Here is a 72089-nt window from a genome sequence, read left to right as displayed (position 1 = left end):
AAGCTGATAAATTAAGCGTTTTTCCAATTTGAGGAAAAAATAGCAAGGGAAAAAGTGGAAAAGGGTGTAAGTGCAAGAAATTGAAAATTCTTTTAAATTGATATAATACCTATTACCAATATATATTATGATAAAAGAAAAAGAAATAAGCACGACAGTGGTTCCCATCTAAAATGTGCTAATCACTTAATTCTCCCTTACTCATGGTTTGACGAACAAGCATTAGTGCATAATATATTAGTATATATTGAGAAATACAAAGCACCTAAAAACTTTGAGGACTGAAACCTCTGTCCCTAGGACAAGCCTGGTAGTTTTCCTCAGATGAATTTTCATCCCTTTGTACCTCGTGGAATTCGGAATACGAACATTTCTTGTGATGGATGATTAAGTTAAGAGTATTTTCGTTCGATTCCCTCTATCTTATTTTGGCCCTAACTCTTGGAGAACATCTCTTCCAGTCTTAAGGATGGAAGAATGATCTTATGCCTTAGCAATTGTCAAATTAAAAACACATCTAAATATCAAACTTGTCTCTCTTAGAATCATTCAATTGTTTAAAAGAATCGTTTACTTCCTATATTCTAGTTTTATGGTAATAACTTCAAATTGTTGTAGTACCTGTTAGGTCCCATGCCGGTTGTATTTATTGGAATTTTTCTCATGACCGTGTATTTACAATAATCCACCATGTCCAAAATACTTCCAATAAGTCCATAGTGAGAAGCTAATCAATCTTTTTTTACCATTTCTTTCTCCATATTATCTGAGTTCAGCAAGCGTTTACTCATGAAACAAGCTATCCGTAAGCTTCATATTCCTTTATTGATTGAGTGCGATTTCAATAGTTCAAGTAAAAATCTACAATATGTGAAACTTTTACTTCCATTAATTTTCCTCTGAAGATGAGGTATACAAAATGAGTTTGGAACAAGAAGTTAGTTTAAAAAGTTTTTCTTGATATAAACTGAGTCCAAAAGTAAATAGATTTTAGATTTTGGACTGAAAATTGAAATAGACACGCCGCATCCAGGTGCAAATCAGAGTTTCCCATTACTTTGATAAACTTTTACGCAAACAGTTTAGTCTAATTTCCTCCGTGAAGTAAAAAAACGAATCCTACTTGGTATACTTTTTTTTAAAGTTTGCAAGAGTTTTTCCTTCCTCATACTGGAGTTCATTCTAAAAGTGTTTTTTATGATTATAAAATGTTTTTATTGATTATAAAATGTTTTTATTGATTCTGTATCTTGTTTTATCTTTCCATATTTAGGATGAAAAATAATGAAAAACGACAATCTTCTTTAGACCCTTATAACTTATTCATAATACATAGTAATGAAAATATATCATGGCCCTTATAATAGATAAATGTTCAGTGAATAATTTAAAAAAAGGATCTATTTAAAAAATATACATCTCCAAGGTTATTTGATTGGAGTCAAAGAACAAAAAAGTCAGGTTTGATATGTCCTTGATCAACATGTACAATGCCAATTACCTCTATAATGAAACTGAAACCTAAAAAAAAATGTAAGCAAGTGTACGACAAAACAGTTATACCTAGCATCGTTTTGTCTAATTACAAAACACTTCTTATAGTTTGTATCATAGGGAATCTTGACATCCAACTGGTACACTAAGTGAAGTTAGTTTTTGCATAAATAGCATTTGTTTAAAAAGTTTTTAAAAGAGAATTTGCAACAAAGGAAATTTTCAAAAATGTTTCCGGTATGTACTCTACTTTTGTTTTAAATCATAACCTCATTTTGTATTACATTTAAATAAGTATATTTGCAAGGAAACTCAAAGTAATAGTTGATTTAAAATTTTAGTAATTAATTAAACATGATATATATCTCATGTGTAACATAATTATATGCTTTTATAAATTAAATTCTATTTAAAAAGGTAAAAAATAAAGTTTTCAGTCAATCCATTGTTCTACAGATTTTGTAATGTTATATTTTTTATTCTAAAGAAACTTTAAATCTGTTGAAAATGCATTTGTCAGCAAAAATAGTAAATTAACAAGTAATTTAATTTCTTCAAATAAAGACTAATATTCTTAAAAATATAAATAGCTAAAACATACATACTTAATTATGATTCATTTCTGCTGTATAGTATTTCTAAAAATGTTGCAGTGTTAAGCATTTTTTGAGCCTTAATATAACTTTTATCCAAATTTGTTACCGAAAATTATCCATATATTATTTAATTTGTTTGATACTTGTTTGTAAGCAGTCAGTGTTTGTCATGAAACTACTTGAAGGAAATTTATAAAGGTTAATAAATATATGCGGAAGTTTAGGGTATTAAAAAGGAATATAGCTATCAGGTTCATTTCCACTAAAAGTCGACTGGACTCACGATTGAATATATGTTAGTGACTTGATGATATTCAGTCACTATTATAAATAAATTTGTATCATTAAAAATACTATTCTTTTATTGCAAAGGTTACCAAATGGTTGATATTATTTTGCAAATATAAGTAAACTTGAAGAGTCTATAAAATCTTCCAACTTCCTTCCTTATTAATATTTATCGTACATGCAGTTTTTAATTATAAAGAATATAAACAATAGAAAATTTGTGAAATTATAAGACAATACCCGTCAAAGTATTAACTCGTATCTCAGTCCATCAAAATTATTGTCAGAAAAAGTGGAATAAGTAGTAAAGTCCAGATTGCAAAATCTTATTTTTTTCATGGCGTAATTTTTATTGTATCTCCAAATTAGTTGTTAGCCTATTCTGCAAAACCATTGACTATTATTTAATTGATAATGAAAAATGTTCGACCAATCAACGATAAAAAGTGGAAATATTGACAATTTGCAAAAAAATAGTCAATAAATTATTAGGATATCGTTGTGCTTTATAGGAATGATTAAAGGAAAGTATTTAATTTTTTTTTTTTTTTACAGAACACCACCTTTGGTTCTTGTATCTTCTTCTTCTTTGTGTAAACATTCTGTAATATTGGACAAAGACTGATAATCCTACGACGTTGTTTCATTTACTGACTGGATTGGTCTGTAACATAATCTTTTATTTAAAGCAAAGTCAGATAAATAAATCCTGTATAGATATATAAGGCATTCACAATTCCTGTTTTCGTGAATATTTTATACCTTAAAGAAGGAAAATATAATCCCTCTAATATGATTGAATTAATGACAAAAATGAACAATAAAACTCGTGGTGCATATCAAAATAAATTTCAAAGACAAACTTTGATTAGACTTAACTTTAAAAATGTTTTTCTCAATTATTTTCAAGGATTGTATAGTAAGGAAACTTTTTACAATTGAAATATCTATTGATCAATAAGTTTAATAAAAGTTAAATTATGGTTTGGAACTCTTAAAGTTGTAACTTTTATAAAAAATATATTGTGATTATTTAGAATTGTAAAATGATCATTGATATAATTATTAAAGTGGTTCTTAAGAGACTTTTTAACGTGTTTTTCCTCATCAAATCGTTGTTGTTATTTTAATCTAGGAAATCCAGCTCATCTTCATTTCTTTTTAGGTGGGGTATCTTCTACAATATGATCCAATGTATTATATCGGTTTGGAGTTGAAATAAAAGTTAAGGTATTTGACCCTGTGTTTTATATTTGGTTCTATATTGCTGGATATGAGTCATGGCAACTTTCCTTTTGAACATTTACAATACGTCTTCCCAATTATAATTTTGATAGCTGCCACTAATTTTGGACACTCAGATCCAAAAGCCATATAAAAAGACACCACCGCCACTTTCTCCCTATCCCAACACAGTATTTATTTCATATTTTGGTGCATTTTGTCCACACTACCCATGTTGATATAGTTGCACTATTTTGGAAGATCCTTTTTTTTCTTTCCATTTTCTACTATCTTTTTGTTATACTTAGAGCAAAACTCAAAAATTTACAGTATAAGATAATTCTTGTTCTTAAATTATTGAAGTAACTGTGATTGAAGGGATGAAACCCGGCTCTATAACTTCCCCCATGAGATCAATCTGATCGATTTATAAATCTCTTCGGCACTGACGAAACGTGAATTATAATTTATCGGTTCATTTGGACCTAGAAGAGATAGGACTGAATACATGATGTAGCACCAAGATCTATTCATGTTCGACCTTGTGGCCTATATTTTTCTTGACGACTTGACTTGGTTAGCCCCAGGAAGTCCCTTTCACTATATTAGAGACCCTTTTGTTCGATGAGCTTCATTTTTGTTTGTGAATCCCAAAAATATTTGCTCAGACGTAGACGTCTGACTCAGTAGAAATTGATTGATTTCCACAGTACCTCGGTTGAGGTAACTCCCATGCCCCAGTCCTGAAGAACTATGTAATCTATTCAATTTTGTTGGTATTCTTACTTATTTTTGAGCTCGAAGTAAAAAAAAATCCCGAGGAGTTTGGTCCATTCTAAGATTTAGAATTCAGGGAAATATATCTTAATGTATGATTTCATAAATGGGATGACTTTTGTTTTCTCTTTATTTATTTTAAGACCCCAACGTTTCTTAAAATATTCTATGCCCTTGAGCAGAGCGTCAATCGAAGTCTGTATTTCTGAAGGAGATGCTGTGAAAAATCATCCGCATTTGGATGTATTTTCAGATGTCCTAGTTTTGTTTCCGTACCTTTGACGTTATTGGAACATGACAGGGTCTCATTGAGGCCATTTATGGGTTCTATAAATTGTTTTGGACTTGATGCCTTCCCTACAAGAAGCTCGTATTTGAGGAGCTGGGTAGTTATGTATTTGTGAGAAATTGAGTTAAAGGCTCCTCACAAATCAATAGGTAGAGTTGTGGCTGTTCTATTTACTGGTGTTTGTTTCTTCTATAGCGTCTTGTATTGATAAGGGATGCCAACTGCATTACGTCCTTTTAAAAAACCTTTTTGGGTTTTTTTTAATATATAGTTGAAAAGAATCTGAACAACCCTTGGTTTAAGATCACCACTAATACATGGTTGACAAGGAATATAAATCTTGAATAACTTTAACTGCAAATTATTGGACTTGTATAGGTTACGTGATAAAAATTTAATACTTGTGATAAGCTAAATGTGTGAGCTATCGAATTTAGTAACTAGGTTTTTTGAGTATCTCGTCGTTCAAGCATGGAAAGTCAGGAGAAATTACATCATCAAAGCTCGCCACGCGGGACACTCTCCTAGGAGATAATTTCCTTATTCAAATAAACAATATCAACAATTTATGACGTGATAAAACCCTTATATGAGGCGGAGAAGACTGAGAGAGCAGCTTATTCAACAAGATCTAATAAAAACCGTACTAAAAGGTTCATGGCTGGATTGAAGCGATCAGTTAACACTCATTCAGACACACCAATTGCTAAGTAGGCAAAGGACCGTAATTTGAGCAAAGGGACAATCAGAAATGCCATCAGGATTGACCTGGGTTACTTTTGGAGGGTCAGAGACTCAAACCATCTGCTAAGAGAGCAAAATCAGGCAGACAGAATCTACAAAGGTAACATTCTTTTTAACAAAATGAAGTCCCCCCCAATTCTTCCAAAAGGGCCTGAAAGTGACCAAGGAGTTCTACAAAGACGTTCACAAGGAAGTAATCATCCCATGACTAAATGAGGTCACTGATAGGAAGCCATACCTGTTCCAGAAAGACTCAGTACCTACACATAAGACCAAGATTTTTGGCCTCCATTTTATTTGCCAACCAACAGCCTGGGCCTCAATCCAAGTGATTCTAACTTGTGGGCTATGTGGGAGAGGATCGCTACAAGAACAATTATTTGAGACTTTGAAGGCCTCCGTCGTCAGTACAATGAAGGACCTGGATCTGCACGAGGTAGGAAGGGCATACAAGGCATTCGGGCGCTATGTAGAGATCACGATCAAGAACTAAGGCTTGCAAAATGAATAATCATTTCCAATGAAAGTGGCTATTAAATGAATAGAAAATAATCTTATTATCTTTTATAAAAGTCTCGTAATTAGCCGTAAAATTTATTCCGGATTGACCTTGTCTACCCTATATTTCATATGATGTATTTATATAACGTAAATTGTCAATATTTTTTTATTCCCAGTGGGTATTTTTCTTTCTTGTGGATTAGAATGATGATGCCTCTGATTATATGCACTGAGATATATCCCTTGTGAAAAATCTGTTTATACACCGACACTATTGTAGGTGAAATTTTCGGCAAATGCTTCATAAAATTCGACAAGGAGGCAAGACGAACGTGGTGATTCTTACTTTTGTTATATTCCTTTATATAATCTAATATTTCATCGTAGGAAATGTAACTGTCAATCCCATTAAATTCTCTAACAGTATTTTGTTCAATTTTTTCTAACGTTTTGGTTAGATGAAATGCCAATCTTTGACTGAGTTAGATTCCCTCCACGTTCGACAAAAGTAACATCCACTACTTGAATAAAATAGAGTACATTTATCAATACTGGAAATGTGCTCAAACTTCTACCGATTCAGCGCCTGAATAATGAAGAATTTCCAACTTTTCCCTCAGTTGTCTTAGCTTCCTTGTTTTTCTTTCCCTAAACTTATGTTGAGATTTTTACACTTGGCTTCAAGATCTTCTAAAAATTAAAAGTGTAAATAAATTCCTTCCTAAACTGTATCTGAAAAGTATTTTTACTGTTTTTTAACTTCTTTTGAGGTTTCAACCGTATCAAAGAGTGATTTATCTAATTTCCAAAGGGATTTCATGGGTACTGAGATTGTAGTAAAAATTCCATATACATGTTCTATATTAACTCTATTCCTCACATTTTAGATCCTCCGTATCCTTTTGCGTCTCTTTGTTGCTCTATGCTTATATTGAGGTATCCTATTATAATAATATTGTCCTTTGGAGATGAATATTTTCCGATTACGTCAGAGAAATAGTTCAGGATGGACCGTAGAATGAGAAAAGAATTGCCTAAAATTTTGAGCACAACAATTATGTAGTTCCTCCTATTGTCCGTCTTAATTATTGTTGGATTGAGAGACTTCTTTACAATCAGAACGACTCCCTGCGAAGGGTAATTATTCTGCCTTGGAGCTTTTGCCATAAAAGATATGTATGATTTAGGAACGAGGTGATTATTTTTATTTTATCTCCTGTAGTCTTGTACGAGAGAGGCGCCGTCGGGGAATTGCAAGGAATGTAGCTTGTTGAAAAGTTCCTAAGTACTCGCCATAGTTGCAATGGTGTACACATCAAACCTAATGAGGGTTGGCATTTGGCGTTTTGCTTATGATTATGAGCAAAAGCTAAAAACTTTCCGAATTTATTAATAAATCTGTATCAGGTTCCTTTATTTCAATAATATCTCTAATATCTGTTATATCTTCAGTAGTACTTTTTTCCTTTGATCTCTTCTCTTCCGACTCTTTCACAGGAATTGATGTCCTTTTTGGAATCTTCTTACTCAGGGGTTTAGGACTAGGCATAGGCTTCTGGAACACCACTTTCCGTTATTTCAGTACAATTCTCCAGTCATCTCTGAGGCAAATAATATTTGCAACCTTATATGTTGAATCAGTAACTTCTTCTTGTGACTGTTCAATATGTAATTTATCATTCTTACAAATTGCATTTCTTTCAGACAGCATATCCTGTAGATCTGAATATGTTCGTGCAGCCTTAGCCCCTACATTACGTAACATTCATCACCAGATTAAAAATTTACAAGAGGGAAGACTTATCTAAATCAGGGCTACAATTTGGTATGAGGGAGAAAAGAACAAACAAAAGTATGGAATTGTTAATCAAGCTAGCAAGTGGAAAAATATCTGAAAATAATGGCAGTATATAATATACGAATTGTGCACTTCTACAACGATAACTTTGGTGCATTCTATCTATATTTAGATTGTATTTTAGGTCTATAAATGGGATTATTTGTTAATTATTATGTTATTGGCATGCTACTATAAATGATTTTTGGTGATTGAAAGGTCAATTTGCATTGTTGTATGTGATTACCAATGTTGATTCAAGGAGTATATGGTTTCTGTTGTACATTTTAATTGCTACATTATTATATTAATGAAATCTGTTTTAGAATTTTTTTGAATAGAACTGAATGCCCTAGTGGGCAAAAAAAAAATATATTGACCTGTCTCAACTTCCCATTAATCATTAGGGATTGTCAACAATTTCTCCACCTGCAGATAGACACAACAAATTCAAACTATTCTCAGAAGACTCTGATACATTATTCTTGTTACCGAACATAATTGATCTTAAATAATTTTAACTCTTGCTTGATATATTCATAAATACACGCATATATTCTAGTTTCTAGATAGTAGCTACACTTGCATTCACTTGAAGACAGAAATCATAACAAAAATACTGCCTCTAACTGACAAAAAATGTACAAGACAATGTTGAACAAGACATTTTCTGCTATAAATGGCATTGGAACTCAATGTGCCAAATAAAATACTATGTAGGAACTTAATATCATGAAATCTATGCCTATAATTCATTTTTTTAAATAAAAAATAAATGATACAATCGGAAATATTATATGATTTTTATTATTTTTTATTTTCAATAGAATAATTTTGTTTTGTATTTATTCACAACCACTACAGGTTTTCTTGCATATTTCTTTCATTTTTGATGAACGCAATACATCGTCACAGGTGTTTCTAGCTTTGTATTCTTCACAAACTGCATCGTCATAATATGCATTATTACAATCACTCTCTAAATTTAAAAAGGATGCGTTATGTGGTAAGATAGTAATAAGTAATAAGCTTACTGCATAAGCCGCAGGTTTTTCGACAAGAATATCGAATGGAAGCATCAGTGTTGCATTGATTTTGATACAGTTCACAAAATTCAATAGAAATCAGGTCCTCACATTCTATTTACAAGATCATTTAATTAGTTACTGTATTATAAAGGAACAACTTTGATACTAACCGTCACATCCGGCACATGTTTTTTGGACAATCATTTGCAATATGGGGTAGAAAGCATTCCTCTACACCATCTCTATAGCAAGCACCGTTATTGTCTGTACATTTAGCTAAGCGAATGGAAAAAAGCATGATATTAATAATAAGAATGCAACCATAGATAAATATGAATTTTATATTTTACCATCACAAACACCACAAGATTTAGGGCAAGCATACTGAAACGCAGCGTCGAAGCAAGATTTTATGTCAGAGCCTATTGATGAATGACAGTAGGTTTCATCGGTATCTTCACAGGTAGTGTCTAAAAGATAAAAGAATATTGGATTGTAAACTCCAAGGTGTACAAAAGTGCTTCTAATTACTCGACAAAATTCCAAAACATGTCTGAAACAAACAGAAGCTCAATAAATATAGGGTCAGTACTCGATTTGTTTCCATGGCTCTTGATTTTGAAAAGTGTATGTAAATTCTAAATTTGTTAGGAAATATATACTTTTATACCAAGAGGTATGTCTAGGAAACCGACCAACATAACAAGCTCAAGGCATGTGCCAAGGAAGAGTGGGCCATCTCTAAAAATATATTTGATTACTTTTCCAAAAATTAATGGAAAATATTGAAATGAATGATGCCCGAAAAAGAAAAAAATTCTAATATATGAAGGATTTACAAATGTTGGTTTATATTTTTTATATTTGTTGGGTCAATTTATGTTGACTAGAAACATGATATTATGGATAGATCCGACAAATATAAAAAACATCACACAACATTTGCAATTAAAAAGATAGCACTTGTGCACTTTACCAGTATTTATACATGCACCCAATTTAAATCGAGTAATAGATATGACTTTTGTCGAACGTGGAGGGAATCTAACTCAGTCAAAGATTGGAATGTCGTCCAACCAAAACCTTAGAAAAAAACAGAACAAAATACTGTTAGAGAATATACTGGGATTGACAGTAACATTTTCTACGAGGAATATAAAGTCATATAAAAAAAGCATAAATCACCAGGTTCGTCTTGCTTCCTTATAGAATTTTATGAAGCATTTACCGAAGAAATTTTACTCATACTAGTGTCATTGTACAAAAAGATCTTCCGAAAGAGATATATCCAAGTGTATATAAACCGAGGCATCGTAATTCTAATCTACAAGAAAGAAAAATATCAACAAGAAATTAAAAATTATTGACCAATTACGTTATTGAATACATCATATAAGATATTATTGCGGATCTTAAACCAAATGTTGCTCAGATTCCGTCCAATTTTTATATCAGAAAAAAAAGCAAAAAAGGTTTCTTAAAAGGCCGTAATGCAGATGGTATCTCTTATCAATACAAGACGCTTTAGAAGAGACAAACACTGGTAAAATAGAACGGGCATCTATTTATTGATTTCCAAGGAGCCTTTGACTTAATTTCTAACAAATACATAATTACCCAACTCTTCAAATACGCGTTTCCTGTAAAATATGTAGAATTGAGTATTTAAGTTTTAAGAAACATGACGGGCTCCTTTGATCCTGGGAGTAGGGAGGAAGCTTTCAAAGTGGAGAGGGGCTACCTGTGGGGAAGCCCACTTACTCCGATACTATTTATAAAAGCCATAAATGGCATCAATTAGAACCTGTCAACTTCCAAATATATCAAAGGTATGGAAACAGAACTAGGACATCTGAAAATACAGCTATATGCAGATAATTTGACATTATTTTTCACTGGATATCCTTCAAAAATACACACTTCGTTTGACGCAGTGCTCAAGACCATGGACAATTTTTAAGAAACGGTCATGTTTTGAAATAAAGAAAGAGAAAACAAAATTAATCACATCTATCAAATCAGACATTAAGATATATTTCCCTAAATTCAAAATCTTAGAAAGGACCAAGCTCCTTTGGATTTTTATTACTTCGAGCTCAAAAATAAGTGAAAGACCAATTTATCAATAGATTACATAAGTATTCATCCCATCTCAAGAATCATTCTCAATAAGCTTTATAAGACCAAAGCATGGAGGATCAACATCATGCAAAGGTACATCCTGCGATACATGCCGTACTCGAGAACCACCTCTGAAGAAATAGAGAAAATAAAACGACTTTTCTTAAGGGGCATAATAAAACCTTATATATCTCACAAGAGAATAACTGGAGCATGGGAGTTACCTCAACCGAGGCACTCTGGAAATCACTCAATTTCTACTGGGTCAGACGTCTACGTCTGATCAAATATTTTTGGGATTCACAAACAAAAATGAAACTCATCCAACAAAAGAGTTTCTAATATAGTGAAAGGGACTTGATGGGGCTAACCGAGTCAATCCGTCAAGAAAAATAGAGGCCACAAGGTGGAACATGAATAGATCTTGGTACTACATCATTTCTTCAGTCCTCATATTCTAGGTCCAAAGGAACCGATCAATTAAAATGTGCGTTTCATCAGTGCCAAAGATATCTATAAATCGATCGGATTGGCCTCACTGTGACAGTTATGGAACAGGGTTTCACCCATACAGACTAAGTTACTTCAATAATTTATTATCAAGAATTATCTTATACTTTAAATTTTTGAGTTTGCTCTAAGTATAAAAAAAAGATGTTCCTATTGCAAGAAAAGTGGCAGTGTTATCTTGTTAGATGGCTTTTGGATCTGAGTTTCTGTATTTAGTGACAGCTATCAAAATTAATAATTGGGAACACAATTTGCAAGTGTTCAAAAGAAAATTTGCCATATATCACATCAAGCAATATAGAACCAAATATAAAACACAGGGTTAAAGACCTTCACTTTTACTTATATTTTTATTATAATAGAGTCAATATGCGGTAACGCTAATATTTCAGCATCCATTTGACATAAATCCATAAAAATCTGACCACAAGATCATTCAATGGGATCTCAAGCTTGTTTAATTCTTTAGGACATCTTTGAGAAGTTTGTGTTAAAGTCTGACCTTGCAGTCAAAAAGTATTAAATGGTAATACTACCAATTGGTAAGTGGACTCTGAGACCTTACACCCAAGTTTGAGGTTATGTAAATGGGAAATTTTATATGTTCTTGGGATTAAGTAGGATAAGCACAGAGCAAAGTTAAGAAACAGAACTTTACTTAACCGTTGATGTGTAAAAATAGTGTAGAGAAGAAATTTTAACTTGCAAAAAAGGATTGACTTATATAACGCACAAGTAATTCAATGGATCATATATAAGGCTACTTCATCTCCGATAATCTGAGAGAATTCTATTAAGAAGGAAAAAATTGCCATAAAAAGTTATTTCATAAATCATACATTCCTTCAATAAAACGAAGCATAGAGTAACTTGGAGATGGACTTGCCACGATTTCTATTATCTATATCTAGACCTGAAGTTTACAGAAAGATTTTTATTAACTTCATTGTGAACTCGGACATTGGATGGAGGTGTTTAGTATTTGCTCGAGCGGTATTTTGAAGTATATTTTATTAAGAACAAAACTTATAAATTTGTAGGTGGTCTAACTTTCTTCTTTTATTGGGCAGCTCATAGAATACTATGGATGAACGATGTGGTTTGCGACTCGACCTCGATAATTGGTATAATACATCAGAAGAGGGGGTAGGAGGTATTTCTTTAATAATCATGAAATTTTGATAAGCATTAAGGGGAAGCGTTGAATGCATTGGCTCCATCACAAAAATTAACAAGGTTATGAATAAGGACAACTAAATGTATTATTATGAATTTAAAAACAATTGTGTTATAAACATCAAATAACACAAAGTTTTAAGTCCAAAATGGATTGTTTTGAGACATTTCTTCATAAAAATTGTCAATAGATGTCTCATGAAAAAAACAGAACACAATAAAAAAAAATTATACAGAAAATGACGGAAATTTAAGATAAACAGACATTTTTATGTGTCACGTATATCATCTACGCATCCAATTTTCTATTGGAAATCAATTTTTTGAAACTAAAAAAAAAAAAAAAAAACTGCGAGTTTCACCAATATCTTATTTTACTCATATTTTTTTTTTTTAAATAAATTTAGCAAACTTACTGTATTGTATTTTACAATGTCAGTTAACTTTTTATTTCTAACTCAATCCCTTATTGTCCTTGAGTTTCAAAGACTATTTTTCCCCCTCTTTTTGGTTTATATGAGTCCCCCCCCTTCGAAAATCGGTACCCCGACTTAGCCTGACCAGCTTCAAAAGAGGCACCCATACAAAGTTTCAGCTTCTTAGGTCCAACGGTGTAAATACCCATAAATGTATATACATATACAGATAATAAAATACATTATTTGATTATACTCTTCTTTTCGACGTGTGCAAAAGGAGAATTTAAAAATTAGAAGAGAAGAATTATAAATACAAATAAGTATGCATAAATTTATATTTGTCTAGCGATATATATTTTTTAAATAATATATATTAAGTATACAATGTTCAATAGTTGTTGAAAATTATTTACAGCTTAAAAGGAGCTTATAAGAATAAAAGATAAAGTATAAAAGATTTTGGAAAGAACAAGATTCAGGTGTTTTATTGAAGAAGCTATGGAGTGGATGAAAGATGAGAACTCTCTTTGTTTCTCGCTGAGTATTTCATTAAAGTATTATTTTTCTTTATCAAACTTTAATTTCTTATATAAGTATTTAATGATCCCATACAAGATATAAAGTGATGGATTTGAACCAATGGATGTTGAAGTAACTGATTTTGATGGCAAATGATGATTGATACTTCATTTATAAGATCTACCGAGTGAGGCACGAAAACTTCTTAACTCTAAAGATATTAGATCCCTGAACATCAAGAATATTCAAATGTTATAAACAGATATGAGTTCAATGGAACTATGGGTGGATGCTTCACGAAAAAGATCCGTCCTTATTGTTTTAGAAGTTGTTGAATTTAGATATGTCACTATTCTGACTAAAATTTATCCCACGGAGTATTTTAACGAAAATATAGAAAATAATTTTATTTATTCCTCTCTCAATTTGTTTTTTCTTAATAAATATTAAATTGATTAATATTTTAACTGTTTTTATGTTATGAAAAATCACAGAAATAAATAGAAAATTCAAAGTTTGTTTAGAGTGTTAAATTAATAATGTCATTTGCGAGTTGATACTAGAAGAGATAAATTAGAAATAACCTTTCATGAAAAAATAATTTTCATATAATAAATAGTTTATAGTAACCCAAGTTGATGCATCATTTATGTATAGTTGTTAAATTTTTTGAATTAATCGACCTCAAATCGATTCAACCTCAAAGTGATTAGACCTTGTTGACATGTTTTTTTGTTTTTTTTTGAGAACGTTGGACATTAGCAGGCTCAAAAGAATTTGTAAAAGTGGAAATATTTGAGTTATATTAATTAATACAAAGTAAGAAGAAATCAGAGGAATCATTTTGAAGGAAAATATATTTTGAGGCCTTTAAACTTTTTCAAGTGAAAAATTGGCTTAGCTAGTCTGGAAAAGAATGTATCAAGGGTGGTCAAAAACTATTTGCCATGATGAACCATTGAACTACAACCCAAGACTGGATTCAAGAATTAATACTATTCACTCCTCAGTATTACAACTACTGAAGAACTCAGGCTTCGGAATAAACCAAAAGATGGCCTTACAAACTTTTTAACCCATATGAGGACTAATTAACTTGCTTTCAAATACAAATATACTTTGCATTTAGGAACAAAAACTGCATTTTTCATAGCTCTGGGTTTAATAAAAAAAAATATTCGAATAAGGATGGAACTAATAGATTGCGGAGAAATCTCAGTCGGAAAACTAATAGCCAAAGTCTTTTGAGGTCTGACAGCGAAACAAAAACACTGTTAAGAAACTCCTTGACTTCAACTAAGCAAAAATGGATCCACTACAGAATCGCCACCTCATCTATTTTTACAAATAAATCGAATACTAAGGAAGTTATTATAAATTACACATTCAAGAGTAAGAAAACAGAAGCGTCAGTACACATGTATGAACTAAAAATAAAAGACAATCTACAAGTCACCACCTCAAAAACTTATTAGGTAGTACCCAGGGATACAAGTCATCTTTGGGCTTTTGATGTGGAGGCAGTTTTTACCAAAGTGCAGGTATTATTCATTCTTGCAGATGTATGTACTATGAAAACCATTCCAACAAATTTGAAATGTGTATCCGAATTAGAACTCGTCGTTTTCACAAATTTATACGAGAATGGTCATTAATTCATACTTTTAAATATTTGTATGACAAAAAATGAAGAAGAAGATGTTATTCTTAGTCTCCTTTTTTCTATTATCTTTTTTTTACACTTGGCAGATATTATGTGTAGGAATTGTATTATATTAAGTTCGATTGCAAGCTTCAAACAGTCGATTTGTTCACAGTAGAGATTATAATTGATAGTTTGGCCGTAGGGAAGCAGCTCATAGTTTATAATTCCCTGTCAATCCCACCAAACACACAGCATTACCTGTCTGGTCGTCTATCCTGGCTTGGCCGCGGTCTGGGCTGCTTTGTTGGCTTTCGATGACGATCTATGTCGCTTGACATTAATGTGCAAGGATAATATCCTTGCTAAGATTGGCTTTGGTTGCAGTAACAGAGGATCCCACTGAAGTAGTGGCAGTACCTCAAATATTTTACACTGACTTATACAAATGCCGGGAAGCCTGTAAAAAAAAGTGCTTATTTACTTAATGGTGGAGGGAGGAATTCTTTAAATTGATATAATACCTACCAACAATATAATATATAATATAAAAGAAAAATAAAGAAACACAACAAAGATTCGAATGGAAGATGGATGATCAAGTTAGAAGTATTTCTCTTCTATTTTCTCCATCTGGCTTTGGTCCTATCTCTTGGAGAAAACATCTGAAGAGTTTTCGTATTTGCGTCTTACTAAAAAATAAAAGCCCTTATTTTTGAAGTTGTAAGTTAAATTGTATCTGGATTTACGAACAACGAAGAACAACAGGCCGAATGGTCTTAGCTTGAAATGGTATGAAGGTGTTTGTCTAACATCTGTTTTTTGGGTAAAAACTTGGGTAGGGTCCATGGATTCGAACATGTAGATGTGGAATTTATTTAAGATTACTTTAAGAATTTTTAATGTATTTGAACTATGATAAGATTAAGACACATTTTATTTCTATTAATGAATATTAGAATAATTATTTCTTAGTAAACATGATTCATTCTATTTTGTATATATAGAATTTACATATGTCACTACTCATTAGTTGAATCCATTTGTTATATGGTATTGAATATTAATAACTTAAATCCCTTATCATTTGTCATTATAAATTTGTTTGATGTATAACTTCTATTCAAATTTATAATTAATATTTTTTGTAATAGTTAATCGTTATTTTAATTATTTTTAAATTTAATTATACTTTTTTTACTTAATATCTCAAAACTACGTTATAATACTTTAACTAATCAATTGACAAGTAATCTACTGCTACAAATAAAGTCTTAGCCATTATTTTTTGATAAATCATTGTATAACATATCATATTAGCTACTTTAAGGTTAGAAATTTAGGAGATATCCATGTTAATAGATCTATTATATATAATACAAGGTAAGTGCGAACACAATATGAAATTGAAAGAGAGATTAATAAACAATTCATCTATCCTATACGATGAAGAATGTTGTGAAAAAATGAAAGCAGTGTTATGTAAAGCCAAATATTAAAAAATTATAAAACCATTTTTTAAGAATCGTTATCATTGTTATAAATCTATTTATCTTTGTTTAAAGTTGAAAATAGATGTTTTTTATTAAGAAGCTCATAGCTTCAAGAAGAATGTATATTCAAAAAGTTTAAAAGTATATCTTTTGATGACTGAAAGTCTGAACTTTATTTTTTTTTAAAGCCTCCCCAAATAGCTCTATATCGTTGTCAATTTGAGATAAGGCCATGGCAATATTACAATCTATTTTTAGTCTTATTGAGAACTTAAAAGTTGAAATAACTCTGTATATGTAAACTCTAAAAAATGTTGGTATTCTTTTAAACTATTTGTAGGTAATTGAAGGGTTTTTTTCATCCTTTTCTTTTTTTCTCATAATGAAGCTCAATTAATAAGTCAGTTTTATGAACTAACTAATTGTATCACTTTTTAGGCTAATTAATTGTTATTTAAACATTTTGATATAAATAATAAATCATGAAAAAAGATTTACCAATTGTTCTATTTACCGACTTCATTGGTCTAGAACTGAATTAATTAGTGATCGTAAAATTGGATATATAAATCATGTATAGATTGTTAAGACATTTAATCTATTTAATATGAGTTATTTAATGCTAAAAGCAAAAAATAAAACTGGTGGTACATGTTAAGATAAAGTGTCATGTAAAATTTTGATTTGAATTAACTTTCAAAAACTCTTTGTCCTTTTTTTCAATGATTTTAATGTAAACGAACATAGCTAATCAATGAATATAATAAAAATTCAAGTATGGTCAAGAACTCTTCAAATTGTGAAAGTAGTTTTAAAAATAAATAAATATAGGGCAGTTATGTGAAATTTTATACTCTATGCGACAAAAGTCCTTGTAAACTTTTTACTTTAATAGAAAGAAAGAGAAACTAGACTTAATATTAATGATAAAAAATTTTTTGTAAAAAAGGAGATGAAGGATATTTTAATTTCTATCATTTTTCAAAAATTCAGAAATATGCCGCAATAGAGAACTACAATCGGTTTCGAAAAATCGTCAAATTGTCGTAGAACCCTCAAATGAGTTAATTTTTACATCAATTTGCTTATAGTTTATATATATGTATAAATTTTTGTACCTGCAAATTCCAAATCTATTATTTTATTATTAGTTCCTAAGGTATGAAACTTAGTACTAAGAATGGGTATAATTTAAAAATACTATGCCCCGTATGTTACAAAAAATGAAAATTAATATGGCCACCATGACAATTTGAAAATATTTTGGAGGAAAACAGCTTAGTTGTCATTAAATTTGCTCCAATCAGATATAAGATGAAGTAAGTCAACACAAATCCCATTCTGTATCTAGCAATTATATAGGCAGATAATTACCACAATGAGGATCCTCAATTCTACTCCGAGACCAACATGTACTGACTCTATTGTTATTCTTTGTCTTTCAAACAAGAGGAATTACTTTCTATTAATCAAGGTTAATAGAAATACAAGGTCATACCGTAACGCATGTACAACTGATGTTTGACTTCCACGGCATATTTAATATTGACGTCATACTAGATGAGTGTTTTGTCAAAATCTATTTTACGTACCCAGCAGTCGGTAAAATACCTTAAATTTACATTATAAACTATGAATGTTTGCATGTTTTCTTTTCAAAATCTGCGTATCTTTCGCAGGAGTAGGTACAATACATCAGATTGAAAATTCTAGCAGGCCCGATTACATGACGGTCTAACCTTGCATTTATATTAAACTTGCAAGAATAAAGATAACAGTTTAGGAAAATAATAAACAATATTCAGGTTGCAACTCTCACCAGGTTCTCACCCTTCCCTAGTCATATTTTTTTCATCTACAACAATAAGGCTTATACCTTTTTTTTTAAAATATTGGAAGTTGAAACGAATGATTCCCAAAAAATAAAAAATGCAGTATATGTAGTATTTGCCAATGTAGTGTGATAATTTTAATGCCTATTTTTTCATTCTGTACTAAAATATGATGAAATAAGGTTATTTTAAGCTTGTTTTTTATTAATATTTGGCTAAATAATAAAATTTAAGGTTTTTCTTCTGTCGTTAAAAAAGAAAAATGGGGAAGAACAAAAATAAAGTTATCTACGAAAACACTTATTGGAATGATTCCAAACATGTCATGATTCCTTTATTTAATTATATTTCAAACACATTCATGCAATTTTAAAAGATAAAAAAGTGAAATTAATGACACAGATATAAATATTTGTTTTTTTAATTGACCCTTATCTAGAACACAATCCTAAAGACACATGCCAAAAGGAAATTCAAAACTTTTAAGTAAGTTTGAAAAACTTTAAATAGTTTTTTTCGAAGTTTTGACTGACCCATCACAAATTTATCACATAGTTCATGCGCATCATAATGTAGTAAGTTTAAGATTAATGATTAATGGATTATGGAGGAGACAAACTGGGATATAAATAACCATAATAGTTTGATGCATCCCATTACAAGCGAGTGTTCCATTCAAATCTGACACTTTGAATTTTAAACTTCAACAAGATATAATTTATTAATTAACAATAGAATTCCAACAAAATCCCAACAAAATTAATACTATAATTACATGTGTGTCTGAGCTCTCTTAGTACCCGCTTTTAGATGTAGTCCTTTGTCATGGTGTCCCTGTGCTGGCTGACAGTGGCTTTGAGGACCTCGATGCTAGGATGACGGACACTGCAGGCCTTCTCCTCAACATGCATCCAAAAGGTTTAGTCGAAAATTTTCGCATCAAGGGTATAAGGGGTAAAAGTGTTTTTAAAAAAAAGAGTTCAAAAGAACTCAAAAAATTGATTAAAAAGAGTCTTGTAACTGAGGAGAGGGGTTTCTTTTATTTCTGGTGTGGAAAGGTGCTTCTCCAGCATCACAAGGATCTTTCGACACACTCTTTTTATACATATCTGGACAATCTGTTGTGAAATCCCGATATCTCTTGCATGGGCCCTCATGGATGTGAGATTGATCTGAGCTCTATCTTTAACTCCTCCGGGTCCAGTTTGAATTTATATTGGATTGGCCGACTTTTAGCATAACAATCATTTGTGGAGCAATCGTCTCAAGAAATATCTTATAAAACAAGGCCACAATTATAAAAGTAATCCCTGCAGTGAAGAGGCCAAAATTTTAGAGACGTTCTTCACTTATTCTTCAGGACTAAATGTATCCCGCATAAGCTCAAAAGAACATCTTCAAAAGGCCTCTGACGGATCTTAGAGCTCCATTGAATACTAATTCCCATTCTAATGAGACAACTCCGAAGACTTAAGAGCTAATGTCTCAACCTTCCAAACAATGCCGTTATATCGTTCTATCTGTCCGTTCCCTTCAAGATTGTAAGGCCTAGTACGACTTCTAGTGACTCCTCTTAGAGATAAAGAAGCCTTCATTTCTTTTGATATAAAAGCAAATCCTCGGTCTGAGTGAATATATTCCGGCAAACCGAGAATGGTAACAAAATTCTGAAGACATCTAATCAATGATTTAGAGGAGAGGTGTACACATGAATAAAGGAAAGGAAATCTGGAATATTCATCTAATAAGGTAAAAATATATTAATTTTTGCTATTTGAAGGTAAGAGTCCCTTAAAATCAAGACTTACCCTGTCAAGAGGCTTAGTAGCTTTGATTCATTTGTTACCGTCATTACTTATGAATTCAGGTTTGGGTTCTCGTTATTCCTTGCAAGTGAAACATAATTTCTTATAAATACTTTGCAGTTTATCGGATGAGTTATCAATCATTATTTCATAAATTCTTCACAATTGATCTGCAAAGACATTTTTCTCTCCAGTTCTTTATTGAATGTAAAAAAGAATACGTCAATTCCAATCCGAAATTTTATTAAATTTATATTTTATTTTATTAAACGCTAAACTCCAAGCTTTCTGATCTGTAAGAAGCAAGAATTGTTTTCCTATTAGAAGATTCCTTTAAGTTTGTAAAGCTTTCACAATTGTTCAGGAATTCTCATGAGTGACTCCGTCAATCTGGATCTGGTATTTTCATACCATTTTCTATCCGACACTTCAAGAGCTTTATTTTTGTTTTTAAATAATCTACATTTATTCTGAACTCATACTTATCTACAGCTCTCATAGAAGATTTAGATTCTTATTTCGTTCATCTAGATCTTTTTAAAGATAGTAACGTCATTAATATATGTAAAAGTATTTACCAGATTCACTTCGGCAATTATGAAATCTACCACACACTGAAAACTTAAGACTCCATTATTGAATCCAAATGGTATGCGAAAAAGTTAATAAAGTATACCACTTTCTTTCATTTTCTTCCATTCCGCCCTAGTAATAAACACTTTTTCAGATTTTAAGAAATTTTGTTGAACGCCACTTTACGCAGTACCTCTTCAATTTGTGGGAGAGGATAGGTATCTAATAAAGTAAGTTTATTTATTATTTTTGAATATTCTATTACCATTCCAGTTTTTTCTATCATTTTCATTAATCAGCACTTGATTCTCCATGGTGACGTACTGGGCTCGATAATTTCCTTGTCCATTAATCTCTTCCTTTCTTGATGAATAAACTCTCTATCCTCTTTGAAACTTTTTTGTGATTTTGTTATAATAGGTTTAACATCTGGAAGAACGTTTCGAAACAGTGGAGGCGAAGGAATACAGTTGATACACATCAAATTACTTACTGAAATGGCCAATCCTGAATGAAGACCTTAGTTAGTTCAGAATTTATTCCTGTTTACCATAGTACATACATATATTATAAAATAATACAAATATGCATACCTACATTACAAAACTATACATAGGTACATACGGCAAAGAACACGACCACACAAAGGGGTAAATGTGCTACTATAGCAGAAATTGATCTTAAGTCCTTAAGTTTTTTTTCTTTCGTTTTGGTTTGGCAACCATTTTGAAAAAGTATGTATTTGGGACCGGATTTTACCATCACGACTTTTTGAATATATATTTTAAAAATTTCCAGAGTATTTTACACCTGCTGCTTGATTTAGAAAGTCGTCTCTTGGCTCATGTGATATTCTGTGGTCCTCAGTAGAAGTTTCTCTGACACACCACAGTTTTCCTGGCCTTTGGAGTATCTTGACAATTATTTTTATCACTGCCAGCATTAACACAGACATTTACAATTTCCTCCATAAAACTACATGCACAATCATAAACATTGGTAGTTGTTTTGTGTTGTTAATACTTATAGTACATTTTCCACAGTTTCCTCACTTTCTTGAGTTACGGGTGCGTTCCGAGGGTCCTGAAAACGCACCTTTCCTGCAGAAGCCACTTTTAGGGTGAAGTCAATACCTTGCAGATCGTCAAATGCTGATTGATCCACATCAAGTTGTAGGACTTTTCCTAACTGTGTTATTTCAGATTTGGTCAGTTCGACCTACCACTAACACGAACTGATATGCAATGATCTGAGCAATTATCTCATCGCAAATGTTTCCTATGACCCCTCAAATGAAGTTTGTATGCCTTTTCTTGGCATTTTTTCCCTTAGTCATTTTCTTATAGTTAGAAATTGACAATCCTTCCCCAATATCTTCGAGGCTTGAAGAAATTGATCCAACGATTCGTCTTACCTCTGGTTATGTGAATCAAGCAAATGTCAAAAGAATATTTAATTATTTTTCTTTATATAAATACTGTTTATAATTGTAAGTGCCTCGTCATAATTTTTAGCTGCTTCAATAAATTCATAATTCGACGGATTAACAAAGTATTTCATTAGTCTTAATTTGTTCTCTTTTTTACTTCAGGTAAAGATGCTTTTGAAAGTAATCTACCAGTAATTCCAATGCTTGTCCGCATCGGGTGAGTTTGTATTCCCTGTCAAGTTGTTTTGGACAAATTAACTTTTCCATTTTTTTAAACTTCGATCATTTTTAAAAGTAAGTCAAGTAAATTGTTGTAACAAAGAATTTGGCTTAAATCGACTTAATTCTACTACAAGTACACCTAACGTAACACATCATTCTACACATAAATACTTCCATACACACACACAACATCAACAAAATAAATAACAAATCACTACAAACGATAGACACCATTACACTGCAGTATGTTCAAAATGTTTTGAATGAGATTTTGATTTAATTTTGTATATTTTGTTATAAAAACTGTTAGATCATCTACATATAAAAGAGTCTAAAATTATTTATCATTAGCTTTTAGACCTTTTACGCGATGGTTCGTATCGATTTTGCAGCAAAAATCACGAATGAGGATCAGTAATAGAAAAAACCTTGTTACATTCCTTTCTACTAAAAGCTTTCCTTTCGCATTTAATAAATCAAGTTTAGAGAAAGAGTCCCTAATGACAAAAGAAATCATACTTATAAATGGAGGAGGGAGATCGCTAAGTATGTATAATAGGTTTAGTAAAAAGAAATCGATTATTTTCCGATATATAGCGTTAGTAATCTGGATCTTGCACTGTTTACGTCCGTTCGGGTTAATCTAAATGGCAGTAGAAAGATAATATTTTGTTTTAAAAGTACTTGCTCCACAAATTTATCATTGCTTGACTCAGTATTGTTTAATTTAGCATCAAAGATAGACAAAAAAAGGAAAAGAAAATCCGCTATATTTTACAGTTTTCTTTGATAAATTCGAAAACACAAGCCAGGTGGCTAAAAATGTAAGTGCTGTTTACAATCTGTATACTGTAATAGTCATTCATACGCAATTTTGGTTCCGTAGGTTACGTTTCAGTAATTATGATGTCAAAGATGCACCACGCTCTGGAAAACCAATTATAGAAAATATGGATAAAATAATGAAAATAGAGACCACCCACATCGACATTGATTCACGGAAGCTCTGAGAGCTTGGTTTGGAGGTTCTTGTGCATCCGTGTTATATCCACACCTGACACCGAGTAATTACCAACCGTTCCTCTCTATGGCAAATGATTTTGTTGATGAAAAATGTACTTCAAAATAAACTTATGAAAATCAACCCTCCCAGTTTTTTGCCAATAGAAACGAGGTTTTCTATGAAAGAGGGATTGTGAAATTACCTACAAAATAGAAAAAAAGATATAGAACAAAACGGTGCATATTTTAAATAAATCAGATAATTGTTATTATGTTAAATAAAACATTGAAATTAAAGAAAATTACGGATTTCTTTTTCCTAGACATTATAATTGGCTTATTACGAATTAGTAATAAAGTTTTTTCCATTTGACTTAACTATTTTGATAGTTTCTTGAAGCGATCTAGGAACGTTGTCTTCTAACGAGCCCTAAATGAATCCCTTCTGTCCTGGAGATATGATCAGATGGAGATTTAATTTAATTATTTAGTCCAGGATTCCCTGAGGATCTTATACTATGAGTCAAGAATTGTGATAGGTATGTTGTTGACGAGGTTGAAAGGGTCCTTCTTGTGAACAAGTGTAATGATATCAGTATTAATGAAATGGCCACAACTCCACTTAAAATAATTAGATCATACAGTTTTTCAAAGACTATGAATAATGGCTTATTGAATGCTTCATAAAATTCAAAAGGGAGACCCGATGGCCAAAGAGAGAACTTTTCCTTCTAATCTACAAAATATTACATTATTTTACGTTGTGATATTGGGAGCTTAAATTGGTCCATAACTGTTTTTGAAGTAGGACTTACATTTGTTTTTCTTCCTATAACTATGTTTTATTAACTTTTTTTATCGTGTAGCTTTTAGCAGAGGTGTATAAAACATCTCCTTGAACGTGGATATAGCTTTTTCTAAATAGCAATCTGAACAGAGGCCTTAATTTTTTTTTTTTTTAATCAACATTTATGGCAAACCAATATATGTATATAGTAAAGAAAATTAATATACGTTATAATAATAATTACATGCAAAAGTTGTTTTAAACAAATTAAAATATATAAAAACTACATTAAAAATAATAAAATACTAGTAGTATTATGTGCTGTGTACGTCAATATAGTTAATAGACTCAAATTTTCGTCGAGTTATAAAATTTTTCGGAGAGATTAATTTTTAATATTAATTGTATATTATTTATGACGTCATTATTAAAAAAAAGATTCAAACAAAACGTTCAAACAACAACATTGATGTCAAACCTCTTGATCATTAGTCCCATAAAAGTTTCAAAGCCTTTAGGAAGGCCTCCGCCTTTAAATCTAATAGTGTGAGCTATGTTTATCTTATAAAATGTAGTGTATCCACCCTATATTCTTCTATAATTTTTGTCTGTTAGATGGTATGGACTCTGAGGATCATTGAGTAGTCATAGGAGAGGTCCTAACTTTTTCTTTTTCTTCTTTACAACGATAATAACTGTGCATATCCTTTTAGGATTCGATTTGTTCGTGAAAAGGCTGAAAGTCGTCATTCCATTGCGAGACCATTTCTGTTTTTAGTTTGTACAGGAGGTTTAAATGTACAAAGCTATTCTCATTTGTATTTAATCTTGAAGACAGCAAATTTAAGTTTAAAGTAATAAGTATAGTATGTTATTATAAAAAAAAAGACAGTATAAATGAGGTTTTAGATTTCTGGAGTTATATGTGTAAGTCCTTGTTGGACATGGAGTAGACTTGAGGATATAATTCGGAGTAATTCCATCCTATAAACAGAGTAGGATTTGTATTTATATCCTTTCTGTCATGGCCACTTGCGGCTGATCTAATGTAACTTCATGACAGCTAAGCAGCTCTCCTCCTAAAAATTCATCAAACTGTCTGTAATCAGGATTACAACATCTATAATACATACGGGCAGGACATATTTTATGCATCCCTGGCCTTCAATAAATGTAACTAGAAACATGTGTGGTTAAAGTGCTCCATGATGCTGGCTTTTACCTCGTCCACATTGTGGTAATAGGTCTGAACAGTCTTTGACTCCAAAATGATTTACACCCTTTAGTCCAAAGGGCTGAGATCAGATGAGAATGATGCAATCAGAAATTGCCGTAGAAAGAGGAAAAGCTATATATGAAAAAAATTTGCGTCTTGGAAGATGTATGAGGTAGAGCCCATCCCAATTCCAAGCATAGATTAACCTCCAGCTAATTGGCCTTCATTCAATCTCAGAAAGTCCACCTCAAATCCTTGTAGTAGGCCTTGCCATCAACTTTTTTCATTTTGCTAGAAGATATATAGCTCCATTTTCTTGTCATCAGATGTTAGAACGCCTAGACAAATTGCCTTAGCAACAGGATGCTTTGTTCGTAAGGCTCTATCAACCTCTTCAGATGGTCCTAAAATCACTTTGCCATTTAGGTGGTCAACAAAGAATATTTTCTTGCCTGATACATTTTTAACGTCCAGAACATCAGACACTCGTTAAACTTTTTCTTGTTGTGCACATATTTTTCATTTGATTCCAAAAAATCCATGGCTTCAGTTTGACGTATTATAGTATGGTAGCTATTTTTCAAGAATTTAAGTTATTAGTTATTTCATTTTTATGTACGAACCGCTATTTAGTTTACAATACATAAATATTTGTATGACATTACTTTTGCCATGTTTTTATAAGAAATTACAAAAAAAAAAAAAAAAATAATTAAAAGCAATAAAAAACTTATAACTTACTTTTTAATCAAAACTCATTTTTAAATATACATTACGTTACTCCAAAAGATACAACTACTTTTAATTATTAAACACTGTTTGAACATTTATATTGTTTGAAAATACAATGCACATTGCACAACGCTTTCTTTGTTTTCTGAATTGAAAAGTTTTTCACTTTTTGATATTTGTTACATATATAACGAATTACATAGATATTTTATTTTAAATTCTGTATCACTTTTTTTTGTTGTATTTATTATTTTTTAATTTATATAAAACTGACTACAAAAACCAAGGGTAAAAAGGAATATTTAGCTTTTCATACTTTGCGAATACTTTAAAAATTTTATTGAGTTTGGTTTTAAATTTCCATCACTAATTAGCCACATAGTGTGTCAAAACATCATTATTTTTTATCATCTCTACTATACTAACAATAAAACTAAACGTCTCGACAAAAATATAAAATAATAACTGAGCATATGGAATATACTTATTTTTAATTTTTTTCTTATTTTCTTACATATGAACAGTTTTTTATACCTCAGAAAATTTGATAAAGGCTTGTAATTTTTTTATAGTTTTTATCAACGTCAATTAATGGCATAGGAGCGTAACTTAATAATTTTTTTATCATACATTTATATAATTAACAACTTTTCAATTCTATTATTTTTTAAATATAATATATGAATAGCCACTTTTCTCCTATTCATGCGTCTATAATTGTATATACATGCCTCCATGAAATATGTTAAGAAAATAAGTCTCTTATAAAATTAAATGAATATGATTTCACCCAAATAGTGGTAATATTTACGAAATATAACATCAAAATAATTTAAAAGTATTAGTTAGTTATAGAGCTTTGCTATAATCTGAATATATAATATATAAATGGAGAAGAATTGAGAACTACGTGTTAAATGATACTGCAAAGTCCCCATACACAGAATCCAACAATAGTAGGCGTATTGTCTTTCAAAAACAAATATTTGATGACAACTCGATACTCAATTTTTTCCATTTTAACAACAACACTTCCATTAACCTACTCAAACAAATGATTTCATAAAAAGTCTGGTTCAAAATGATTGAAACTTTAGTCATAAACTGTTAAAAATATTTGGATTGACGAGTTTTTATTTTTGAGTTATGGCATCTCCCCTTTGAGTTCGGAAACTTTCAATGATTCAAAATGTTTGGTATCCTCTATTTTAGAAAAGATTATATATTTAGTTGTGCATACTCAATTCCTTTGGAATAATTCACTCATTCCTTTCTTCTGCAACATAAACAAATGATAGCATTAATTATGTTGAAACTAAAACTTTTTGATTTAGAGACGTTCAAAATAACTCAAGATATACAATGGAAGTAGCTAGTCAAGATTTGGACTCGGAAAGTATAAATCCACAATCTTATCGTAAAGTTTTAGATTGTAATATTTAAAAAAAGAAAACTATCTAACAGAAGTTACAAAAATATTATTTCAATTTTTTTTCCTCAAATTATAACCCTTGAACCATGGATGTTTAAAGTTTACATACAAAAATGTTACTCAATTGTATATAATTTTCAGTGTAATCCAGTTGAGGAAAAGCTTGACGTCCCTCAGTAGAGAGTACAAGCAACTTTCTAAACTTATTAGAGGCGATAAGTATTCAGGACAGTTAGGACAGATCAGTACAGATCAAAAATATTCATATAAAGTTCATCGTTATATATAGGAAGGGCATGTTTTAGATTAAATATAAATCATATAAGAAGGCTAACTACTTCCAAAAGGTTCTATGTTTCTGAAAAAGATCCTTCTAATATCTTTATCTCTATGGTATATCTTTTTAATATTTTTCCATGCATACATATTGTGGGTAAACCATAAAGAAGAATTCCTATGTAAAAGATAGAGAAACGCATATATTTCAAGCAATAAAATTAATTAAAGAATTAAGGGAAAGAGTTCAAAACATCATTCTACCAGTTATACAAGGAAATCCTGAAAATGTTCTTCTAAGCATTATTTCTGGTGATAGAACTGAGATTTGAAAAACTGGATGGAAAAGAATTAGTCCTTCAAAATCGTCCACAAGAGTGTGTAAAATGTCTATATTAAATTTTAATTGTAGTCAATATTATGAAATTATTGCATGGACCAAAATAGAGTTGACTGAACTCCCCCATTACAAAGTATCAATAATAAAGAGCTGTTAATTCCAGAAAAATATCCATTGTTACCAAAAAAGCAATTAAAAATATTATGAAAGCATCAATCAAATATTTCAACGACGTGACAAGAGATGGTTATAGATTAGCAAAACTTGCACCAAGGAACCGTATATCTTCTTTTGAGTAAAAAAAATACTATGTTTTTCAGTAAATTAAGTTAATCGTATTTATATATATATATTTTGTAAATGTGTATCTATTTTAGCAACGAATAATCATTTGTTTAAATATTGTTACATGAATCAAATATATTTATGTGTTATAGGAATAAAATAATCTTCGAAATATTTGTACCACTTACAATAATAAGCTATTTTTATTACTCTTAATAGCACAAGGTACAAAGAATAAGTTTGTTTTGATTAATCTCAAGAAAAGTGTTGTTGCGAGGGCTTCTTTTACATTGAGTGGAACCTTAAATAAGGATAAAATTGGGGCTCCTATATTATAAGTAAAATCCCAAGGTCTAAGGCTAGTGCCCTCTAAACTCAGCCCTGGTTGTAGTAATTGTTGTTTTAAAGAAGCACCAAACTAAGGATATTACTATTTAAAGTCATAAAAATATTGGTTTTAGGATTAATTTGGGTTTAAAACCTTTATCGTTCTCGATCCTATTTGTTACTTCAAAAAAAATATTTTATAAGAATCTAATTATGAATATGATCCAATAAAATTATCAATAATTTTGTTATATTGAATATTTTTTGATACAATTAGAGCACAAATTTTAGCAAAATTATGACATAAGAAACTTCAATTGATTTTTGGGAGCTAAAAAAAAATTTAGAGCTGAAACTGTACATACTTTTTTTTCAACAATTGATATAAACTTTTATCACTGGCAAACTATCCATTTATAAAAAAATGATTCAACCCATAACCCTAAAGAAAGGCCCGTCCTAATATACAGTGCACCCGGTGATGTCTTTTAATTCATTTCAATTATTTTTAATCGCTGTATGGCTCTTAAATTGAATCATTATTACTTTTTAAAGACTTTTTCACGATAATTAGTAAGACTTTTTGAAAGAAAATCAAATATTTCAATCAATTCAGTCAAATTTCATCAACTCACTGATTACTTAAATTGTATTTAAAGGTCACATAATGAAATGCTCTGATTTCATTAATGGAACATCCTTTTAGATTGAAGGAAGCAAGAGTTAATATTATTTGATAAAAACATTTCAGCATTTAAATTTTGTTTTGTTTACAATGTAAAAAAATATAAGTAAAAAAATCATTTTTTTAAGTACGTTTTTGTAAATGTAATAAATTTGGAAGTAAAATTAGTTTTGCATAACTTTAAAGTATTATCCCATAGTTTAATTTCATTAAATTGATTATATGATTAAATAGTCAGTAATAATTATTTAAAAGACTAACAAGACCAGTTTCAAGATGCTTCATATTTAAAGTAATGGATTATTATTAATTATATACTTAAAAGATCGACATCAATATTATTTTTTAAAGGACATAAAAGCCAAACCAAGATTTTGTGAATGCTTTAATGGTTATTTTCGTGCGGTTAAAGTAACATTAATTTATGTCAGTTTCAGACCACGGGTTAAACATGCTATTACAAAGTGTACTGGCACTAAATCTTATTCATTTAACTTAATACTTTTTGTAGTATGTAGTTAGATATTGGGATATTTGATTCTTGATAAGTAAATAATAGGTCTGCGAAAAGCTCAATAATTTTATTTAACATTTAATTGGTATATATTTTAGAAGAATTGTATATTTTAATGCTTAAGAAAACACTAGTCGAAGAATATGGAAGTATTTTAATCATTCATAAAAATAAATACCGTTTTATATTCACTCCAAAAATTGTGCATCGATGTCTCCAAATTCTTGGAAGGAAGTTTTAATAAAATCATATTCAACTTTATTTCAACTTCTAAATTAATATCTTAATTTTAAAATATAAGTGGTATTATGTTTACGAGTATACCAAAGTACAATTTCATAAAAATTGCTTGACCAATAAATTCAACCTCTTCCTTTTCATTAGAATTACATAAATATAATTTAGTTTGTCCCAATATATATTTTTATTTGAATAGATACATGAGAAAATTTACGTAATTATGAAAAGTATCAACATATTACAAGTCCTTACCAAGTTATCTCTTTAGGTTGATCACGGTAGTAACGACATGTACATAGATAAAATATATATATTTATAATGTGTGTTCTAAATATATTCGTGGTTAAATTTTGTCTCATGGAATAGTTGTAAATCATTTCATCATAAGAATATCTAAATATGTCGTTTGAAAATAATATTTGGATGGATCTTAATAATTAACATGTCACATAAATTCAAAATTTTAACATGAAATTAATTATTTTCAACTCGAAGCCTAACGTCAAAACTTCTCTCAGTTTTTTAAACACTCCAGTTCTAAAAAAATCTTTTCAAAGTAGTCAATATATATATGAACACTTTGACCATTTTCAACTTTTTTTTCTCTTTTATTTTTATGGAAAAAAAGGCTTTATTTTTCAGGTAGAAATATCTTAGCAAATATTAATTCCATATTTACTAACATTAACTTTAATATTGTTGTATTTATGTGATGAAATTCAATAAATATTATTCAAAGTAAACTATTTTATTTTAACTTTCATAGAAAAAAATACCAAAATTTGATAAAGAAAAAACGTGACTGCTGAAAAGCTATGAAATAGAAAAACAAGGCTTATGTTAATTTTGTTGATATTTTTTAGGATAAAAAAGTAACCAATTTTTTTTCCTAAATTTTCAAAATATATTATCATTAATTTCTTGAAATAATAATCTTATAAATATGAAATACTTTAATTATTTTCTGAAATGTGGAACTCAAAGAATTAGGAGTAATAGTGATATTTATAAAAATGATAAATTTAATTATAATGTAAAGTTAAGAAATATGGTTTTATTAAACATGCCCCTTGAAATGAAAAAATAATAAATGTACACAGATACTATTTATATATTAAATGTGAATATCTGTGTGTGAGTGGGTTTGTTTGAGTGTCCGGGAATCACAGCCAAGTCAATCAATAGATTTTGTTGAATTTTGTAAAATTCTAACAAGTATTATTGCTGCATGTTTATATGTATCTTTGCAAGCTTTTTTAAACGAATTATAAGGTTTAGAGAAGAAAAAGAAAAAGCGAATAAGACACAGGACTTTTACCCATAATACGAAGTCGAGTGAACGACAGTTCAACTTCAATATTTTCTTTTCTACATACTAACTTAGAGCAAGAATAATTCTTAGAATTTTAGTCGTTTGTTTATCAAATAATTCGGATTTTTTTAATGCTATTTTAAGGCCGCCATGGCCTTAAAGCGTAAAAAATGGTAACCAGAACCATATCTTGAGACTCAAAAATCTGCATTAATGTTTTAAAAAATATATATGGTGGTTTTGTTTAGATTTCCGGACACAAACACACACATACATTGGCAATTAATAGAAAAATAGAGTAGGCATGCCTGCTGTTGCTCAGAACATTAAGAAATTAAAATTAATTAAGAATTCTTCTACTCAATATAAAACAAAGAATAAAGACCCAACAATTTTAAGAATTATTCGCCCTGTACTTTGGTGTTTGTATGTATACATATTCGCACCCTTTTTTTATAAGGAAATAACATAAGTTTGTCCGGCGTTGTCTGGGAAATTAAGAAATAAAAATTAATTCTGAACTCTTCTGATTTTTTGAAAGGACAAAGAAAAGAAAAAAATATTCGAGTTGAACCATCGTTTGGTCATCTTTGATATTATTATGAAAAATCCTTTGTATTATTATTATTTCTTCTTCTCTAAATCTGATAACAGATTTTTATTTTTACTCAATAAATAATCAATTGTGAGAAAATGACATGATTAAAATTAATATTACATAATTTATCTATTCTATAAAAATAATAATCCATATTTTGCATTGTTTGCTAGGAGTAAGTTTATAAGTGTTCTTATAAAAAATTTGATCTGACAAACATATTCTCTTTTTTACTTAAATTTCCACATAGCAACGTTTAAGGCATGAGTAATAATAGACAAACTGACAAAAATATTCATTCACAGTTTTTATAGTTTTAAAACAATACATAAGTCAACTTTTCTAACAAAAAAATGAAATAATAGAGATTCAAAAATATATACAATTTATTATTCTAACTAACTGTTGAACTATTTTCTAATAGATTATATAATAAAGAGATTAGCAAATCAAAAATGTTCAAAACATAGTAAATTCACCTTATCTGAATCTCACGATCTTTTGAGTATCGTAAAAGTTGAGATTATTTAATATAATATAATAATATACAGTATAATCATTTATTGAAATATATAACTCTATAATTTGTCATTTGCCTATTTCATGTTTGTATTTTTTTTAGAAGAAAAAAGGAAAAAACACTTAATGATTATATTTTTGGATTTAAGATGAAAATATTATCTTTATTTTACATTGTGTGACCTCGATAATACAAAAATATAGAATGTATTTTGTTGGTAGCTGTCGATAATTCTACTTGTTTCTCATAATCAATATCAGAATGTTGATTGCTTGAATAAGAATAAACTCCTTCTAAGCTATAAACAAAATTTCATTTTTTTTTTAATACAATATACGTTAGGTATATGGATCACTTTTTGAAGCTGTGCCTAAAAGTGTACTTACCATTTTGGTTAAATGCATATCAAATTAACCTGTTTTTTCTCAATAAATACTATGTTGATAATATTTTTAACGGATTTATTTATAATAAAAAAATCACATAAAATAAAATAAAAAATTCATAACTTACTTCGAAGCTTGTTTAGAGTGTTCAAATGAAAGATAATATTTGTTAATTGATAGAGGTAGAGGGAATTAGGAATAACCTGTCATGGAATGATAATTATTATCTTAATAAATAGTTTATAGTTGTTCACCCAAGTCCATGCATGGCTAAAATATTTATTAAAATAAGTTCATTTGCATTGGCTAAAAGTGAAATTTTTGAGGAATTGCTAAGGCTAATTGGGATTCACTCCCATCCCACAGTGTGTCTGGAATTGTTCAAACGTGATGTCATTATCTTTTTCTGCGTCCATAGATTTATGGCTAAAGACAGATATGGCAGCATTTAGTATGTCTTTCCGTGTAAGAATGATAAAAATGGGAATAAGAAGAATATGTAGGTATCCAAAAACGTATTTCAATGCCATAAATGCGAAAATCGTTTCTCTTTTTCCAAGGTACTGCTCAACAAAGAACATATTGACAGGATATCCAAGAGCAAATACTAGAGTAAGAAGAAAAAGAAGTGCATAGGTTGCGGGAGAGTAATGAGGAACATGATGATCACTGGAAGGAGGGCTGCAGCTATCACTTTGAACTCTGCTATGAGAGCGGTTGAAACATGATAAGCAAGTTAGAAAGATTTGAGCAAATGTACAAACAATAGGTCCTATGAAAAGTGGCACAGGGATCATGACAATGAGAGAAATTAAATTGAGATTTGTATTAAGTTCATCTCGGAGTACGCAGGACGTGGATTTCTTATTGAAGATTTGAGGACTTAGGAAAGAGTAGACTAGGGATACAAACCAAATAAATGCAAGAACTCCTTTTTGAGTGGCTCCCAAACCATCCATCCCCTGAAACTCTTCTTCATCCTCTATTTCTTGATTCGTTCCCTCCTCATCTTTGCTTACGTCCTCTGTATCAGAATGTCTCTCGCCTTCTGAAATTTTTCTACAAACTTCCATTTCGTGTACTTCTTCAAATCTTTCTTCGTCTTCACCCAAACTCCCTTTGATGGAGCATCCAGGAACGACATTGCCAAGGATTCGAGTCGCTCGATGAACAACAAAGAGCCAACTTAGGACTACTATTGAATAAGGAAGAACAGCCCATGTTGCCCTAGATGATATTGCATGTACAGTGCAAAAAGCTAGTTCAACACTCCATTTGCCAGATGCAACAGCGTAGCCATTATAAATAATGGCAATGGATTTGACGAACACGGCAGCCATTAAATTAGAGCAGCAGAGATTTCCCAGAATGACATTCAGAGTAGAATTTAAAAGACTTTCTTTTTCACGAATAGAAATGATAACGATGAGATTGAAAACAATGGATATGAGTGTAAGAGACATCTCCATAACAACAAGGATAGCTCCGTATGATAGATTCGTAAACTCGCCATTTCCACTGAGTATGTTGAGCACTCCCTCTGTCCAGTCAGTAATAGTGTTGTTTGAGCTTTCCATTTGTTCTACCTAAAATTTATAAAAATATTTAAATAAGTCATCCGCAATACAGAGTTACATACTACATGATATAGATTAGCAATTATCTTTTATTCGCATATGTATGTATATACAACATAATAAAAAAATGGAGTGGGCTGATAATAATTTTTACAGCCCCTTCTAGATGAATAAGATACTGCTACAATCCTTTTTATTCGATATAGTCCAGTCAAGTCTTAGGACCGATCCTTAAGACTGTCGATCCTTCGGACTTTCTGTACTGGAACTGATTGAAAAAAGAAGAAATAATATTAACTGACGTCATCAAGGACTGAACTTTATAAGTTTTTTGACTGATTGGCAGAATTGAACTGCACCAGACGTAGACTGAACTGGACGGAACTAAAGTTTTCAGTCCTAAATAAGGACTGATACAACATTACATTCACCTTCAGTTTTTATGGTTATCCTCTATAATTTTGTCCACACGTCAACCTTTCTCTTTCTGTTTCCAAATTGGAGACATCGAACAGAGGATAGTAGAGATTCAATTCTCATAACCTTTCAGTAATAAGAAAATAACTTCACTACGTCTAGTTTAGGGACGCAGAGCGATACAAAGAATATATTGACAGAGGAAAAAGAGAAGGATCTCGACTTTATCGAGTTATTCGAGTAATTAACACTTCAAAGGGTCACAAAAAGTACATAGAAGATCTCATTGTGTGGGGAAAACTCTGAAATGGGCTCTTATGAAGTATTCGGAGGAGGGAATTGGGTAAGTCTTCTCGGAGTGCATCCAAGAGTTCCATCTACTTTTTGTACTTTTTTTAATCACCGATTTAGAGATAAAAGAAAAAGTATGGCGTGTAAGCAAACTTATACAAGATGTACGTTTTTATTTCAATAATATTATCATTGAGGGAGTTGCATTATTTTGCCACAACTCTCTGTCGCTTTGTTTACAAACCAATATAAGTAAACAACGCTCATACCCCATTGATTCTTTAGTTTCGCTCTTTTTATACGTTTTTGAACATTAAAAACAAATTTTGAAATGTTTGTGTATAAGGGAGAAGGATGAACAGTTATTGATAAAATTGTGTATGCGTATGTTCAAGATTTGTCCTTTGTTGATGTGTCAAAAATAATGTACTGATAAAACTGATAATTTCCCCCAAAAATTGAGAAAATACCTATTATTGTTTTCCAATATTTCTCAAGAGACATGAGGAAAACCTTTTGGGTCAGAGATTATTAGATTTAGATTTCTAGAAAATAAAATAAAATTATTAAAAAGACGGATTTTTAAAATTCCTGATATTTTCGAGATCAATAATATCACTAACCATTAGTCTACTCTCCCAGCCTTGGTTTTTATGAGAAAGGTTATTCTTTGAAAGTAAGGTGCTCACTGTTCATCTAATATACCTACCTAATTGATTTATTAAATATGAACAAAAAAATAACTATTTTGAAGGAGTTACTATAAAAACAAAAATGAATACATGTCTCAAGAGGATTTAGTTCAGCAACAAGATTGATTGATTTTAAATTCATTTGGGCAAAAATATAAAGGAAGCTTAATTATAACTCACAACCTTTCTTACAAGAATATAAATAAATAAAACCAAAGTTACCAGGTGGTCCGTTGAAATCAGATCGCTTACTAACTCCATAAATAATTAAGCTTGAGTGACTGAAATTAATTCATATTTCTATATATTAAAGCATAAACAATTAGTACAAAACAAAAAAAAACATAGTTATGTTCCTTACATACAAGTCGAGAACATGACAATTAAATGTTATCGACTAATTTCCATTGATGCGACCGAAACAGTAGGGCGTCTCGAGGACACCGTTTACGCTTTGAGAAAATTCAAAACGTTGGAAATGAAGAAAGGCTTCGTCAAAAAGGCCAAACTGAACCCCGATCAGGCCAATCACCTCAAGTCTGTCATGGCCCATGCAAGAAATCTCGGAGTTTAACACCAGACTATCCAAAGAACTATCAAAAATGTGGGTGGAAAGAGCCTTGTGAGGGTGGAGAGGCAACTTTTGGCACCAGCAATGAAAGGACACCATCTGTTCCGTTGCAATACTCTTTTGAGTTCTTTTGAACTCCTTTTTTACCCTTTAGCACCCCCCTACAACCCTGATGCCAACACCCTTGAGTATACCTTTTGGGTCCATGTCGAGGGGATTGCCTCTAGTGTCCGTCATCCTTACACTGAGCCCATCATTGCCGCTTAGGCTGGATACATTAATAATTAAGTGAGCTCAGACCCCCATCTATTTATGGAACTAATTATGTTGAAATTATCTTGCTAATTAATATATTATACCTTGTGGAAGTTTAAAATTCATAGTGTTCAGATTTTAATGGAGCAATTAGTATACCTGTGTTACTAAGCCTATAGCGTCATCCTTCAAAGCAATGTAATAGTCGGAATATTTGAAGGTTAGCAGGCTTTAATGAATACTTGTCATATGAAAAATCTAGCACTCATCAGGGAACCCCCATAGAAGACAAACAACAGTAGAGCAACTATGAAAATAAAAAGTTTTTATGGTATCTTATTAGCTCCAAAAAAAATACTTGTTAATTTCCAGTAGTAGTGGCGATACATTTTTGATTAATTTACTTCTTTCTCTAATTCAATGTTTGTTTTTTTCGAAGGATTTTTTAAAATTTCTTCTTTTGAATTATTTTTACCTCTAAAAAATAATAATCAAATCAATCTCTCTGCTTTATTAGACCTTTTAAATCTTAGTTATTTTTAAAACAAATAGTTTTATATTCAACTTAATCCATAAAACTTATAAACTAGGTGAGAAAAGCCTAGATATATTTACTTTCTTAACAAAAAAAAATTTTTTTTAAAGAAGAAAAGAGTAATACAGTGACTATTCTTTTTATTTGGCGCTCTCGTTTTTTATTCTTACAAAATATAATTTTAATGAATTATAAATTGAATTTATGTATAAGTGAGACTCTATATATATTGTGAGTATATTTAGTGAGAGACATATCGTACAGTGTGGAATAGTTGTGAGAAAAAAAAAGATTTTGTAATTTTCTTATTGATCTCGATTCGCTGGTAAGAGGTTGCATATATTTATTATCACTTCATATTGGAAAAAGTTCCGACAAATTTACATTTCAACAATGAAAAAATCTTCTAGTGGACAACATAGCTATTTAAATGTATTGAAAAAAGATTTGGTTTCAAAAACAATTAGAAGAAAGATAATCATTGATATTATAAGCAATGATGGAGGTCGCATTCCTAAACGGCCAACTGTTCCAGAAGTTGAGAACTTAATTTTTGGAACTTTGAAGATAGGCACTTTCCTTCTTCAAGGAATTCATATTTGTCCTGGTTCTCGCCTTATGGTGGTTACAGTACTGAAAAAGGAATTAGCCTCTTCTCACGTAGAGGATACTTTTCCAATATGGGAAGCCAATGACCGGGATGGGGGAATTAAAGGAGTTGTAAGAGGGTTAAGAGCCCAATGTAAAGACGAGTCTGGAAATCCTATTGTATTTGAAAAGAAAATAACTATTCACTCTCCCCATAAGGATGTTAAGCCCTGTGAGATAGATGATGTATTTAAAGATTTTTGCTTAATTGTAAAGCCTGCAAAAGAGACTGCTTTTATTGATGGAAGATTAAAGGGCCTTAACAACGGGATTTTTGTTATTGGATTGATACCAAAGCGTGACCTTCCAGGATTTAAAGGTTTTTAGAGGTTTAAAGACTCGTATTATCAACGCAGGTAAGTCAATTACATGTGCAAAGTGTTACAAAATAGGTAACTTTGCAAAATAAATTGTATCAATTAGTTTGTGAAATGGGGAGATTATCTTAAGTCAGTTAAGGAAGTTTTATTCAAAGACAATGCAATTGATAATAATAAAACAAATGGAAAAACTGACTATGATTCCATTGTTGATAATAGTAGTTTTTATAATAGCAATATTGAAAAGGATACGGGTATTGGAGAGATCCTGTCGCTGAATACGAGAGGGGGCATGTTATATGTCTTCCGGACATTAAAACTAAAGTATCCTTGTCATGTACATGATTGCACCTTCTGTCTTCCAAGATAGTTTAACTATTAAAAAAACTAAGGTGGATTTAGCAGGAAAGGTGCGCTTTCAGGACCCTCGAAAGAACTCAAGAAAGTGAAGAAATGTGGAAAAGGTGATACACCAAGATAAAAATTATGAATCCTGTGTTGATAAGTCTAATCAACACAAAACAACTACCATTGTTTATGATAGTGTAAGTAGTTGCACGGAGGAAATTGCTAATATCTATATTGATGCTGGCACTAAATAAAATAATGGTAAAAATACTTCAAAGGCCAAGGAAACTGGCAGTGTTAGAGAAACTGCTTCTGAGAACTACGGAATTCCAGATGAGTCATGAGAATATCTGCTAAATCAAGCAGTAGGTGTTGAAAACTCTGGGAAACATCAACTATTATTCAAAAAGTTGTGGTAGCAAAAAGAAGTCCAAAATAGATATATTCTTCGATTTGGCTGCCAAACCCCTATTATTGGCTAAACTCAAACAAAAGAAATCAAAATGATTAGCTGCTCCTATATCAACACTGTAAAGCAGCTAACTCTGGATTGAAACTCAGAAAATTGGAAATAGGGTAAATAACAGAGCCATCCATACCTCAGTAACGGCTCAACAAAAAGCCTCGCTCTATTTGGTTGTACTATCCATTGCAAACATGGGTTAAAAAAAAGAGTATGCATGCCAACTGCTAATCGTTTACATGCATGGTTTGGCCCACAATTATCTGGGAAAGATGTTTGCAAAATATACTTAAAATTATCATGAACCTCTACAAAAACCTCTTAGTAGGGCCATTGATTCTAATGTTCATATTTATCTTTGGGGCAGAAAATACATTGACACTAGAGGAGAAATTCTTGAAACTCTTACAGATTAACATAATCTTATAATGGATACGCAGAATCACTTGCTAAATCCTGCCAAATACTAAAGGAAACTCATTTCCCTGACTGCAGAATCAATACCACCTGTGATCGACTATTGTGAGAAACTAACTTTGTCATTGACTTTGTGAAAATTAATTGTGTCAAAGAATCATTCAACTCCTTCGACCTTTTAAAAGCTTAGGACCAGATGGACTTAAATCAGTTGTACTATAACAACGCGGAGAAAACATTATATATTATATCTATGTGCTTTTCGGAGTGATTCTCAGTACTTAGCTATACACCAAAGACCGGGTGAGAAATGAAAGTTGTATGTTTGCTGAAACCAGGTAAAGACAACTACAGCTCAGCAAAATCATTTAGACCAATCACCATCTCAAACTACATCCTTAAATGACTCGAAATAATTGTACAGTGTAATGTAGAAGGGTTAGTTATCCCTAGACTGCATTAGTAACATGATTCTACAAAAGATATATCAACTAAAACCGTCTTGTCACAAGCAACAGATTTTATCGAAAAATCAATCTATCAGAAACAATGCACACTTGCAGCCAGTTTTGATTGCACAGATGCATTTGATTACATAAAATTTCACTCAGAAAACACAACAATGACACAGCTGGTAATGCTAGAATCATCTAATAATGGTATAGGGACCTTCTCAATACACAAATAGTCATGGTTGAATTAAAAGTTGAAAAAAACAACGTCAATTCAACGCGTGGTAGTCCTCAAGGGGGAGTTTTATCTCCAATGGTGTGGAATATAATTATTGATACCCTCTTGACCGAGTTTAAAGAAGGTGCAGTACAAGTTGTAGGTTATGTAGTGGATATCTTTCTATTAATAAGTGGTAAACATCCTAATACCATTGTCAATTAGATGCACGATGCTATAAATTTGGTTCAGGAATGGACAAAAACAAATTGTCTCACCTTTAATCCATCAAAATAATGATCTATAGTCTTCTCAAAAGCATATAAATTAGGATCTTAATACTTTCCACAATTATATATGGATGAAAAAATTACGAAATATTCAACACAAATGAAGTACAAAGTAATCAAGGACTCACTTGGACCAAACACCTGAAAGAAAAAGCTGCGAAGTGTTCCCGTATATGGAACATAGCAAAAGCAGTCATAGGGCAAAAGTGGGGGTTAACCTCTGATAAAGTTATCTGGTTCTACGAAACCATGATCAGACATATCATCACCTATGGGTGTCTTGCATGCGTGCACACTGGTATTGCAATGAAAGGTGGAGTAAGAAAATTAACCACCATTCAGAGAAAACCACTCTTGTGCATCTCTCATACCCTCCGATCAACACCAACAACAGGAATAGTGTTGGGCATTACTCCCATCGACCTCTACTTACAAGCACAAGCTGCGAAGTCTAGATGGAGAGGAAGGTATTTTCTCCGGGACACCTGGGAGGGTGTCCAAGGCGTCGTGAGCATCGTTTCCTTTGCGATAAAATACTTGATCAAGTTGAATTATATAAAGTAAGCTACTATATCACTGTCAATTGTACCTGGTTGACAACCGTCAAGTTGAACAGCCTTATATAATTTTATATACAGACGAATCCAAAAATGAGAAAGGCAATACAGGTACGAGAAGGGTTATCTCTGGAGGTGACATACCTTTTCATCAATCGTCAGCATCATTGAATAACGAATCATTGGTCTTCCAAGTAGCAATCATCGCCATCACACAATCAATTGTAGCTCTTCTTAACCGAGACAAGCCATCGAATAACGTAATAATTTGATCAGATTCTTAATTGATATTTGCTGCTTTCTCAATCCGTTTACAAAAAATGATACAGCTAAGAAGTGCAAAGAAATATTAAACGTAGGAAAATGTGAAATAAACAAATATCTCGATTGGTGCAAAGGCCATACAGATATTTTAGGAAATGAACTTGCAAACTATCTTGCAATACATGGTACTGAAAGTCAAAATCGTTTGTGCATTGTAACGTCTCCTAACTACATGAAGAAGGTCGTGGGTGACGTCTTCTTCGAAATTTTGTACAACAGATACAGGGAAGATCAAAGAATGAAACATACACACCAGATATTGAAGAAACCAAAACAAAAGATGGTCAAATTTTTTGTGTCAATACATGAACTCATTTGTTCAAGCCTACACAGGTCATATTACATTTTCGCCCCATGTGAGGAAACGGAAAAATACAATTGCAATTTGCATGGAAGAGCCACAAGCACAGAATAACTTATTAACAGATGTCCATTGCTCTCATATGAGAGATATCAAGCTATGCAAGAAGAAGATGAAGATCTTCGTATTCTTAAATTTATCAAATATACAAAAATGAACAAATATATACATAATAACTATATAATTAAAAATGATATAAGATCAATATGTTGTAGTAGCTTTGTGTGGCCCTGTTCTTTTGCGTATGTACCTATGTATAGTTTTGTAATGTATGCATATCTGTATTATCTTATAATCTACCAAAAATTCTTAAGATTTGCACCCCAAATTATGGTAATGCGACTTTCATTCATATAATACTTTTGTTGCTTAACAAATTCTATGAATAATTATATGGATTACGAAAATGTGTATTTAATGTTAGAATTTCACAACTCAATGTTGTGTAAATAAGGTAAACCCCCTGCAATTTCATAAAGCCATCCTTAGGAATGAAAATAATTTATACATACCTGCATATTAGAGTGTTCCCTATTTTGTAAAGTTGACCAATTCAAAATTATTATGGATCACAAAATGTATTTAGGTGTTGGTAATGACCTCCTAATTTTTTTTTTCTGCCACATCAAAAACCGCTGTTTTCCATCCATTCAAAGTCATAGTGTACCAGAAGTACTTCAATATAAAAATCTTATTACAATTAAGGTATAAGAAAAGAAAAAAATATTTAATAATTTTTTTTTGTATTTGTTTGTAATTTTTTTGACTTTATTATGTAGCTGGTTTTGTAAGTTAAAACTCATGAAGTAACTATTGACGGCATAGAAATATTGATAAATAATTATGGATTTTTTATTTATTCAGCAATTTATATTTTCAAACTTTTTCAAGAACAGGATACAAATTGGCATAACTATACATAGTTTGAATACTTAGTAAATTAATTCATGAAAATAGACTTTTGAAAGTTTTTATTCAATTTTGATCTGGAGTAATTTGTAACAATTAAATTTTTGCGTCTTTTCTCTTGATTATGTGTCTTCTTGGATTCCAACACTTCAAAACATCTCGTGGCCCATGAAAAATCGGTCAACTTTACAAAGTATCTACCACTCTACTGCATATAATTATAAACTTACTGTATTATAAATTATCTTTAGTAAACCTTAATTATATTAAAGCATTTTTCCCAAAAATGTCTGGACTCTAATGATTAATTATTTCCTTCAAAACATTTACAGAGTAAATACATTCATATATTCACATTATAACATTTAATGTAACATGATCATACAATATCAAAAAGTATCATAAATACTCGTAAATACTATTATTTTATTTAAAAAGTTGTATTTCGACGAAAGAACTGGTTCTAAAATACTTTTGCCAAAGCCATTTTACCAAATGGACATTTTCCAAATAAAACAATAAATAAACATATTTGAGGATGTTTAATGTAGCTATGATTCCGGTTTCACGAGTTGCAATGACTAATTATTCTTCTATATTAATAATGCAAAGTTAGTATCTATGTATATGTGAAAGTATGCTACATCTAGTGTTGTGTTGGTCCTTATTTAGGACTCAAGACTACAGTCAAGGCATCAAAGATTCATATAACTATATCATTTTAGTAAAAAAGAGCATTTTCAAATAGTTTTCAGTTTTTGTTTTAAAAATTATCTTTTGGGAACAACAATTCAGAGTGCTATTATTAAAATAATATATAGATATATATTCATAAAACAAAGTTTTTCTGGATGTTTAAATGTCGTCAAGTCATTTGACCTTAAGAAATAACAATGTAGGATCGAGTGTTACGCGTCGTATTAAAAAGAAAATAAATTATTATATTTTTATAACAACTTTATGAAACATGAATGAAATCTCACAAGTGTTTTGATCAATTCGTATTTTATATATCTCTATAACATTTTAGGCTGTATAAAGTTGGAGTAGGGGAATTATTTTTCAGAACGAGAGTGTATAGCTAAAGCTCATACTAAAAAAAGGTGTGTACTTTATATAATATTATTAATGATACTTAAGGTTATCTTAGTGAAGAACGAGTGTATACCTTATTGAAAAGGGATCTTACTTATTAATAAAGCAAATTTATTACATTAAGACCAAAGTATAGATTTTTCTGTATAGCTTTTTAAACCAGTTTAAATATTAAATAAATCCGTCAATATTTAATTTATTTGAACCTTTTTTTTTTTTCTAACAATGATCTAAAAAATACTTTATTATTACATTTTTTTAGAGATGAAGTACTTTTAAAATAAATATTTGGAGCTATACTCATAAGATCAAGCTCAAAAATGGAGCATTTCACATTTGGAACGTATTTGAATAACTATTTTTACTTTTTTAGAAAAACTTACATTTTATTTTATACAAAATATTAGACGAATAACAAAGGGATATATTATGTAGAAATATTGAGACTATTAGAATCATTTTTGTTTAAAAAATATCATTACTATATGTATAGAAGCACCATGAAAAGATCTTGGAAATACTTTTTGGAACCTATTAAGTAAAATTAACTTTTTTCACAAGATACGGTTCTTTAAATTATATTAATCATGAATCATGGTCTACTCTCAATGATAAAATAAAATACAAAATAAAGGAAGAAAGAAGATCCACTGGAGATTTACTTGATTAAATTGAGTGACCAAATTTAATTTTTTAGCAAGTATTTTATGTGATGATAACTTAAACATCAAATTGCGAGGTTTTATATTTATAAAACTTATAGAAAAGATACGTTATAAAAAACTTTACAATATTATTATTTTACCAGAATAAAAATATATTTTAGACTTAAGTGTAATTTTTTGTCCATAAAAATTATCATAGTAGTTTCTTATTAAGTAAAAATAGCTCGAAAGAGAAAGACGAAGCTTTCTCTTTTTTTTAATATAATTCAGGAATTGCATACAAAATTATCTTTTGTAGACAACAATTCAGAGTCTTTTTGGCATTTTTTTTTTTCAGACATACCTTTTTTTTCATATAAATACTTAATTATTGAGTAATATTTAGAAAATATATTTACAAATTTTGAGACTTATGGATTCATTTTTTTATTAAAAATTATCATTTTAATAGAAGGATGTGTTCAAATTTGGATTTTTTTTAAACTTTTGGTCATAATAGATTAAGCAATGTCTGCTCTTTGACGCCTACTACCTCCAAAAAATGCTGGATACTACTGTCAGGTAATTTTTAATTTAACTTTTTCATTATAAGGATATTTCAACAGTTGGCTTGAACCACTATTTGAACCGTTGTAACAGAACTCATGACCATCGCCAAATAAATCCCGGAGCTACCTTGCTAGCACATAATATAAAATTTTTGTGTTGTCAGCTGTCGGTAATGGAATTTATTTGGCGATTATTTTTCATTTTATTTTTCAAGGACTTATTTTCCTTGTGTAGTGTAAGTTTCTTGTCTAATGACAAAAAAAATTGTAGATTATAGAGTCAGTTACAATTATTAATTAATAAACACTTTATTTTTACAATCCATGGCAAATAATTAAACATTTTATCTTTTTAAAATACATAATATTTCAACATGAAATCTTGTAAAATCTGTATATATTTCTTTTTAGGAAAAAGGCTTTAGAAAAATGTAGGCGCATGAAATGAAGATATTGAATCGTATCTATGTCAGAACTTATGTAAAAAAAAATCTACATATACTCGTAGAATTGAATACAAAAGCCTCACTTTAAAAATCCCTTATAAACATCTTTCTTAATTCTTTATTTTCACTTTTACCTAATAAATTATTTTTGCAAAAAATAAAGAAGTAAAAACACCTACCTCAATGTAATTTTTCTTGCGGAATGCTTATATTTTTTTCTTTACATAATATATTATTTTTAATGATTAATAGATTACATATTTCAGTTTAAAAATAGTCTGCACAATGTAACACATATTAGTATACGAATGAGGTAGAGCTCGACTGATATATCAACTTGAGTGGTAGGGGAGTATGATATCTACAAAACCTCTTCCTTAGAAAATGTCATTTAAAAAAAGTAAAGGAATCGTATTTCCTTAAAATTCGGCATTCAATAGAATAAACATACCATTTATTGAGAAAGGCCACTTGAAATAAAAAAATTATATCTCCTATGAAAAGAGGTTGAAAAAAGGCAACGCATTTAATTTTCTAAAAAAAAAAAAAAATTCCTGATTATTTTCAAAAGAAATATTCAAAGCAGAGCCAAATACAAGGAAGATTGGCCAAGGTATATTTGTGATAGCGTCTCGTTCTAATATATACATCGTGTCATTCAAGCAATAATTGTTTTGTTTTTGGGTAATTACACATAGCAAATAATTATTTGTAACAAATATAGTAAAAATGTTTGTAAGCTCAACATTATCTCGTCCGGTGCAGGGTTGTTAAAAGGACGCTCTTCCATTTTCATGATTGTAGGGCAAAAATTTTAAATGGATGTCCTTTTTTTAGCTTCACTTTTGGCTAGCTGCCAAGATAGCAAAAAATGTCCTACCTGCGCAGTTATCGCAGGTGCTTAAAATTTCTTGTTAAACAACGACCTGCAACCTTTAATTATTCAGAAAAAAATTAAATATAAAGATATTGTGAAAGATTCATTCGAGGCAAAGTTTTGAACAATTTAAGCTATAGTGAAAATGATGCCTAATTCACCTACAACAAATCAACAAAAGAATTATAAGTTCAACTTCTAATGTAGGAAAAATGAACTATTTTGGGTCTCTTTGAAGAATGTATAGTCGTAAAACTAGCTTTCAACTTATATTATTTCTTCCTAAACTATAAAATATATTACTTGAAATAACAAATAAAAAAACTTGAAATATATTTTGTTAAAAAAATGCTATATTCGAAATTTTTTAGTTTGTAACACAAAAGTGGTCTCCCTTGTGAAAATAGTATTTCTCTGCCGATTGCATAGCCAGACTATGGGGAATTTGAGAATAATATGTAATAGGCTACATTGTTACTTAAAATATAATCAACATTTTTATTTAAAGAAAAAAACAGGACCATATGTTGTAAGATAATTAACATATGCAAACCCAGACGTACATGGGCAAAATAAGGTTTAAAAAAATGTTAATTTTTTAATCCTAAAAATCAATTTATGTAATTTAAGATATGTAACATCACTTTTAAATAATATAATTTACATGATTTTTTAAATCTATTAAAAAGCAAAAACTCCTTAAGTTGGCGTGAGGCTATAGCCCTCCAGCCCACAGCCTGCGGACGCCCCTCTACACCGAAAATAAAATAAATATTTGTGTTTACATGGAACTACTAATTAAAATTTTAAAAATATTTATCAAAAAATTGAATTACTTCTTATAATCATAGCCGTGTCTGTTCATTTGAAGTAGGTTATTTTCAACAAATGTCATCTTTGCAGCAATCATTTGGAAGAGCTTTTTCTTTAGGGAAGTTAATTTCAGTAATATTTTAAGATGCTTCCATTTATTCAGAAAGTTAAAAATTTCCAATGAATCAAATGTTTACCCTTATAAAATTGACAAAGGGAATATGCTTTCATTTTTCATGATACTACTCCACGAAGACCATCAATCGAAGTAATTGAACATCAGTCACCTCTATGAGGTTTTTTTTAAATTATTTCATCCACAGAAGTTTACAAAGTTGAGTAGACTACTGACTAGAGCATCAGTTGCTCTTGCTAGATTTCCCCAATTTGATTTAAAACGCCATGCTTGTGAATAATGAAGACCTTTTTTTTGTAATTATATTACAGTGTGCTAGATAAAATCGTGGAATTTTGATTAAGAATAAGAAGGAGAAATTTTTGCAAGTAAGAAAAGGAGTGATTTATACTATTCGTCTTTACTGATATTTATTTCCACGTTTCTAAATGATTTCCTTTGATTTGCCTCTAACCTGGCCATATAGATCCCGTATCACTTATTGTTAAAGGCCTCAGACATGGATGCCCACTGCTGCTAGACGGATACCTTGAGGGGTTGCACAGATTCTCTACTCGGTTACACCACAAATTGTATTGTTTAGAAGGGAACAAGAGTCTGTGGAGTAGAGTGCCCATACCGACGTTATGCTTTAACCAAGTCAACAACTTTTGGTCTCTCTTGACCTGGTTGTTCTTCGTTGCTTATGAAAGGGGTTGCCAATGTCGTCGTACATAATAAGCCTTCCCTAAATCCTTCACATATCTCTTCTCAGTTAAATCATTGACATTGAGGCCTTTGGCATGCTGTCTCATCACTTACCTAGACTTCTGGTGATCACGTCCTCAATAATCCTGACTTTCGGATGTCTACCACTACCAAAAGACCATGCTTTTAATATGATAAACAAGATTCTTGGAGCCTCCTACGATCTTCATGATCTCCTTGACACTCATTTAAGCGTGGAGCAAATCAAACACCCTTTGCCTTTTCACCTTCATGCTGACACTTTTTATTTTTGAAATTTTGTTGCTTTATTGCTTATTTGACAGAAATAGTCGGTACTTTTAATATTGCAGACTAGTATTTCAAAATATTCCCCTTAAGTAATCCAGATTGATATAAAGTCTATTCCATGATTTTATCTCGTACACTGTATATGAAAATGTAGCTAAAATTAATCTTACTGAAAAGAAGCTCGCCCAAATAAATTATCTATCAAATTAATGTAGCTAAAATTGAACCCACTCGAATGAACTCGCTAATCATGACATGTTAGTTATTTTGGTTTGCTGATTTATAAGGAAAATTATGTGGTGGCCATACAAGGAATTTTTGTGATTATTTTACTAGGTTGTCATGGATTAATTTGAGTAAAAAAAATGGAAAACTTTCATTGTTTTTTTTTCAGCCAAATAATTAATCGGTATCGGTCTCAAAAAGTTAATATCTAATGTGTGTATAAATATACTTCTTATTAATAATTAATTACTGTAAATAAACGATCCATGAATTGTATGTACCAACATGAACGTAAATATACGCACACACAAGTTGATAAATAAATAAATACAAAATTATATACTAGACTTTTGATAATTGGTTATACAAAATTAAACTCTTTGAAATTTTATTTTTAAGTGAATTTAATAAAGTAATTTTACCTTCAATTAGAAGATATTTCTAGTAGTACACATTCAAAGGAGTCAGGAATTTTATTCATTCTTGTTGTTACGAGTGTTAACTACCTATATTAAAAAAGTAATTAATAGTATTAATATGTCATATGCGAAATTGGTTAATTTTTCCCCTCATTCACAGACTCAAAAACAGTAGAGGTCGTAAAAATATATGAAAGCATATTAAATTATTTTTTGCATATATATAGAGAAACACTTCACATTTTTCAAATATTAACGGAGTACAGTATAAATATTTTATATATTAAATAAATATTAAATTATCTGTGCGTACACTGCTTTCAGACATTTTGATGTAAATTTGACGTTGATTGACATGAAATAAGAATGGGAGTATATAATTATTAAAACTCTTGAGTCAATAAAACATCTTCAAACTTTATTTTTTTGCTATATGAATGAAAAAATAAAGAAGTTCCTGTTGCTTCAAAAAGTGTTTGAGTGATATTGAGATATACTGTATGTAACGTTACACATAACATTAGCAGACTTTCAGATTCAGAAAAAGGGTCATTTTTATTCAATGCACTTTTCCCCCGTATATATGTAACAAACACGTATTGGACGTATAAAATACAAAAATTGAACTGGCAGGATATACATTTTTGCATTATATCGCAACAACCCTCAATGTAATAGTTTCATTAGAATATTTACATCCAACTTTTTGTCTGGATAATTGAATAGAGTTTGCAAATCCTGAAATTTATAAACTCTGTTATATAAACTTATATTACATTAAAGAAAGAAAATAAATAAATACAGATATGTCAACAATGGAGTTTGTATATATTAGATTTTATTAAAATAAAATTAATATTCCTTTAACTAGATTTGTGAGAAGCAAATACTATTTTTTTAATTTTATGAACAAATAATTAAGCTTTAAATGGATTCCTTTGACAATGAGTTATAAACAAATAAATATATGAAATGTTATTCCTATCCAAACAAACCCCTTGGAAAAGGCAAGTTAATGTGGGAAGGGGGTTGATATTTAAGGATTAACATCGAAGTAATTCTTGTCAATGTCCTTGTTAATTTCCTTCTCCCCTCCTCCCTTGTCTCAGATGATTGTAGCTGATCTAATGAAACGTCATGACAGCTCAGCTGTTCTCCTTCAAAACATTCTTCAAATTCTTAGGGTGACCATGTTCATTTTCGGTTGCTATTAATGCCAAAAGACACACAATTTTCAAAAATAGTTATCAATCATTTCATATTATTTTCCAAAATATGTAGGAAGAAACCTTTCCCAAAAAATAAAATATAAAATGCATTCAATGTATCAAAGTGTTTGTACACTATATATGTACAAACATACACTACCCTCATAGTTATTGCATATACACATCAAATGGTTTTAATGTCTTTATACATACTCACAATCACCACCAACAATAGAAATGGTGCCATTATAGTTTTTGCAGAAAGCCACTTACGCTATATTAGTTTATATACACACTGCATAAATGAGTTTTGCAAGGAGTGCCAGCCATATTTTTTTCATTCAAACATTCATATATTGAATGTTATGCTAAACTTTACACAACAATGAAAATGCATGCAGTAGTTCAATGTATTCTTTTTTTTTTAACAGCGTACTTCAAAAACCAATAATTATTAATCATATTGAATATCATTTTACAATTTAAATTTATTTATTTAATTGATTTTAAGTTTGTGTGAAGTAAACTAAATTTAAAGAATTTAAATATAAGTATAATTACGTTATTCTATATGAAGAATATCTAAATATACAATTAACGAATAAAAATATATAAGACTTTTTCAGTATAGCATAACGGATAACTTATCAATATATTATAGGCTCCTTTGAACAAAAATAAACTGTTGTTATCTCATTTCAAATTATATTTGTATTCGATTCTCCAATTTTTATTTGTATTAGTTGGAATACATGTTTTACGTTCGGTAGTTTTTATTTTACCGATAATGAGGTTGTACGTATTTGGTGGGCTCCACAATTTTATACTATTGCAAAAATGGAAGGGAAATATCTTCTTTTTTTTTTTGTTCTTTTATTAAGATTATTTATTTTTCTAGAATAGTTATTTTTTACGAACTCCTAAATTTTGAAGATCGAACACTCTTTAAATGGGTGTTCCAAGAATTTCATTTATATTAATTTCGTCTTTCAATTATATTTCAATCGTAGAAAATCAAAAATCCCTCCAAAAGGCGTCTAATCATTTTATCGGTGTAGAACAAACTAAGAATGCAAACGTTTTGTACATGTATAATGAAAGAATACATTTGAGAATCAAGTCATAATTGAGTTCAGATTGAAAACATGACGATTTTCTTATTGGTTAACCATTTAAATAACAAAGTAGTTTTATAATAACTCGTTCGAAAATACGAAATACTATAAATAGGACTGAGACATTACATAGAGGGATTACAGTTGCGTTCGGTATACCTATAAATATAAAATTAGCATTTGGGTCCATTTTATTAATGATGTTTTTATTGATGTCCGTAAATATGATTATACAGACGTAAAAAAATTATAGATATTCCATAATTATGTATTATACTTCCTTAGGAATAAGTACATATACATATGTTATTTCAAAATGACGTACCCTTTGATGTTTTCAAATATTGAAAGCTTTTGATCATTAAATAGAACTTGAAATCCTACATAGAATTACATTAATTTATGTGCGTGTGTGATGTACGCCCTGCTTAGAAAAGCAATGATAAAAACGCATTCACTTTTTAGACGGAGACTGATACAAACTTTAGACATAAAATTAAAAAAAATTCAGTATTTTTAATTACGTTTAATTCTGAACAAACCAGATTCCTGGGCTCTGGAGGGCAAGTTTGATTTTTTGCAAAAAAGTTTTTTTTATTTTTCATTAAACAAGATCTATTCTCTGTGTTTCAGAGTTGTTGTTTTTTTTCATGCTATGGGCTGTTTTTTAAAAAATGTACCAAAATATAATAAAAATCCATAAAACGAATTATTGTACAAACAGAAAAAGGGAGAACGTTTATTAAATACGAATTATAAAAGGGAATTAGTAAGAAAATGAGTGAGTTAATCTGAGTATGTATTTTCAATCTTCATTATGGTTTGAAGAAGGAACGTGGCAAGTAAGGAATGACAATGACAATTAATAAATCACAGAGTTAAACATTTGAAAAAAATTGCTTCATATTAACCAAAACCAGTATTTTAACATGGTCAATAATATGTTCCATTTCCAAGAGTATCAAAAGGGGTGCATGTTAGATTTACGAAAACAACAAAAAAACCTGTAATAGGAATTTTTACAATAAAAAAAATTTACCTATTATATAATTATAGTTTATAGTAAATCGTTTTAATTTAGAATTTTAACAGAGATAAGCTAAATATAAGTAAAATCTTTTTCATTGGCTATCTTTAAGATAGCGTATTCGTGCTAGTTTTAATTGTTATTATTTTTTTTTTGTGGAAGGATTTTATCTATAATTTGTGTTAATAAACAAGATCATCTTGTTGTTACATAATTTTCTGCTGTCGAGAAAATCATTTCGCTTGGTATAAACGTATCTGGATTTACAAAATAGCGTAAAGCCAATTAAAAAATATAAAGATACTAGCAAAGGGGTACTTGGTGTTGCTCGGGCCAAGAAGGGAGCGGGAAATTTTTCGACGACATTATCCCCCATAATATAATATATAATATTCACAAAACCAAAAAATTGGCTTTGCAAGTACGAAAAAAATCTTGGTAGTGATATATCATATTTCCATAATTATAAAGTTTTTTTTTTTTTAATTTAATTTAAAGTAAATCTACGAATATAGCAATTTTTATTCAAATTATATAAGAAAAAAGATTCATGAATTAAATGGTATATATGTTGAGATTTTGTACAACTATTACAAGCAGATTATACAAGTTGTAACCAAAAAATGAGATGAAATATTTTAAATGATAAATTCCCAATACTTTTGATGTCTATAGCGTAATGATTAAAATCCCCATTTTATGTTTGATATAATTCGGCCTAGACCGATTTTATTGATGAATTGTTGATGACGTCACGTGTGCGTTAAAATTGTGAATATGGGCACAGTAATATAATATAAAGTTGTGATTTACATCAATCCTATTTGTATAACTCATAAATTGGGAGCGGGAAAAAAATAACAGATTGAGACAGAAAAAAAATATCTATATATTGAGACTGAAAAAATCAGTCCACGATTTGAAAATAATAAAATTTGTGTCTACAGTCCGGCATCCTGGTCTGGACCTTACATTTCAATTTCAATAACATTTTTTTTAAAGTTCTAGGAGCGCCAAAGGTCTCAAATTCATTTTCAAAAAAAAAAAATGCTCTAACAAAAGAGTTGGTTTTAATGTATACTTTTATAAATATATAGCTTAGAGTTACTAAAATGTTGGCATAATCTCACTTGTGAAAATTGTGCTATTCCAACATTTACAACTATGTACATATACATATAAGTTTTCTAACTATAACTATTTGAATAATTAGTGAGATATTAAATACGGGGTAATTATGATATATATTTTTTTTAATTTTAAAAGTTGTTAAGATGTGTTATTAACATATTCTAAAGTTCATTTTACTAGTTTCTTCTAAAGATCAAAAAATATTATGAAATACATAGATGAATATTTTTAGATACAAATCTTAGCTCTATTTGTGGCCAAATTTAGAATTATACTTAGCATTTATGAGAAAAATATTATTTTAATTTATGTTAAGATCGAATTGAAACAAAAGCTGCACTGATATCAAAATCTATTAAATCCATTTGATACTTGTTTATTATTAAATAGTAATAATTAGGAAATCGTCTTTTACCTCTCGTTTTCGCTGACTAATTTCATAAAAATACATATATCTATATATAATTATTTTAAATGAAAAGGATGTCGAGTCAAGAAGGAAAATTTCTTTTGTTTTCTTTATTTAACAATCCTATTCAACTTAATTTTTTTTTATTAATAATTCTGTCAAAAAAGAGCTTTACTTTATTAATAATAAAAAATATGGCATTAAATAGTTTATTTGATGTTCATTTCAACTAATTAAAAGACGTATTTCATTTCAAAAAACCATAATCATTATTCATATGCTTTAATCGAATTCTTTTGTTCTTAATATATGTATATTAAATACAGTGGTGCTCAAGAAAACTTTCTTGGAAAAGTAGTGCTCTTAAGGTTTCAAATGTTTCATGTTATAAAAAAAAATAAGAACTACAAAATTTGAGTGTGATAAATAATTTTTTAAAGGATACACAACGAACGTTTTGTTTTCAAATTTACTGATTTTTAGATAAAAATGATATATTTCCTTAACAATTTCTAAAATATACGAAAATATAGCACTTACAATGGAATAGAACTATTACAGAAGTGTCTGAACATATTTCTAATTACTTATTTTTTAAATGTAGTCCGTTTATCTTGCCAATATCTAACTTTCTGTTCATAGACATTACCTTTTTTTTAATACTTAATATGTTCAGTTTTACAATGAAGTAGCAAGAGGACAAATGTAAAGTCAGTGCAGAATGGTTTGAGGCCGGCATCGATGCTAAGTTAATCAGAAAAATCACAAAATATACCAACAGCACCGTCTATGATATCTGCAAGCGACTGAAGATGGTTAAGGGGCTTTTTCATACCTCATATTTTTTACACAAAGATAAAAACTGCACTGGTCACTTCTTGGCTGAGCTCAAGAGGTCCATCAAAGCAAATCCTAGGAACTCCATAGATGGTCATTTTTGGGTGAAATCCATCAGTATAAGGAAGGTGGGCAGGTCCATCAAGGACAACCTTGCCTTCAAGTACTAAATCAGAAGAATGGGTCCCCTTCTTACCACGAAGATGAAGGGCATCAGGTTGCAACTCAAATCCAGGCATCATAAAGCTATTCACCTTGGACGGTGTTTAATATCCAAAGAATTACCGCTGGTTTGCAGAATACAGAGGTAATGTTCCTCTTGTGATAAAGACTAAGTTGTCGTGCTAGATAATATGGTTTGGCTTAATCAACGTCATGAGAATGTCAAGCCAGCTCACATTTTTGACAACGATCTCAATTTGACCAAAACTTCAAATACAAGGTTCATGTGGATTCAAGACTCAACGCCTTGTCATATTGCCAAAAAAGCATTATCTGGAGAGCCAGTTTTAAGTTATTATCAAAGTGGATGAGTGCCCTTCCAACAGCCCTCACCTTAATATGTATATTTCTAGTTGTGCTCAGAGCTGATATGGAAAGTAAACAAATATTTCCATAGCTCTTTGAGATACCTGAAGGTATATACGAAGAGAAACATGTCCTGCTTCAACAAGAGAGATGTAATAAAGACGTTCTCAGCCTTTATGTACCGTGTATAGTTGCTGATAAATGCTGAGCGGGATCATATTGAATGGAAAAACAGCTAATTGTTCAATTTAAATTCTATATATTATACATTTTTTCTTAAAATGACATCTACTATTAATTAAAATTATTTGAAAATATTGTCTGGATACTTTTACCCACTCCTTTATTTTAAGTGTAGATTTGATTTTTTTAAATGTATTTTGACATTTATACCCCTAAATCAACAACTCACTGTCTGAAAGGCATATAAAACATTTTACTGGTACTGCGTATAGCACCAAAGTTTTTCTTATCTTTTTTTTAATACAATAAAATTTACAACATCGGTTTTATGCGCATTATCAGACGTGTAGAGTATAAAAAATTATAGTGAAAAGCATTGAGGTATTTTTTTAAGATCAAATCCTCACCTAACGTATTTATTTCATTGTTAGTGATGTATTGCTACGTATTTTGGAGTTTTGAAGAAAATATGCCGGTTTTATCCAAGAATCAGTAAAAAACCCAACTTTAAAGTCGTTATGCAACCTTTAAATATTTATTAACCATCCTCAAATTTTGTAGTACCTATTTTTTTTTATGAAAACCAACATTCTGAGACCTTAGAATCACTACTTTTCTATAAAAAAAATATGAAAATATGAATTGTTATAGGTACAATCAACATTTTAAAAGTTGCAAGAAAAATGTAGTTAAAATTGCTATAAGCTTAAACGCATACATATTATGAGATTGGAAGGAATTTTAAGTTAAATTTTCGACTTTGACATATGTAGAATCTGATTTTGTATCAAAAGTTGGAGGTAAACTTGAACAGTTTTTAAAAATGTGGGAGCATAAATTATATAAGAACGATAAAATTGTCAAAACTTTTTGGTAATTCTTATAGCCCCCTCTTTCTAAAAATATTGTTCCTCTATCTTATCAAAAAATTCATAACGTTTATGAATAGTGAATGCAAGCAACTTTAATTGCCATCACAAATTTGACTCTAATTATCTCATTTTTCAAGATTTCGAGTTGAAATCTTTTTAGCATGTAGCAAAATAGGTGGACATCGAATAAACTGAAAATCGGTAGAAGCATTGTTAATACTTGTACCTCCAATCATTTGAAGATCCTAATATTTATTTGGATATATAGTTATATTTCTTGGCTCATAATTTTTTTACTGGAAATATCTATTCTATATATTAAATACAAATGTATGTATATGTGTTTGTTCGTGAATCACTGCTAAACCGATAAATGAATTTTGCTGAATTTTTTTATTTAAGTTTTTAAGGCTAAAGAGAAGGTTCTGGTAACAATTTTTTTTTTTTTGACTTTAATGCCATGCCGGCTTTAAAATAGAACTTTTCTAAAAACAATGTTTTTGACTAAGAAACGACTATTTCATATAAAACAAAAAATAACGACTGTAAAATAAGAAGAAAAGTCAATAACGAAAAGAGAAGTCTCTAAATTTGTATCAATATAATTATGTATATAATATTAATCCAAGGAAATATGTAAGTAGGAGTACCTACCTCAACGCTCTTGACTTGCTTTTCATAGCTATTTACTACTGACTGGAATCCTACACTGTAGATATTGTACTGTAAATACACTATTTGAATGTTTATTATATATATGTATATAAAAAAAGGTGAACCATTTTGTGTGTAGTATATAAATGAGGAGAAGGAGAGAGGCGTTTTTCTTCACGCTTCTTAAATTTGGCTCTTGCTTCTTGTATACATGTATACTACTTATGAAAAAATCAGTGAACTAAGAACTTAATTTAAACGCATTGGGCCTTCTAAATAAGTATATTTCTCTTTACATACATAGAATCCATGACCAGTAATTTTCTCCTGAACATTTTTACATTTGGTTATTTTTTAGATATATTTTCGCCTCTTGAAGATTTTCCTTTATGAAATATTTGCCTCCTTTATATGTTTTCATATTTTTATACATCATAGTTTTCAACTTTACCTTTAGTTTTTACTCTTGTATCTCGGCTCTAAATTAGAACAGCGTATATATATATTTTTTTTAGTCTGGATAATAATGCACAATAATGTCGTGCTGACCCCAGTGGGCTATTCACATGACACGTTATTGACTATGGATAGTGTTGTGTCATTCCTTATTTATTGGTTCCAGTTCAGCCTTAGGACCAGTCCTGTTAGTTCCTGATACCGATTCTTACAAATTTAGGACCTTCAGCCTGTCAGTTCTAGAAATGATTCAAAAAGAAGAAATGAAGTTGAGTAACATGATCAAGGATCGAAGTTTTTATTAGTGATCTGCTGGACTAAACTGGAGAAGACTGGAGTCTTTAACCCTAAATAAGGACCTACGCAACACTAACTATGGATGATTGAGACAGATTTTTATGGTTATTTTTTTAAATATATTTATTTATTAAATATGAATTATAAAGGATTTTTTTTATATTTTCAAATAATTTTTTTAATGAAATCTCAGATTTTAAAAATTAGATTTTGGTTGTACCCCTGGCATGTTTAAGGGCATCTCAATGTGCTGAAGCACCTACATTGAAAAACTCTAGATGAAAAAATGAAGAAAATAAGAAAATAGTGAAGAAATAACGAAGGAGTTGGAAGTCAGGGATCATGAGTCTATTTCATCAGGATTTATTGACTAGTGACACCTTATTCATAGTCATGATTTTAGTTGAGGCTTTAAGAAATGTACGAAACTCCATTGATTGAAAAAAAGTATAAGTAAAGTTTGAATATTGGTATAATATAAAGACACACAAGGTTGGCGAATATGTCATTCTCTAAAATATCCATGAGGGTAAAATGAATACGTCAAAATTACCTAGAACCTATATAATCAATCAAAAAACAAGTAACAATCTTTTTATATCTAGCAAACTTTCACTTGAAGGTTCACTCATTCATTTAGCTCAACTTTTTGGTCTATTATTAATTTAATAATATGAGTATATTCAGCTGAGTAAGAGTTCATTTGAACTCAATAAATCAATTTTCATACGCACTATATAATATGTAAGAGTAGTTAAAAAAATGACCGCTCGCAAAATAATGTAAACCAAAAATTCATGTTAATGGAATAATGTCGTGTTGGATCGGGGTTTTTTAAATTTTAGTTATTCTGGCAAGAATTGTCAATATATATATATATATATATTATTTTGTCTTAATTTTGTTTTATTTTAACTTCTATATACGTGAGTTTTTATTAAATTGTCATTTAGATAAGTATTTTTTTCTCAAATTGACGTATAAAACACTGCATTGCGTTTACTAATATTATGAATGTTCAACATATCTAATCCTGAAACGTAATACCATGAGGAGAGTATCATATTTATATACGTGATTAAAATAATAAATTATAAATATCTCAAAAGAATACTAAGGAATGGTGCTATATGTTTTATCCTAATAAGGAAAATTAATTTCTATAATCTCTTTCTTTTTTTGAATCTCCTTGTAATTATTATATATGTTATTTAATATATTCAAAGAAGATTATATTTTAACTAACATGAAATAATACTCTAAAATAAATGTTAAAGTTATATTCGTAAAGGTATTTTAAACTTTGAAAATTCAAGTTTTTTCTTTTTCTTCTTTAAATAAATAAAGTTTTATTCATAAAATGAATTTCTTTTGAATGGTTTTTTTGATCTAAAAAATTTAATAAACTAAAAAGTATTTTATACACCATTGTTACTCTTTGACAAGAAAAGTATTTTACTTTAACACATTATTTATGAATATATTTTAAAGGCATTCTTTTTTTTTTTTTAAGTGTGAAAGATAAAAAAAAATATATATTGCCTAACTAATAACATTAAATTACATATTGATTACTGAGTTTACTTACAAGCTGCGCTGGAAATCCTTTCCAAGGCTTTGCAGAAGTTATAAATACAACAATATATTTATCCAAAAATCATATTACTATTTCAAAAGTTGAAGAAATACTGAGTTAAGCTACGGAAATACAATGTACATTGTTCATACATAAAAGTTTCTCCATTATATATTTAGGTACATATAATGTTTACTTTTTCTTTCACAAGTATATCTTTTTCTCGACTATTTCCTCATACTCTTACAGAAATCAAAAATTGAAATTAAGTGGCAACATAGTTCTAAATCTTTATTCACAATATCAATGTCCCACATAACATCTGATTATATATTTTCTCCATCAATGCATATAAATCGGTAATGCGCCTATTATTACAGTCCTTAAAAAACGCTGAAAGCCTAAAAACCTTACTTTTAGAATTTTTTTGTTAAAAAAATCCAATTAAAGTTTTGTGGAAAACAATTTGAAAAATTAAATTTTTGGAAAACATTTCAAAGATTAAATTTCAAGGTATTAATTTTTTTTTTTTTTAAATCTTAAAAATTAAATTTAAAGAATTAAATTTTTTGAATTTTTTTTTCAAAAATATATAGCTTTTCTCAACAAAGTTCAAAAATCCATAGATTTTCTCAAAAAATTAAATTTTTTGTAACAAAAATTTTAAATTTCTTACAGAAAATTAAATTTTTTGGAAATAAATTTAAAAAATTAAATATTTTGTATTTAAATTCAGAAAATTAAATTTTTTGGAAAAGAATTTGAAAAATTAAATTAAATTATAAATATTAGATTTTTTTGAAAAATTAAATTAAATTATAAATAAATTTTTTGAATGAAAAATTAAATTAAAATTATAAATATTAGATTTTTTATTAATTTTTTGAATGAAAAATTAAATTAAATTATAAATATTAGATTTTTTGAATGAAAAATTAAATTAAATTATAAATATTAGATTTTTTGAATGAAAAATTAAAACGTTAAATCTTATAGTAAAAAGTAAAAATTCATTAATTTGGGGGAAATTACAGCCCTTCAAGCCCACTCCCTGTGGATTCCTCTGAAAATACATAATTTTAAGTAAAGTAATAAATTAAAGTACATTAGTTTACTAATTGCATTTGTTATATGAAACTTTGAGTATCTTTCTAACGTTCTGAGTCTTGTCTTCATTCTCCCGGACTGCAGTTCAGGATCTTCACTCGGAAGCCAAGTAGAACGTTTAGAACCCAAAGGCGGATCTTCTACCAAAGGAAAATTCTGTCCTTGGTTGATTGATGATCACGTTCTTACTTGAAGATAAGTACAAGTGAAATAAGACCTTCAAAAAATCAACAAACACGATGTATAATATTAAATCCATACATTATTATTCTCAAAAACATAGGATCCTTGTTGTTCACCATTGCCGATATCTCTAATAAAATATATTTCATTACTTCTATTAATTAGACACCTCCTAAACACTGTACTTTTTCTTCAAAATAGATTTTAAAGAACCCTACGCGGTGGATGTTCTTGATGAAATTTAATCGTCTTTCGACTCTTTTAACTTCGAAAAACTTGGAGTATTAAATATAAATTAGTTGATCCTTTTTAATTTTATTTTTTTATATTCATTGACCCCCCCCCCCCCTAACTCCAATTTCTAACACATTTATAAAAATTTATGATTCACTTTTATTATAGCTGATTAAACTAAAATGATATATTTCCAAACACTCAGGGGAGACAGTTCTGAAGGATAAGCCGATTGAGATAAAATCGGTTTTAATATTTAATGCTATTGTATACATATAAAGAATTCACAGAACAAATACTTGAATTTCGAGCACTTATCTTCAAAATCGATTATTTCCTATGTTTATCTAAAACACAACTATTATTAGGTCCATTTAGATTGTAATTAAACAAGTTGGGCCTAATTATTTGCTTATTTATAGAAAAATGCTGAAAATAATGGATTTTAGATGTAATCAGTATTAAAAATTAAAGTGCTTAGATGTGAAATGTTTAAAATTGAATGATATTTACGTGTTTTTCCAGGTTCTTGTTCAGTGTCACACTGACTAGGTATAAGTACTAGGTCTGGTATGCTACGGCGTTATACCTCGGCTTGGATTGGTACGATTCTTACGATTCGGTACGTTTTTACCTCGGTGCAGTACGTATATATACCAGGTATGCGCCTATTAATTGAGACTTTTTTTTAAATTTTGAACGTTTATTGTGAAAAAATGGTTACAAATTTAATTTTCAAAGTATGCGCCTGCGCTAGCCACACATTTACCTCATCTTTCAGGCAATTTATGGATGTATTTCCAAAAAAAATGGTTCGTCACTGGCAGCAAACCAGCCATCGATCATTTTTGGCTTCAGTATGAGAATCAAAGCGTAAATCCTTGAGTGCGCGGCCCATCGATAATCGGTAGGTCTGGTGAGTTAGCCACATGAGCAAGAGGTTCCCAGTTGTACGATTCAATAAGCTGTCGGGGGGGTTATAGAGCGATGCAGTGGTGCGTTGTCATCAAGTAAAGTTACCTTGTATTGCCTGGATTCATATTTTGGGTGTGTTTTTGGTATAGATGGTTCAAATCGGCCAATTATTGTTGGTAGCGATCACTATTAACTGTTTGACCCCGGGTTGTAGAAGGGCATGCAATATGACACCACACTTGTCCGAGAACACCCACAGCAGTGATCTGGCCTTGCGGTCGGTTCGGCCTTGTCGCCACCGTCAACATATGATCTTTTTTGTTTTGGATTCTTGTGTTAAACCTATTTTTCATCGCCAGTTACGATTCGAAGAAAAATTACTTCCTTTTGTACCAGGCAAGCAGCATTTCACAAGTGTATTTCGGTTTTCTTGCTACCCTTCATTCAGTTCATGTGGCAACCACCTACCGATCATTAAAAAATATCCCATTGCTTTTAAACGTTATCTAATGTTCTTGAAAAAAGTATATCAAGTTGTCAATAAAATCTGAATACTTTGAATTTTAATCTTCAACAAGATATAATTTATTAATCAACAATATATTTTCTACAAAATTAATGCTATAAATAGATGTGGGGCTGAGCTCTCTTAATCGTTAATGTAGCCACTCTTAGCAGCAATGATGGCCTCCAGGCCGTGGTGGAAGGTTTGGTACCCGCTGTAGATGTAGTCCTCTGCCATGGCATTCCAGTAATGGCTGACAGGGGCATTGAAGGCATCGATGTCAGCATTATTGGCCTTCCCCTTGACATACATCCAAAAGATGTAGTCGAAGGGGTTGACTTAAGGGATTTATGGAGGGGGGGGGCAAAAGTGTCAAAAAAAGAGTTCAAAAGAACTGCTCAATATACTCATTCAAAATAGTCTTGCAACGGAGCAGATGGCCTTCTTTCACTGCTGGTGTCATAAGTGACCTCTCCATCCTCACAAGAAGGCTCTTTTCACCCACTTTTGTGATAGTTTTCTATAGAGTCTGGTACAAAACCCCGAGATGGATTTGAGGGGATTGCCTTGGTTGTTTTCTTGAACTTTTTGACAGAGCCTTTCTTCCCCTCCAACGTTTTGGAATAGCTGACGGCGTATATAGTTATTCTAGAGACATCCAGATGCTTCAAGCACGCGAAAGGAAATTCATCGATCACATTAAACTGTCGAGTGGATACTTCTTGTAACAATCAAAATTTAAAAAAATATAAATTAACTTTTTTTATAGCATGATTGTGAAAAATACTCATCTCTGCACAACTATATATATGGCTCCACGCATTAGTCTGCATATATCTGACTATCTGGTATAACCTAGTTTAACAGCTATGCAGTAGGCAAAGAATAATTTGAAATGTTGATTTTTTTAGTTACCATTTATTTCGGTACAACTTTAACAAACTATCAAAATAAAGACATTAATAATCTAAAGAGTAGTCAATAATCCTTAATAAATACGTGGCAATAAAATAAAATCATACAAAAACAACCAAATAAAAAACATAGAAGCTTAATATATACATTTTTCAAACAAGGAGTAACAATCTAGCATGGTATTTAACAATGTTTTCCAACGGAACAATTGAGGCGTCATTAGTTGTTTTCAGTGAATAATGGTAATATTGTACTTTCCTTATAACGGCAGGATGTAGGATCTTTTTTAGGGACGTTAAAGCGAAAAAGTCGTCCCCCGGAATTTTTCCTCCAAAAGATTATTCCACCTCCTTTGCGACGACGTTAAAAGCTGCCCAGAGAGCTTTGCAGTGATATAAAATGTGAGATGTGGTATCTTCCTCTACATTACAGAAAAAACACCGCTCGTCTGGTTTCATAATAGAAGACACTTCAAGTGTACCTGTACAGACTCTGTAAATAAACCACTTTCCCGCTGGAGACTAAATGGGGTTCGTAAAGCCTTTGCTTGCCAGCCACATTCAGACCTCTTTGTCTCCCAACACTTTCATTTAGTTTGATTTTAGATCTTTTCCACAATGACCTCAGATCTGATACTCTCAAAAAGGAAAAAGCATTTCTGGATCTTCATGTCAAAAATGACTGCATTATACTGCATCTTAGCCAAAAGTATGTTACATTTTCCAAGATCCCCTACAGTGTTAACATTTTGAATTTTTTCAAAGACTTAGGAATCTGTAATGTTGAGCCTCTCAGAGGTATACATTGACCGAGGGATAAGTCAAGCTTCTGTAGAGGCCATTGAACATCACAAAGAAGAGAACTCAAAAATTTGTAACTGATAAGATACTGAATGATTGGTTGTAGACCATCATTAGCATGAGCCTGTCCTAAGACCTGGAGAGGTACTTAAATGTTCCACAAATCTTATTCTTTTATAGAATTCAAAATCCATTCCGCCTGAAGTGCCCTCCAAAAACCTCTATTTCCAAAATCTCCAATCATCCAAGTGCCTTTGGGGTATATATTCGTCTGCAAAACATATTTTTCTTTTTCTCGAGATCTAAAAAGGATTTGATGTAACCATCGACTTTTTGGCATACTATTTCGTCAAACTCTGTTACTTTAAACATATGAATGACTTTATACATTATAAATGTACTCCACACATTCATTCGTTGCCATCGATAAAAACCTAGATGTTTTATACTTTTGGTGTGGAAGTCAATCTTTTTTTAAATAGTTGTTTTGTTGATTGAAGAAGAAGCCCTGTTACCAATTGTTACTCCTAAAACGCTGATATCAGTTTTCATCGAATGATAAAAAGTTTCGAAAATAGCAGTGTCTCTCGAGACGATTTCTGTCTTATCTTTATTGATTTCCAGACCCGAGATCAAGACAAGATCCAAAACATTCTATTATTGCAGCAATGGTGATGACTCTTCCAGCATTAATGATAGCTTTAGTATCATCAGCATAGCCATATATTGATCCTCCTCCACGCACTATGGTCTTATGTATTAGTCTGTTACTGCCTATATCCGAAAGAGGGATCTACCACAATAATAAACATAATCGCTACAACGGGGTCTCCCTGTTTACATCCTCGGATAGCGTTATAAAACCTAGCATTTCATACTATTACCATACCTATAAGCAGATTTAAACAGGATAGTCGCCGTTCCATAATATCTCCAATGCCTTTTGTTTTCAAGGTTTGTATAACATGGCGATGATAAATGGTGTCAAATAACTTTTTTAAATCAAGTGCTACAATAGTACACTTCGCTTCATTTTCAAAGGCCACTTGACGATTAACAATAATATTTTCAATTATTTCCCCTGTTACGAACCCCCGTTGAGAGGCATGTAATATAGTGTCTCCTTTAGTCGTGCAGTAATGACATATGAGAAAATTTTGTACCGAGTATTTTGAGGCGTTATTGGTTTAAGGTTACTAAAAAATCTTGTATCTTTGTTCTTTTTTGGGATAGTTATGAGTAATCCATCGTTGATATATGTCGGAAATAGGCTTTCCATAAAAATATATTCGAGTAACTTTTTTAAAATAGGTACAAGTTCTTGAGCAAAGATTTTGTATAATTCAAAGGTAATCCCAGACGTTCCTAGAGATTTTCCTTTTTTGCGACAGTTTTTGATAGAAAATTCTATTTCTGACTCAGAAATATTTATTTCTGTGGGAGACACTGATTTGGTAATATCAGTTGGTATTTGAACTTTGATGTAATCGGTGAAATTTTCATTGTCAAGTATGCATTTAGTGCAAGTTACTGAACTTTTGCATTCTCTGCAACGATAGAGCCCTTCGAAATAATCAACAACTATATTGTTGATCATTGATGGGTTCTTCTCCAGTTGATTATCGGAGTTCTACATTCCATCATCCAGATCCATAAAATCTACTTTTTTTTTCACGCTTCTATTCGGAAATTCTAGCCTTTTCTTGCCAGTTCAATTTTTCTAAATTTTACTTCCCAATAGGTTTTTCGAAATTTTTTATCTATAAGAAGACTGATTTCTTTTTTAGTTTCGATGCTTTGGCCCATTTTGATTATGTTGAGTATATCTTCTTTTCTTTTGACTACTTCTCTTAGAAAGTATTCAACTGCAATCTTCTTCCAGGCGTTTTCCATACTTTCTATTTCATTTAATATAGAAAAGCCTTGTCTGAGGTGAATTCTTGCATTTGTAATGTCATTAAACTTTTTCTTTTGACAGTCTGAAATACTTAAGATAGAGCTGTTCAGTTTCCATTCCTTACGTTTATGTCTACTTATTATCATTTCAAATGTGGTTCGTATGGTTATATTATCTAATATTGAATTAGGAATTACTTGAAAGTCCACTGGTTTATAGCTTCCACTGTTTCAATAAAGGCATAGGTCGAGTCTGGAGGTGACTTTCTTATTATTTTGTGTATTAGTAGAGTAGGTGCGTAAGTTGTCCTTTTCGCGTCAGCAGCGCAGTCAATAATATTTTTATCCATCATAGTTTTCTTCATTGCTAAAGAAGCTTTTCAATTCCCCATTCCATTTGCAGTAGTAACCCGGGATAATTGTATTCACGTTACTGATTAAGGGTCGAAGAAAATTAAAATAGAATTCTTGATTGTCTTCATTATGGCCATATATTCCAAAGTTATCAATTTTCGAACCACAGGGTTTTATGATTATGTAGCATAGATTACCACTCGGATGTGCATAGCTCATGATGGGTGACAAGCTTTCTTTTACCAATACAGCAACGCCTATTTTAGCACTACCTTCAAAAGATACGAACAGAATGTATCTCTCCTTAAAACCATAATAATCCTTTATTCTAGATCTTGTGTCGCAAAGAACAACCACATCGGGCTAATTCAGAAAAGAAAGATATTTAATGAGTTCCCTCTTATGGATATTTGAGATAAGAGAGTTTACAGTTAGGGAGATAACAGAAAGATTCATTTTTTTAGTTAATAAAAAGAGATTGGACATAGAATAAATACCTCCAACGTACGTGTACATCAGATTCCATTCACCGTAATAGTGAATTTTGTTTTTTTAACATTGACGGCCTACCAGGGGTCTTTGGAGAGTTTTCTCTTCTAGTGCTATTAGATCTTCCTCTTTTTGGCCCTATCAAATCATTATTCAAAGAAGATCTGAGCTCAGTATTTTTTCTTCCTCGAGTCATTCTATTTATCTCCATTGCTGAATGGAGCAACTTATTTTCATTATTCTGATTTGAAATGTTAATTCGTAAGTAAATAAATAATTTTAATTATCAGATTTTGAGTCATGAAGATATTTTCCGACTCCACATCTAAACAAGATTTTGTCTAATTATATTGTTATTTCAGCAAAGTATTTGATTACTAAACTGGAACGAATACTTAGATGTGGCCTTAAGAATTTTTATAAGGTGAAGTTTGGCTAGGACCAAAATGTTTATAAATCATAGCATATGAAATTAGCTAAGGTAAAAATCTTTATTATCAATCAACCTTAAAACTAGAAAAATAATTTATAATTCCTACACCCTATTTGAACCAAATAAATCAAAGTTAATTTATTAGTTCACTTGATAAAATTCTAGCAACTTGGATTTGTTTGGATAGTTCGAAATTCGTTCCAAATTATGACTTTTTTTCAAATAAAAACTTATTATTAGCAGTATAATTTTATTTCACATAGTTTTTATTCGAAAAAGTGTAGTATCAACCAACCAATTCAACCGTACGATAGCTTCTAACACAACTTTATTTTTTCTGTCTGTGTCAAAACTAAGTAGAGGTTGGGCGGTATAAACTTATCCATGAATAGTTCCGATATTACATAAAGAGCAGTAAATATACTAAATAATTATAAATCATTTGCTGCATGTTCTAAATATTTATACTTCTTAGTAACCCATGAAAAATTACAAGTAATTGTGTATATTTAGTATATAAATATTTTTCTTTTTTAAATATCTTCATAGCAAAAAGTTATTAATTATTGTTTCATTTGTATAAATTAATTATTATTACAGAATTCTTGAGATAATCCATTCTTATTTCAAATTTGAATTATTTTAAATATTTTTTTACTTTCAGTGCATATTTCTGTGATTCTTATTTTGCAAAAAATAACTTTTCTATTGTATTTTTTCATTACTTGATTTTTAATAAAAATTCTAGAAATGGTTGAAAACCTGGATACACAGCTCATAAAGCAGTTCTACTTCACTTTTCGTACTCAAATGTAGGTCCATGCCAAAATTTCAAGCCATATAATTGAACATATTGCCTAGGATTCTCTATAAATACAATTGCAAGAATTATTATCATGAAGCCGATTTGTATCTTATCAAAATGTGAATTGACTATCTGTGATTACTAATAGGTTTGGGAAAAGTAATTTTGTATTTTTTTGCTTTATTTCAAAAATGTTACAATCATCGGATTTAAAACCAAGTATGACATGTTTTATTAAATAACTTCTTCTCGTAGAAGCCCTCATCCCTATTGGCAAAAAACTGGGGTAACCAAATTTCACTGCCCTCTATTGAAGCCAAATTTGTAACCCCAAGCTCGTTGGCCATAGACAGGAACTGGTAGTAATCACTTGTTTCTAGGTCTGGGCTGTAAAGTGGGTGCAAAAGAACTTCCCATCAGAGCTCCCGGAACCTCATCAAAGATGTGTGCAGCCTACCGTTGTCTTGATGATGTCTTTTTGTCTCTTATTAAAAAATACAGGGTACTTCTGTTCTATTGCCAACTTTAAACGGTCGAGTTGTTCAGAGTAGAGGGCAAAATTGAGCAAAATAAAATAGCTCGAACCACTGTTGTTCAACATGAACCGTTAGGGTATCATCTTCTTATAAATCGTCGACTGTCTTTGTCACTTACAACGCGTTTTCCCTTTCACGTAGTAAAAATATAAAATATGACGAATTTCTTCCTTAGAGACCTCCATACTTAACATACGATAATTCAGGACTGACCTGGCCAAGTGCAATACTGTTCAAAAATATTTGGAGTATACATTCCCACATTTACACACTTATATGCATGATCCGATGTGAACAATAATGCTGAGATATACTTATGGCGGAAAATACAAAAATAATTTTTCCGGAACTTAAATGTTTTAACTTTTTAGAAATGGAAAGAAATGGTTTGAAAGGGTTTTGTGCATCCTTGCTGCAATCAATTGAGTTCGTTATTCAATCATAAATCATATGAAGTTATAATTTAACCCTAAAAAACAAACTTTTTTACGAGATGCACATAGTTTTATATATAAAATAATCCTACCCATTCGGACAGAAATAATATAATTATGAAAATATATTTCATAAAGATAATCTTTACATTATCTAATTTTATATATAAAAATATTTAAAGAAATCGAATGACCTTAAGCCAAATTTATAAACGATCATAATATAAGTATGATTAAATAAATAGCATTCGACTAGTATATATTATATACATTTCAATTATTATTGCACATGATGAAGAAATTTATAATAGTGCCTCAGGTTCTCATTTTTATGATGAGGTTCATAGAAAAAGCATGATGTATTTGCATTTAACTTTATGTTAAATAACTATAAAAATAGTTAGACAAATACATAAATTATAACCACTATAAATTACAATAAGACATTTAAAGCTGTCATTAAAATATCGACTTAATATGAACTAAATCAGGAAATATCTTAGTTTTTCTCGTGCATTGAACATAACTTTGACAAAGTCATCGATTTGCAAATATCAATCAAGTCTCAAATCAACCAATCGTGTTAAGTAAAAAAAAAAATAGCCAAAAAGTAACATCCTAAATTATAATATAGGTCACTTATTTCTAAAAACATGTATTTTGAAATAGCTAGACAATTTATGGTAAATAATAGTTCATCTGAACGTGAGCTCCTTAGATTAACTAACTTGAGTATGAATTATTGTTCTGAGAACTCAGGTGACAATGTTGAGTTGGATAAGACCTAAAGTTAATGTCTTACCATAGATTGCTTTACAGAATGAAAAAAATACTTACAAGTATTTTTACAAATTTGTTGTAGATGTTATTAATAGTTAAATTAGATTTATGCTGTATACGTTCGAAGTAGTTCATATTGTGAAGATGTACAGTACCAAAACATATGACCCTTTAATATTGGAAATATATATTTTGAAACTTGAATTACTTTAACTGCTAGTCCTCTCATGTGAATTTAAGTTAGTATCAAGCTTCTAATGATATGTGTATAAATTTGTCAGCTATCGGAAAATTGGTTCGTGATAATTGGCATTGTGAGTTAAACAACTTTTTTTATTCTTAAAAAAATAGATAAAAATTTTTTTAGTGTGTTAATGAAGCATTGCTGTTTGTTGACAAATAATAATGTTGAACCCAAGGCTGGCTTGATTAACAATATTCAGACTCTACACTAGCTAAATCAACTGTTGAAAATGGTTGGCTAAATTTAAAGGAGGCTAAATGATCGTCGAAGACAATGAACGCAATGGACGTCCGAAAAAGGCAGTTACTCACGAAAACTTAAAAAAAAGTCCACAAAATAATTTTGATTCATTGTCAAGTGAAGATGAGAGAATTAGCTGAGACTCCATAAATATAAAAAGAACCTGTGGGACATATTCAAAGCGTGAAAATACACAACACCCGGCTGACAAGGTTATGGCATAAGTATTCTGAGATGTGTATGGCATTCATTGGTTACCTAGGAAATGGCCAAACATCAACAGTGATTATTCCATAGTATGGTTGGAGCGTTTTAAGGATGAAATCACGAAAAAAAAGTTATGTTTCATCACCTCGTGACAAATGACTGAGCAGGTTACGAATTGTTTCCCCGTCCACCGTATTCTCCAGATCTGCCCCGTTATACGACGTCTTGAATTGGTTCCTTGATTGCGTAAGTATAGAAACTTCTAACATTTTCATATAAGTCTAGGACACTAATGTAAGAAACATTCAGCTTCTTCGAGCTTGGAATTTTTATAACTGTCAATGATGGTATCTTTTTTTTTAAGTAAACACTGCCTTACTTCTGATTTATGAGCACTTCTCTGAAGCAGATACTGCCCGTAATCCAAGGTATTATCTGCTTAGAAGAGCTAATAAAAGTAAAAGGCGTAATTGGCGTTCGGAAAAATCGGAAAAAATATTTTGGGTAGGATAATTATGGTATTAGTAGCATCACAGGTTAATGTATTGAAAAGAAATATATGTCCTACATCAATGGATAGACATGTATGTATGATATATGATTATACTAATAGGCTGTTTCTACCAATATGAATATTAAATCAATCAATATTGTACATTATATATAGACGTAAAGATATATTGTATAAAAAAGGGATATATTTATATGGATTAATAATATGTAACTGTGTATAATGTATATACTATAGGTAGAAGAAGTATCCTTATATAATTTGATAAAGTAGCGAACGATGCATTCAGAAAGAATATATTTCATTGCTTTAGTCATTAAAATCGTTAGTTTTATTCTTTATTACCGACTTTTACTACTCTACTATTTTTTACAATCCTACAGTAATTTATATAATTAATGCGAAAACATCCATCATTCTATTTATAATACAGTATATTTTCTTAGTAGTTCAATTTTTATTTCAAACTACTTCAAATAGCATAACACAAATAAAGTCGATTGTTTTGTATATACAGGGTTGATCTTATGTAGTGGTACACATTTTATTTTTTTCAATTTTTCAAAAGTAAAATTTAAAGGAGGGGTTTTTTGAGGATGTTTATGTAACAAACTCAACTGAAAATAGTGGTTGGTACAACTTTTATTGTATATGTATATGAGCCCTCAGCTATAATAATTGTCTCAATACGAGACCTAAATCCCTTGCAGACACTGACAATGTAATCAAACTCCAGCTTGGTCCACTCCTTCTTGTTAGATGACTCTAGAAACTTAGCACATCCTCTCCTCCAGACGCCCCTAGATAGAGTATTCAGAGGGGTTCGCATCTAGAGAGGAGGACGGCCACATGTTGAACTCCAAAAATTCCGGAAAATTGTATCTCAGGTAGGCCAAGGTCTTAGAGGCGCGATGTCAACGAGCTCCGTCTTGAGTGAAAACAAAGTTGTCCCCAAATGTTTCCCTGGCCCAAAGTAGCACTTTCTTATCCATAAGTTCGATCTAAGCATCTGCATTGAACAACTTCTTCCTAACCACAAAAATGGGCGGCAGACTACACAAGGCCCAAAACTATGTTGTTGTTATTTCTAAGGAAATGTCTCACTGAAGCTAAGACATTGTTTGGATGTTTGGTTGTGATGTAGCTGCTGTTCTGCTTATTCACCGTGGAAT

At 30.4% G+C, this 72089-nt stretch overlaps 1 protein-coding gene and 1 long non-coding RNA gene across 2 annotated transcripts; both read right to left on the bottom strand.

The window, feature by feature from the left end:
• Positions 1 to 8537: 8537 nt before the first annotated feature.
• On the bottom strand, positions 8538 to 9405 carry LOC121127873 (uncharacterized). The gene is made up of 5 exons (XR_005867930.2): positions 9310 to 9405; positions 9129 to 9248; positions 8949 to 9054; positions 8785 to 8889; positions 8538 to 8729 (listed from the first exon to the last, which is right to left on the bottom strand). It is a non-coding gene; the product is annotated as an uncharacterized lncRNA (long non-coding RNA).
• Positions 9406 to 33233: 23828 nt separating this feature from the next.
• Positions 33234 to 57067, bottom strand: LOC121128571 (uncharacterized). The gene is made up of 2 exons (XM_040724162.2): positions 57001 to 57067; positions 33234 to 34758 (listed from the first exon to the last, which is right to left on the bottom strand). The coding sequence occupies exon 2, from the start codon at positions 34747 to 34749 to the stop codon at positions 33511 to 33513; it is 1239 nt and encodes a 412-aa protein (XP_040580096.1). The 5' UTR covers positions 34750 to 34758; positions 57001 to 57067; the 3' UTR covers positions 33234 to 33510.
• Positions 57068 to 72089: the final 15022 nt, after the last annotated feature.

Source organism: Lepeophtheirus salmonis, chromosome 13 (genome assembly GCF_016086655.4).
Source record: "Lepeophtheirus salmonis chromosome 13, UVic_Lsal_1.4, whole genome shotgun sequence".
Classification (NCBI taxonomy): domain Eukaryota; kingdom Metazoa; phylum Arthropoda; class Copepoda; order Siphonostomatoida; family Caligidae; genus Lepeophtheirus; species Lepeophtheirus salmonis.
Note: the sequence above shows the minus strand (reverse complement) of the source record. Positions and strands in the feature narration are given on the sequence as shown.

What these genes read in the sequence shown, in the direction of transcription:
- LOC121128571 (XM_040724162.2), bottom strand. Translation starts at nt 34,749, where the DNA reads ATGGAAAGCTCAAACAACACTATTACTGACTGGACAGAGGGAGTGCTC.